Here is a 72,089-nt window from a genome sequence, read left to right on the forward strand (position 1 = left end):
GGGAGAGCAGGGATAGGGTTTTGTGGGTGAGGAAAATGGGAACGGTTAGGGCATTTGGCTTCGGTGAATTTAGCCTCTTGTAATTTGGCAAGGTCGGCATCTTAGGGAAGGGTGATGGGTTGTAAAGCTTGGAGCTCGCGGTAGATTTCAGGAATAAGACCCGAAATAAAACAGTTGAGGAGGAAGGAGGCGGGAAGGCCGATGATGCGGTTGGAAAGACGTCCAAAGTTAGCAAGATAATCGTTCACTGAACCGCGTTGATTAAGTTTGCACAGAGCACCTTGGGGGTCATCGTAAAATGAAGGTGCGAAATGCATTTCCAAAGCCTGAAGAAAAACAGCCCATGACGGAATCTGAATGTTACGATATAACCATTGGTACCAACTGAGAGCAGGGTCGTCAAGGTAAAACGTAGCAATCTAAAGACGATCAATGTCTGGAGTACCATGGTAATCAAAAAGTTGGGAAATCTTGAAAATCCAAGACACAGCATTTGTCCCATCAAAACGGGGAACATCCAATTTCATGCATGGACCGGGTTGTGGAGACGAGGGTGGGGCGGTGGAAGAATGGCATTCAAGGGTGGAGATTCGATGAATGAGATCGTCAAGTTTGGAGTGGAGGGAGCTCTAATCGTTGGTGATAGTAATTTGAGCCTGGGTAAGTTGGGCAACGGCTTCCTCAAGGCGCGAAAGGGCTTGGGCCTGTTGGTGAGCACGAGTTTCAGCCATGGGAGAAAAATCAATGAAAGCACCAAATTGATAGGAACAAAAAAAAGAATCCTGAATTGGAGGTCAGGATCAATCCTCCTTAAGAGAGAGAAAATATATTCTAAAAATTATCTTATCTTATTTATATGAGCATTACAATTCTTATATAAGGTGAACCATAACAGAATTGTAACAGAGAGAAAATAATAACTTTCACTCAATGAATAACAGTTGTCTACTAATAGATTTGGTGAATATTTAGTGTTCGCAGTCCTACCAATTAGATGGTCGTTTGGTGATGCATTTAGGCCTAACTCCTTCATCATTCTTAGGCCCATTCTTCGTGAGATTGGGTTCTTCCTCAACATTAATAACAACTTCAGTACTTATTGGGCTGTGGTTCCTATCAGGTATCATCGCTGCACCTACGCCGTTCACAGACCTCGTCGAGATCATTGCGGCTCGCATCTGCGCTGCGTATATCTTCGTAGCCGCCACCATCTCTACAGCAACCATTGCGCGACCACAACACCTACACATGCACCACCATTGCAGCAACAACAATTTCATTCTTCACCGCTGCAGATCGAGCCATCTTCCATCATATTTGCACCGTGAGTTCGCGCCATCACTGCAGCGCCTGCAACAGCCTTCACGCACCAGCAGTTCGAACCTTCGAACTCCATCATCGTGCCAGAGAAGTCCACAGATTTGCACCATCTCATTAACACCGGAGCAACCACCACGTAGACCTCATCGTCGGCCACCATCAGAATTGCAATAGGCCAACATTCATCACGTCTGAAGCGGCAGCCACAAGTATTTCCATGACAGCCGAATTGCACCTTGTCGTAGCCAAAGGAGGAAGAATCTATAGTTTGGAGAGAGAAAGCACTTTGCCACGTGATGAAGGATTATCTTGTTCCTTTTTAAGATTATTGAATATGGTGTGAGTTGATTAAGAAAACCAAGGAAATCCCCACTGGACATTAAGATAGCAAGCTATCTAGATGTGAAGGTTCCTTTCCAAGGTTCTAGAGAGGAGGAGAATGGATTGATGGGGAGTAAGAAATCAAAAGGAAAAACATATAATAGAAACAATATAAACCAAGAAGAGTAAAGAAACATAAAATGAAAAGCAAGGGAAATGGGAGGAATGGAGGATTCACGCCACTACAAGGCTAGGCTAGAAGAAGCCATGGCAACCTTGAAGATGAGTGGTGTATGCCGCCACTTGCCAAGGCAAGATAAGGCTTGAAAGAACTCCACTCCCTAAGGAGGATATGCTCTCACAAAAGGTTGAAACACAAAGTGTATAATTTCTCCAAAATGTTCAACCCTTGTACAACTGTTAGAGGTCCCCTTAAATAAACAAGTCTAGGGGCCCCTTAGCAAAACAACTAAGTTAAAGGATTACAAAAGAAACCTAGCATGTTCTAGAAAGTAGGTCATCCTAGGGTGCACATGGGTGAATTTTCGTCCAAGCCATCTAGGTGGCAAGTCTTCATGGCCAAGGCTCCCAAAGGAAGGTTCTAGAACATTCTAGAAGACTTGGTGTCCAAGGCATGTGGGCCTCCCCTTTCTAGATGCTTCTAAAAAGTCTTATTCCTTCTCTCTCTTCCTTAGGACGCCAAGTGTCTCCTATGTGGTCCTCCTCCTTTCTTATTCCTACAAAAGCAAATTAAGGAATTTATTAGCATGTTGGTTTAAGGTTAAGATAATCTTTTGAGTCAACAAGTCAACCCAAAGTCAAGGTCAACAAGTCAACTCAAAAATAGTCAACCAAGCCAACTTAAAGGAATTTTAAACTAAAGAAAATAAAAGCAAAGGAAGGGATCAAGGAACTCCCTTTCTTCTAAGCATGTGCCATGGGCCATCATCCTTGATAGGGATCAATCCTTTATCACCACGTGTCAACCTCTCATAGGGCAGTCAACAGGTCAACTGGTCAAAGCAGCAGTCAACTCTAGTCAAATTCTGGTTAATATTGCAAAAATTTAAGTTGCTAATTAATTAAATAAAGATTAAATTAATTAAATAAAAATTAAAGATTTTAGCAACCGAACAGATAAAGTCCAAGTCAAATTGAAGCCTATATAAAGAGGCCTAAGGGAGCAGAAGAAGGACACTTAGAACTTTTTGGTTTTGGCAGATACCGTCATCCACCACATCTCTCATTTTTCCTTTTCTTTTATTTTTCCTTCCTTCATCATATTATCATGTATTCCATCCAAGCCATGGAGGGCTAAGCTTTTAGGGTTGATTCCACTCTAATTTCTTAATTGGATTCTGAGGTTAAATGAATTAATTTTTGTTCTTTTAATTCTTGTTGAGATTTATTTTTCATCTATGTCTTTTAGCTCTTAATCTAGTTAAAGTAATGAAATTTACATTATAGCAAGTTAGCATAGTGTTAAATCTAACATAACATTTATATGAATCTAAGGGTTTTTAAATTTTAATCAAGTTATTTTGATTAATTTTTAGAAACTTTCATATGATTGCATGAGTTTTTGCTAATAATTAAGAAGTTACTTTGATTAGAGGTAGAAACTTAGATTAGAATTAACAAGAAGTTACTTTGATTTAGACATGATTAGATTAGAATTAACAAGAAGTTACTTTGATGTAGACATGATTAAGAATAGTAATGTTTAATTGAGAAGTTACTTTGGCTAAATTTACTCAGACTAATCTACAAAGTTCTTGCTTTTAATTGAGAAGTTACTTTGGTTAAAAGTGAGAACGTCAACAAATTAATTAAGAAGTTACATTGATTAATTTGAAATGTTAAACAAGAAATCAATAACAATAATCTTTAGAAAACCAATGATGAATCCTATTTTGAAAGAGCAGTGAAATTGACCTATTTACTATTACTATGTTTACAATTTTTTATTTCCGTGTCATTTATTCTTTGCATATAAAAACCCCATATTTTTATAGTTACTAGTTTTAATTGCATTTTTATAAGAGTCAATTATTTGAAATCAATTTCGTATTCAATGAGAGACGACTCAGGGTTATCTTAACCCTAACTAGTTTGTTCACTACTAACTTAGCAATACTGAAGTTGCTAAAGTTAAGTAGTGGTAATTTGATTGCGTCAACGACAACGATATCAAATTTGGCGTCGTTTCCGGGGATATGGTTAGTATTTTCTTTATTTTGATTTTTATTCATTTATTTAACTTTTCTTTATTTTATTTTATTTATTTATTTATTTTTATTTTATTTTTTTAACGCATTTACATTTAATAGAGTTTGAGTTTTTTTGCAGTCTTTACTTGTTTTTGATATTTCTAGCAAAATTTTTGTTTTTGTTTTGATTAAGAATTTCTCTTTAGAAATAGTTTGAGATTAGTTGGGAAAACTTTGGCTAGGAAAGACTTGGTATTTAAGTTGTCCATTATGACACACCTCTCTTTCTTGGGAGTGAACCTAACAACATCTTAAATTCTTTCTTTCTTGAAATCTTTCTATAAAACACTAACAAGGAAAAAAATCAAAAAAGAAAGGAATGTCTTCAGACTGCGTAGTACACGACCTGAGCCAACCTAGGTATAATCTATCAATTGGATCCGGAACTTGAACGGAACTTGCGCAAAGCACATAGAAGACTTGAATTCGAGTGTTCTACTGAGAGAACACCTTCTACATCTGAAGCTACTACACAAACAATACCTCCATCCCCTCTATTCACAAATATATCTTTTGATCCTTCATCAGATCTAGATCCAAACATAATGGAGGAGAGAACCATCAGACAATTGGCCACATCCAACAATTCTATCATCAACAACAACATCCAATATCTAGAAGGGTAGTGTGAGCTCAAAACTGACCTACTAAAGGCCTTGCCACAATTTCATGGGTTATCAGGAGAGAATCCACACAAACACTTGAGGCAATTCCATATGATATGTGAAAACTTTAGATCTCCCACGATCGTGTTAGAAACCCTCAAAATGAGAGTTTTTCCTTTACTCTTTAAGCAGCGACACAACTATGGAAAAAAAATTCTTCAGAAATATTTCCCTGCATCTCAAGTGACTGGTGTTCGTAGGGAAATTTATGGAATTAAGCAGCGAGAAGGAGAAACCCTTAGTGAATATTGGCAAAGATTCAACAAACTTTGTGCATCTTGTCCTCAACATCAAATGCAAGAGCATTCCCTCATTCAATAATTTTATGAAGAAATGAGTTCCTCAGACAGACAATGGGTAGATGCTGCAAGTGGAGGATATTTTCTAGATCAATTGGCACAAGCTGCTAGAGAGTTGAACTCATAGCCAACAATATGAAACAAGAGCAAATTCAGTAACCTCGTTAAGGGGAGTTCACGAAGTTAAGACTTATGCAACAAATGAAAAAAAAAGATGGATAAAAGAATAGCTGGGTTAGAAAAGAAGCTTGATGAAATTACAAGCTTGTTCAAAACTTCAACTCCAAAAATTGCAAAGGTGTGTGGAATTTGTACTTCAACAAGCCATTATTCTGATGAATGCCCTAGCATAACAGGAACTATTGTGGAGGAACCATCTCAAGCTTTTGCTGCCAACATGTTTAGAGGATATAGAACATCTCAGAATAATTATGACTTGTCCTCCAATAGGTATGATCCAAGTTGGAAAAATCATCCAAATATGAAATAGGGTAATCAACAACACGAGCAACCCTATGTTCCTCCTCAGATGAGACAACAACCTCAACCAGATGTTGCATCGATGGTAGAAAAATTTATGAATGTTGTGGTTGAGCAGAATGGTGAAGTAAAAAAGATGATTACTGACTTAACTCAAAGGGTGGAGAAGTTAGAATCTAAAGTTAATCAAGGATCAAGTCAACTACGTGCACAAACTATGGTCAACCCGCGTAATGTAAGTGCTATTACTTTAAGATCGAGTAAGCAAGTACGAGGACTTGAGGAAGCCCAAGAGAATGAAGATAAGGGAAACAAATTTACACCCATTGATAAAAGTGGAGGATCAGGCGAACCAATACCATGTGCATCTGAGACGCCTACACCCACTAATGACTCCAGGTTAGTATCCTTTAATTCTTCCCAATCTTATTCTCCCATTCCTCCCTATCCAAATCGTTTAAAACTGAAAACTAAGAAGTTAGAGGAGTTGGACCAAGAAATCTTGAATACTTTCAAGAAGGTAGAGATAAACATCCCTTTGTTGGATGCTATGAGGCAAATTCTGAAAAACGCCAAGCTTCTTAAAGAACTTTGCACCAATAGAAGGCGTGTTAGGGATAATGAGGTTGTGAACTTGGAAAGAAATGTATCAAGCTTGATCAAGAGACCTACCGAAATACCATAAAAATATAAGGATCCAGGTATGTTTTCTATCCCCTGTGTTATAGGAAGTATTAAGTTTGATAGTGCCATGTTAGATTTAGGAGCTTCTATAAATGTGATGCCTTTGTCGGTTTTTATTTCTCTTCATCTTGGACCTCTTAAGACTACAGGTGTGGTAATTCAAATGGCCAACCGTAGCATAGTTAACCCTGCACGTGTGTTAGAAGATGTGCTTGTCTGAGTGGACAAGTTAAATTTTCCTGCACATTTCTACATCTTGGACATGAAGGACAATGAAGGACAATGAAGGAATGAGTTCAACTACAATAATCTTGGGAAGACCGTTCATGATGATAGCACGTACCAAGATAGATGTGCATGCAAGATCATTGACAATGGAGATAGGAGACGAGAAGGTGTAGTTCAATGTGTTGGAAGCCATGAAGCACCCGATTGAAGACCATTCTTTGTTTTGTATTGATTTATTAAGTGATGTAGTGAACAATTTTGCTTTTAGTTTTTTTAACGCTTTTTCTGGTTTTTCTTCTTCTTTGGATTTTTCTTTTCTTTTTCGAATACGTCGTACACAATTTTAGACGACAAAGAATACTTTAAAACAGTTAATATCGAGGATGCGGTTTCACTAGATGATACCTATGTGGCGTCCGAGTGTGATGCTGAGGTGGCTAAAATTACCTTAGGTAATAAAATGTTGTCGTCTATAGAACAACCACCCACTTTGAAGTTGAAACCCTTACCATCTCATTTGAAATATGCTTATCTTGAGAGGGATGTGAAACTCCCTGTTACTATATTTGCCTTGCTTACTGATGAGCAGGAACAACAGTTGTTGTAGGTTATCAAAGATCACAAGAGAGCAGTAGGTTGGACGTTGGCATATATTCCTGGTATTAGTCCTTCTTTCTGCACGCATAGAATACTTTTGGAGGAGGATGCTAAGCCAGTAAGGCAGCCTCAGAGGAGATTGAATCCTCAACTGATGGAGGTTGTGAAGAAGAAAGTCACTAAGTTGCTACAAGCAGGTATTATATATCTTATTTTTAACAACATTTAGGTGAGTCCTGTACATGTGATCCCCAAGAAATCTAGGATCACCGTGGTCAAAAATGAGAAGAACGAGTTGATTCCTACTCATATTCAAAATAGCTGGAGGGTCTGCATTGATTACAGAAGACTAAACCAGGCCACCAGAAAAGATCATTTTCCCTTACCATTCATGGACTAGATGTTAGACAGATTGGCAGGTAAGTCTCATTACTATTTTCTTGATGGATTCTCTGGGTATTTTCAGATCTGTATAGCCTTAGAGGATCAACATAAGACCACCTTTACTTGTCCATTCGGTACATATGCTTATAGAAAGATGCCATTTGGCCTTTGCAATGCTCATGGAACATTTCAGCGTTGTATGATGAGTATTTTTACAGTTTTGTTGGAGCATTGTATTGAGGTTTTTATGGATGATTTTAGATCTTTTTATCATTGCTTGTCTAGTCTTACGAAAGTCTTGGAAAGATGTGAGGAAACTAACCTTGTTTTAAATTTTGAAAAATGTCATTTTAGGGTGGAACAAGGTATAGTTTTAAGACACGTTATTTCCAAGAATCGTATATCTGTAGATCCTGCTAAAATTGATATTATTTCACAGTTACCTTACCCCTCTTCTGTGAAAGAGGTTCGATCTTTTCTTGGATATGCAGGATTTTACAGGAGGTTTATCAAGGACTTCAGCAAGATAGGCAACCCTCTGTCCAACTTGCTGCAAAATGATGTACCATTTGACTTTGGAGAGAGATGCAAAGATGCTTTTGATAAATTGAAAAAGGCTCTTACCATCACTCCTATCATCCAGTAACCTGACTGGACATTACCATTCGAGTTGATGTGTGATGCATCAAACTTTACAGTAGGAGTGATGCTTGCACAAAGAGATGGGAAGCTACCATATGTGATATATTATGCATCCAGAACATTGGACGCAGCGTAGGCTAACTACACCACAACTGAGAAGAAATTATTAGCTGTTGTGTTTGCCTTGGACAAATTTAGACCGTATATACTTGGTTCCAAGGTAATTGTTTACACTGATCATGCAACATTAAAATTCCTTCTGAAGAAAGTAGATTCCAAGCCAAGGTTGATTAGATGGATGTTACTGCACCAAAAGTTTGATATTGAAATTCAAGATAGAAATAGGGCACATAACTTAGTAGTTGACCATCTTAGCAGAATTGAAAATGGAGAAGACAACATTCCTATTCAAGATGACTTTCCTTATGAAGTCCTCCTAGCATTGACTGTTGTGAAAGGTATGTTTCCTGAACCTTAGTTTGCTAACATTGTTAACTATTTGGTTGTTTCTGCTATTCCTCTCTCATTCTCCAAGTCTGAAAGAACCAAGCTGAAAAGTGAGGCAAAGTACTATATATGGGAAGATCCAATCTTATGGCGCATTGGTAGTGACCAAGTCATAAGGAGGTGTGTTCCAGATATTGAGATACCTTATGTGCTTGAGTTCTGTCATTTGTCCTGTTGTGGTGGACATTATGGCACACAAAGAACAGGTAGGAAGGTGTTGGATTGTGGATTATATTGGCCTACTATCTTTAAAGATGCATGGAGGGTGTATGAAAATTGTGAGCAGTGTCAAAGAGCAGCTAGATCCATTACAAGGAGGGACGAGATGCTTCAACAACCCTTGATTTTTTGTGGTATTCGATATTTGGGGTATTGATTTTATGGGTCCTTTTCCTCCTTCTTCTGGATTTTCTTATATTCTGCTTGTTGTAGACTATGCCTCAAAATGGGTGGAAGCCATAACTACAAGGACTAATGATGCTCGAGTTGTTATGAGTTTTGTCAGGTTTAATATTTTCTGTAGGTTTAGGATACCACGTGCCATCATCAGTGACCTGGGGACTCATTTTTGTAATAAACTTCTTGACAACATGTTGAAGAAGTATGGGGTGGCACATCGCGTTGCTACACCATATCACCCCCAAACTAATGGGCAAGTAGAGATCTCTAACAGGGAGATTAAAAAGATACTAGAGAAAGTAGTGAATCCTAGTCAAAGGGATTGGGCCATAAGATTGGATGATGCACTTTGGGCACATAGGACAGCTACAAAGCACCTATAGGTATGTCACCTTTTAGGGTGGTTTTTGGAAAGGCTTGTCACTTACCTGTGGAGATTGAGCATCGAGCCTATTAGGTCGTGAAAGCAGGCAACTTGGATTTGGAAGAAGTAGGGAAAGAGCGAAAGATTCAGTTGAAAGAACTAGAAGAGATTAGGCTTGCGGCCTATGCAAACTCAAAGTTCTACAAAGAGAAGACCAAGAAATTCCATGACAAAAGCTTGCTAGGAAGGACATTAAGGTAGGCCAAAAGGTGTTACTATATAAGTCTAGGTTAGGTCACATGAGTTGTAAGTTACGCTCCAAATGGGAAGGGTCATTTATCATTACAGAAATATTTCCTTATGGAGCAGTGGAGATCAAGGAAGAATCTTCAAATAGTTCTTTCAAAGTTAATGGACATTGTCTTCGGATATTTAATGAAAATCAAGATATGATGAATAAGATTGGATCTCCTTATGAATAAGGTATCTCAATATTTGGAACACACCTCCTTATGACTTGGTCACTACCAATGCACCATAAGATTGGATCTTCCCATATATAGTACTTTGCTTCACTTTTTAGCTTGGTACTTTCAGACTTGGAGAATGAGAGAGGAATAGCAAAAACAACCAAATAGTTAACAATGTCAGCAAACCAAGGTTCAGGAAACATACCTTTCACAATAGTCAATGCTAGGAGGACTTCATCAAGAAAGTCATCTTGAATAGGAATGTTATCTTTCCCATTTTCAATTCTGCTAACATGGTCAGCTACTAAGTTATGTGCCCCACTTCTATCTTGAATTTCAATGTCAAACTCTTGGAGCAGTAGCATCCATCTAATCAACCTTGGCTTCGAATTTGCTTTCTTAAGAAGGAATTTTAATGTTGTATGATCAATGTAAACAATTACCTTGGAACCAAGTATATACGGTCTAAATTTGTCCAAGGCAAACACAACAACTAATAATTCCTTCTCAGTTGTGGTGTAGTTAGCCTACGTTGCGTCCAATGTTCTGGAAGCATAATATATCACGTGGTAGCTTCCCATCTCTTTATGCAAGCACCGCTCCTACTGTAAAGTTTGATGCATCACACATCAACTCGAATGGTAATGTCTAGTCAAGTCGCTAGATGATAGGAGTGATGGTAAGCGCCTTTTTCAATGTATCAAAAGCATCTTTGCATCTCTCTCCAAAGTCAAATGGTACATCTTTTTGCAGCAAGTTGGAGAGAGGGTTGGCTATCTTGCTGAAGTCCTTGATAAACCTCCTTAAAATCCTACATGTCCAAGAAAAGATCGAACCTCTTTCACAGAAAAGGGGTAAGGTAATTGTGAAATAATATCAATTTTAGCAAGATCTACAGATATACCATTCTTGGAAATAACGTGTCTTAAATCTATACCTTGTTCCACCATAAAATGACATTTTTCAAAATTTAAAACAAGGTTTGTTTCCTCACATCTTTCCAAGACTTTCGCAAGACTAGACAAGCAATGATCAAAAGATGAACCATATACATTAAAATCATCCATAAAAACCTCAATACAGTGCTCCAACAAATCTGTAAAAATACTCATCATACAACGTTGAAATATCCCAGGAGCATTGCAAAGGTCAAATGGCATCTTTCCATAAGCATATGTACCGAATGGACAAGTAAAGGTGGTCTTATGTTGATCCTTTGGGGCTATACAGATTTGAAAATACCTAGAGAATCCATCAAGAAAGCAGTAATGAGACTTACCTGCCAATCTATCTAACATTTGGTCCATGAATAGAAGGAAAAATGGTCTTTCCTGGTGGCCTACTTTAGTCTTCTGTAATCAATGCAGACCCTCCAACTATTCTGAATACGAGTAGGAATCAACTCGTTCTTGTCATTTTTTATCACGGTGATCCCAGATTTCTTGGGGACCACATGTACAGAACTCACCCCAAGTGTTGTCAGAAATAGGATATATAATACCTGCTTATAGCAACTTAGTAACTTCCTTCTTCACAACCTTTATCAGTTGAGGATTCAATCTCCTTTGAGGCTGCCTTACTGGCTTAGCATCCTCCTCCAAAAGTATTTTGTGCATGCAGAAAAAAGTGGGTGGTTGTTCTATAGACGACAACATTTTATTGCCTAAGATAATTTCAGCCACCTCAGCATCACACTCGGACGCCACATAGGTATCATCTAGTGAAACTGCATCCTCAATATCACCTGTTTTAAAGTTTTCTTTGTTGTCTAAAATTGTGTACGACGTATTCGAAAAAGAAAAGAAAAATCCAAACAAAAAGAAAAACTAGAAAAAGCATCCAAAAAAACCAAAAGCAAAATTGTTCACTACATCTCTTAATAAATCAATACAAAACAAAGAATGGTCTTCAGTCGGGTTCTTCATGGCTTCCAACACATTGAACTGCACCTTCTCGTCTCCTATCCCCATAGTCAATGATCCTACATGCACATCTATCTTGGTACGTGTTGTCATCATGAACAATCTTCCCAAGATTATTGTAGTTGAACTCATTCCTTCATTATCCTTCATGTCCAAGATGTAGAAATCTGCATGAAAAATTAACTTGTCCACTCAGACAAGCACATCTTCTAACACACGTGCAGGGTTAACTATGCTACAATTGGCCAGTTGAATGACCACACTTGTAGTCTTAAGAGGTCTAATATGAAGAGAATTAAAAACTGACAAAGGCATTACATTTATAGAAGCTCTTAAATCTAACATGGCACTGTTAAACTTAGTACTTCCTATAACACAGGGACAGAAAACATACTTGGATCCTTGCATTTTTGTGGTATTTCGATAGGTCTCTTGATCATGATTGATACATTTCATCCCAAGTTCACAACCTCATTATCCATAACATGCCTTCTATTGGTGCAAAGTTCTTTAAGAAACTTGGCGTATTTCGGAATTTGCCTCACAGCATCCAACAAAGGGATGTTTATCTCTACCTTCTTGAAAGTATTCAAGATTTCTTAGTCCAACTCCTCCAACTTCTTAGTTTTCGGTTTCAAACGGTTTGGATAGGGAGGAATGGGAGAATAAGATTGGGAAGAATTAGAAGAAGAAGAAGAATTAGAGGATACTAACTTGGAGTTATTAGTGGGTGTAGGAGTCTCAGATGTACATGGTATTGGTTCGCCTGATCCTCCACTTTTATCAATGGGTGCAAATTTTTTTTCCTTATCTTCATTCTCTTGGGCTTCCTCAAGTCCTCGTACCTGCTTACCCAATCTTAAAGTAATAGCGCTTACATTACACGGGTTGACCACAGTTTGTGCAGGTAGTTGACTTGATCCTTGATTAACTTTAGATTCTAACTTCTCCACCCTTTGAGTTAAGTTAGTAATCGTCGTTTTTACTTCACCATTCTGCTCAACCACAACCTTCATAAAATTTTCTACCACCGATGCAACATCTAATTGAGGTTGTTGTTTCATTTGAGGAGGAACATAGGGTTGCTCGTGTTGTTGATTACCCCATTTCATATTTGGATGATTTTTCCAACTTGGATCATACCTATTAGAGGACAAGTCATAATTATTCTGAGATGTTCTATTTTCTCCAAACATGTTGGCAGCAAAAGCTTGAGATGGTTCCTCCACAATAGTTCTTGTTAAGCTAGGGCATTCATTAGTATAATGGCTTGTTGAAGTACAAATTCCACACACCTTTGCACTTTTTGGAGTTGAAGTTTTGAACAAGCTTGCAATCTCATCAAGCTTCTTTCCTAACCCAACTATTCTTTCATTCATCTTTTTTTCATTTGCTGGATAAGTCTCAACTTCGTGCACTCCCCTTAACGACGTTACTGAATTTGCTCTTGTTTCATATTGTTGGCTATCAGTTGCCTTTCGTTCAATCAACTCTCTAGCAGCTTGTGGCAATTCATCCAGAAAAGATCCTCCGCTTGCAGCATCTACCCATTGTCTGTCTGAGGAACTCATTCCTTCATAAAAGTATTGAATGAGGGAATGCTCTTGCATTTGATGTTAAGGACAAGATGCACAGAGTTTGTTGAATCTTTCCCAATATTCACTAAGGGTTTCTCCTTCTTGTTGCTTAATTCCATAAATTTCTCTACGAACTCCAGCCACTCGAGATGCAGGGAAATATTTCTGAAGAAAAATTCTTTCCATAGTTGCCTAATTAGTGATTCTCAACGAAAGGTAGTACCATCAATCATGTGTCGCTCCTTGAAGAGTAAAAGCAAAAGCTCTCATTTTGAAGGTTTCTAACGCGATCGTGGGAGATCTAAAGTTTTCCTAGATCATATGGAATTGCCTTAAGTGTTTGTGTGGATTCTCTCCTGATCCATGAAATTGTGGCAAGGCCTTTAGTAGGTCAGTCTTGAGCTCACACTACCCTTCTAGATATTGGATGTTGTTGTTGATGATGGGATTGTTGGATGTGGCCAACTGTCTAATGGTTCTCTCCTTCATTATGTTTGGATCTGGATCTGATGAAGGATCAAAAGATATGTATGTGAATGGAGGGGATGAAGGTATTGTTTTTGTAGTAGCTTCAGATGTAGAAGGTGTTCTCTCAGTAGAACACTCGAATTCAAGTCTTCTACGTGCTTTGCGCAAGTTCCGTTCAAGTTCCGGATCCAATTGATAGATTATACTCGGGTTGGCTCGAGTCATGCACTACGCAGTCTGAAGACATTCCTTTCTTTTTTATTTTTTTCCTTGTTAGTGTTTTCTAAAAAGATTTCAAGAAAGAAAGAATTTAAGATGTTGTTGGTTTCACTCCCAAGAAAGAGAGGTGTGTCACAGTGGACAACTTAAATACCAAGTCTTTCCTAGCCAGAGTTTTCCCAACTAATCTCAAACTATTTCTAAAGAGAAATTCTTAATCAAAACAAAAACAAAAATTTTGCTAGAAATATCGAAAACAACTAAAGACTACAAAAAAACTCAAACTCTATTAAACATAAATGCGTTAAAAAAATAAAATAAAAATAAAATAAAACAAAGAAAATTAAATAAATGAATAAGAATCAAAATAAAGAAAATACTAACCGTATTTCCCGACAACAATGCCGAATTTGATATCGTTGTCATTGACGCAATCAAATTACCACTACTTAACTTTAGCACTTCAATATTGTTAAGTTAGTAGTGAAAAACTAGTTAGGGTTAAGATAACCCTGAGTCGTCTCTCAATGAATACGAAATTGATTTCAAATATTTGACTCTTATAAAAATGCAATTAAAACTAGTAACTATAAAAATATGGGGTTTTGATATGCAAAGAGTAATTGACACGCAAATAAAAGATTGTAAACACAGTAATAGTAAATAGGTCAATTCAACTGCTCTTTCAAAATAGGATTCATCATTGGTTTTCTAAAGATTATTGTTATTGATTTCTTGTTTAAGATTTCAAATTAATCAATGTAACTTCTTAATTAGTTTGTTGACGTCCTCACTTTTAACCAAAGTAACGTCTCAATTAAAAGCAAGAACTTTGTAGATTAGTCCTAGTAAATTTAACCAAAGTAACTTCTCAATTAAACATTACTAGTCTTAATCATGTTTATTCTTTTAGACCTTATATATAGTAAAAAGTTAATTAATCAAAGTAAGTTCTTGATTAATTCTAATCTAAGTTTCTACTTCTAATCAAAGTAACTTCTCAATTATTAGCAAAAACTCATGCAATCATATGAAAGTTTCTAAAAAGTAATCAAAGTAACTTCTTAATTAAAATTTAAAAACCCTTAGATTCATATGATTGTTATGTTAGATTTAACATTATGCTAACTTGCTATAATGTAAAATTCATTACTTTAACTAGATTAAGAACTAAAAGACATAGATGAAAAATAAATCTCAACCAGAATCAAAAGAACAAATAAGTTAATTCATCTAACCTCAGAATCCAGTTAAGAAATTATAGTGGAATCAACCCTAAAAGCTTAGCCCTCCATGGCTTGGATGGAATACATGATAATATGATGAAGGAAGGAAAAATAAAAGAAAAGGAAAATGAGAGATTTGGTAGATGACGGTATTTGTCAGAACCATAGAGTTCTAAGTGTCCTTCTTCTACTCCTTTAGGCCTCTTTTGGACTTTCTTTATCTGTTTGGTTGCTAAAATCTTTTATCTTTATTTAATTAATTAGCAATTTAATTCCTGTCCAATTTTTAATTTTGTCTCTCTTGTTTGACCATTTTTGCAATATTAATCAGAATTTGACCTGAATTGACCAAAGTTGAGTGTTGCGTTGACCAGTTGACCTGTTGACTGCCCTATGAGAGGCTGACACGTGAGAGAGTGCTTTCTTTCCAAACTAGGGTTTCTTCCTCCATGGTTTCTCCCTCCTTTGGCTGCGACGAGGTGCAATGCGGCTGTCATGGAAATGCTTGTGGCTGCCGCTTCAGACGTGATGAATGTTGGCCTGTTGCAATTCCAATGGTGACCGACGAAAAGGTCAGGCGTGGTGGTTGCTCCGACGTTGATGAGATGGTGCAGATCTGTGGACTTCTCTGGCACGATGATGGAGTTCGAAGGTTCAAATTGCTGGTGCGTGAAGGTTGTTGCAGGCGTTGCTGTGATGGCGCGAACTCACGGTACAAAGATGATGGAAGATGGCTCGATCTGCAGCGGTGAAGAATGAAAGTGTTGTTACTGCAATGGTGGTGCAGGTGCAGGTGCGGTGGTCGCGCAATGGTTGCTGTAGAGATGGTGGCGGCTGCGAAGATGTACGCAGTGCAGATGCGAGCAGCAGTGATCTAGGCGAGGTCCGTGAATGGCGTAGGTGCAGAGATGATGGAGGTGCATTTGCGGCTGTTGCAGATCCAATGGTTACGCTGCTGCAGATTCGCGCGGCTTCCATGGATGGTGGAGCTCCTGTTTTTCTTCTTCGCCAATGGAGGTGCTGCTGTCGTACGTTCACGAACGGTGATGCGTGGACGACGAAGATCTGGTGCGAAGATGGTGGTTGCTGTTGTACGAGAAGATGGTGTGTTGCAGATGGTGCGAGAAGATGGAGGACGGCATGGAGATTGCGGTGGCTGCCAGCGGTGGTTCAAGCTTCCATGGCTGCTGCTGGTGTGTTGCAGGTGTGATGGCTGTCGTGCGTCGCTTATGGTGGCCAACGTGATTTCCGGTGCGTTTCTATGGTGGTGGTCGTGACTGGTGCATGTGGTGGTGGCTACTGTGGAGAGTGGCGGCTGCCGACATGGTGATGGTGGAAGAGGAGGAAGATTATAGTTAGGGTTTCATGTGTGAGATTGAGGAAGATGATGATGTGGCAGTGTATAATTGGTGCAGATGTGTTTACAAGGATAATGACACATATAAGCATATGGTTGGCCTACTTTGAAAGGTGGGGATTGCCACATGACATAATCTGGTTGAGATGGGTTTAAGTGGTTGGAGGGGTGCAACTTAGTAAAAGCTGAGAGTGCAGAACAGGCTTTTGTGGTCCACTCGCAGGAGGAGTGTGTAAAAAAAAACTGGGGGTGCATTTAGCTCCTGAATTATTCTTTTCTAGAATTTCTTGATTTTGGACTTATTAACTTTAAATATTTCAAATCCACACTTTTAATAACCCAAATTAAACTTCAGCTGCATTAACAAACGTTAGAATATCCAATAATATTTTATGCAACTAAAATCAATTTTTACACCATTTTTAACTTACGTACTCAATAAATCCAATAATCACAAATTTTGATTAAATTAATCCTTAAGCACAAAAATTCTATTAAATCCCCAAATTTAAACATTAAATGAGGGGAAAAATTTGAACTCATCAGACACTTAAATCTAAAATGAATAAGCAAATAGAGGTGTACCCAAAAGAAAATAAAAGGAAAAGAAATTGGGTTACAACAGAAGAGAAAAAATAGAAAGAAAGATGGTTGGAACAAGCATTGGACTCATGGCACTTGCACATTGTTGACTATTCTTTTTAGTAGTGAGTCTTACTTGTCATGTAAAACAAAGTTCTTCGATAGCTCAGCCATATTACAAGCCCAAAAGACCTTAGTGATCTTTGCCAATCATGTGTACATAGCAGTTAGGAATGAAAATATAAAGTCAAGTGGACAATTGCAAAGGATGCTAAGAGAGCAAACACTTTGACCACTTGGGTGGATGCAATCATGCACTTAAATAGAAAATCATTTGAGAGAACATGTGTTTGATCTTTAGCTATGATAACTGAACTGCATTTGTGTCTAACTGATTTCGTTGGTTCCAATTCAAGTACTTGATTGCATTTCTCTTAACTTTTTTATGAAGTGTGAATTATAGATTCCTAAACCAACCATGATCAAATCTTTTTGAAACCATTATGTCTAACTATTTCAAGCTTTGCTTAGGGATAAACAAAGAACTAAAGTTGGTGCATGTTAGAAAATGATTACTCAAATAATACTATTAATAATAAAAATTATTAGAGCTACTAACATGTATATGAATCAAAGAATATTAATCATAGATCAATAATTATAATAACAATAATAAACAAAAAATAAACAAGGAAAGGAGTAGAAATATCCTAAGTTGAGGCACGCATAGCGTTATCTTTAGAGAGAAAACGCCCCTACTGCACAGGGCTAAACAAATACACAATCATATGTGTTTCAAATCATATGCATTTCTCTCCCAAGATACAACAACCCGTCAGATTGATCGAGTGCAACGAAGGATCTCCGAATCTTATGAACACCACTGTCTTAAAGATAATATAGAGAAAAAAAATAACACTTTTAAGAAAAACTCTAGTGTTTGTTGTCTTTGTTGTTCTGTCTCTCTTCATGCACCTAGGTGGTATTTATAGGTAGAAAAGCGAGACAACGAAGTAAATAGTAATAAGAATATAGTCGTTAGCCATTAAAAACATTAACCCATAAATTAAAGGTCTATAAAATCATAAGTAATAATAAGTTTTTTTATTTTAATTATTTATTTTTTAAATTATACTAAAATATTTCTAACAATCCCCCACATAATTTAAAAAATAAAATTAAACAAAATATATTATCTTTTAAAACAAAATATTGTAGTTCAGTGTAAGGAACCTTCCGGGTCTGACCCTTACACCTGGTGCTTATAAACTTCCACCCGAAAAAATGTAGAGACTTGATTGTCTTGAGTTACATCCCCTGTGACCGGATTTTAGTAAATAACACATACAATATTGATATTCATTATAGGTTCTAATCAATGGGTGCACATTACGAGAGGAAAAATTGGCATATTGTTGCTTGAGTGATGAGGCTTTAGTTGGTTAAAGATTATACCATAACCAAACCTCAATTTTTAATGGAGATTATACTCCAAGATAAAGAGGTAGTCCATTCCAAAATTTTCACAAATTATTTGCTCTTCATAGCCTAAATTGTTATTGTTATAACTTACAATTACAATATCACTGATTTAACTTACAACGTATCTTAATTCATGCCTCAGTAAAATGCACACGGATATACAACTTTCGATCTAAAATCAGTGAGGATAAAGTTTACTCTATCCAATCATTCAATATTTCTGATAACAATGGTCTTTTAGAAAGTTTAATATTAATGTTAATATTGAAGCATGCGTACTATGAAAGTGTTCAATTGGAGAAGCTAAAGGATCCCACTAATGGGATTACATATGATATCATTAGAGAGGTATTACAACTTTACAAAACTGTAATTTCCAAGCTTTAATATGATAAGTAATTTTCTAACAAAGGACATTAAATATGTGTATTACATAATGTAGTTGTTGTATTATCATTATTTTTTATCACCGGATAATAATATTATTATTATTATCAGTATAGATATGTTAGGAATCCAAGTGTGAGTCTAAGTCCCACATTGACCAGAATTGAGAAAGTAGAGCACCATAAAGGCCCATAAACCCATTGCCTTAAGGTTTTGGGTTGAGAGTGGTGTCAGTGTCTTATGTGGTTGGGCTCAGGTCTCATTGGTGTTGTTCTCCCCAGTGAAACCCCCTCTGTAAAACCTGACAAGTGGTATCAAGAGCCATTTTTCTTAGTATGCTTTGTGGTTGCAGCATTGTCTGATCTTCCACATCAGAAAAGATTTGGTTTCTATTTTTTTCTTCTTGGGGATCTCAGTTTAGAGAAGTAGTGGGAGCTTTGGTCAAAGGCAGCAGAAGCTTTGGTCAAAGGCAGCAGGAGCTTTGGTCAAAGGCAGCAGGAGCTTTGGTCAAAGGCAGCAGGAGCTTTGGTCAAAAGCCGCAGCAGGAGCTTTGGTCAAAAGCCGCAGCAGGAGCTTTGGTCAAAAGCCGCAGCAGGAGCTTTGGTCAAAAGCAGCAGGAGCTTTCATCAAAGCAGCAAGAGCAATGGCATTGGAATAAGGGAAGGTGAGGATTGAGAAGTTTGATGGCAGTGACTTCAGGTTCTGGAAGATGCAGATAGAGGACTACCTGTATCAGAAGAAGTTGTATCTACCCTTAACAGGGCAGAAGCCAACTGACATGGAGCAGGCGGAATGGGATTTGTTAGATCGGCAGACACTCGGTGTGATCCGATTGACATTAGCCAAGAATGTTGCGTTCAACATCATGAACGAGAACACAACCGTAGATTTGATGAAGGCATTGTCAAATATGTATGAGAAGCCATCTGCAGCCAATAAAGTGTATTTGATTCGCAGACTAGTCAACCTAAAAATGGGTGAAGGTAACTCGATTACTAATCATATTAGTGAATTCAATACAATTATTGCGCAGTTGACATCAGTGCAGATAACATTTGATGATGAGGTGAAAGCATTAATTTTATTATCATCTCTTCCGGAAAGTTGGAGTGCAACTGTTACTGCAGTTAGTAATTCTGCAAGTAATAGTAAGTTGAAGCTTGATAACATCCGTGACTTGATCTTAAGCGAAGATGTTCGCAGGAAAAGTTCAGGGGAATCTTCCAGTTCTAGTTCCGGTTCAGCATTGAGTACTGAAACTAGAGGAAGAAGTAGCCAGAAAGGTCGTAATCAAGGCCGAGGCAGATCAAAGTCTAGAGAGAAATCAAAACCAAAATTCCGGAATGATATCACTTGTTGGAATTGTCAGAAAAGGGGTCACTTTACAAATCAATGTAGGGCTCCAAGGAAGAACAACAACAACAAGAGGCAAGATAGTGATCAATCAGCAAATGCAGCAACTGATGAAATTGAAGATGCACTATTATGTAGTCTAGATTGTTCTATTGATTCATGGATTATAGACTCAGGTGCGTCATTTCATACTACACCTTCTTTAGAACTATTATCTAACTATGTTCCAGGAAAGTTTGGGAAGGTCTACCTTGCAGATGGGAAATCTCTTGATATTATAGGAAGAGGTGATATCAATATCAGAACCTCTAATGGAAGTGTGTGGACTTTGAAGAATGTCAGACATATTCCAGCCTTAAAGAGAAACTTAATATCTATAGGGCAGTTGGATGATGAGGGGCATTACACCACCTTTGGAGATGGACACTGGAAAGTAATGAAAGGTAATCTTGTTGTTGCTCGTGGGAAGAAGCAAGGATCTCTTTACATGATTGCAGATGAGGATATGATATCAGTTGCAAAAGTTGGCAACAGTTCCTCTTTGTGGCATCAGAGACTTGGGCATATGAGTGAGAAAGGAATGAAGCTCATGGTCTCTAAAGGTAAAATACCTAACTTGAAGCATGTTGACGTTGGACCTTGCGAACATTGTATCTTTGGAAAGCAGAAAAAGGTTAGCTTCTCCAAAACAAGTAAGTCGTCTAAAGTTGAAAGACTAGCACTAGTGCATACAGATGTTTGGGAGCCAGCTCCAGTGAAATCTCTTGGAGGTTCACAGTATTACGTAACCTTCATTGATGACTCTACAAGAAAGGTATGGGTTTATTTTCTTAAAAATAAATCTGATGTGTTTTCTGTGTTTAAAAGGTGGAAACAGGAGGTTGAGACTCAAACAGGTTTAAAGATTAAATGTTTGAAGTCTGATAATGGTGGAGAATATGACAGTAATCAATTCAAGGAGTTTTGTTCAGAGAATGGGATCAGAATGATCAAGACGATTCCAGGAACACCAGAACAAAACGGTGTGGCAGAAAGAATGAACAGAACCTTGAATGAGAGAGCAAGATGTATGAGAATCCAGTCAGGATTACCCAAGGTATTTTGGGCAGATGCAATAAGCACAGCAGCCTATCTCATAAACAGAGGACCATCAGTTCCTTTAGGCTATCAGTTACCTGAAGAAGTATGGTCTGGAAATGAGGTAAACCTTTCACATCTGAAAGTTTTTGGTTGTGCTTCATATATTTTGTTGAACTCTAATAGTAGAGATAAATTGGACCCTAAGGCAAAGCGATGCTATTTCATTGGCTATGGATCTGACATGTATGGCTACAGGTTTTGGGATGACCAAAACAAGAAAATTATCAGAAGTAGAAATGTTACTTTTAATGAAAACATGTTCTATAAGGACAGGACTGCAGAATTTGCAAATGCAAATAAAAAGCCAGAGCAGGTATCATTAGAAGAAGTTTCAGAAAGTGATGTAGCCAACAGAAGGCATAATACAGATGTAGAGCCTGAGTCAGAGCCCGAGTCAGAGTTTGGGTCAGAACCTGAACAGATAGTAGAGTCAGTAACTCCTGAATTACCGACTAGAAGGTCTAGCAGAACCATTGTAGCACCACAAAGGTACTCCCCTTCATTGCATTACTTGTTGTTGACTGATGCTGGTGAGCCAGAGCATTTTGCTGAGGCTATGCAGGGAGGTGAATCTATTAAGTGGGAGCTAGCAATGGAAGATGAGATAAAGTCTCTTCAGAAGAATAAGACATGGTCTTTAACCAAGCTTCCAGAAGGAAAGAAGGTTTTGCAAAACAGGTGGGTCTATCGGTTAAAAGAAGAACCAGATGGCAGCAAACGATATAAGGCCAGACTCGTAGTGAAAGGGTTCCAACAGAGACAAGGAATTGACTTCACAGAAATTTTCTCTCCTGTTGTCAAGATGACTACCATCAGAGTTGTCTTGAGTATAGTAGCTGCAGAAAATCTTCATCTGGAGCAGTTAGATGTGAAAACTGCATTCCTACATGGAGATCTTGAGGAAGAAATCTTTATGGCACAACCAAAAGGTTTTGAAGTACAAGGCAAAGAGAATCTTGTATGCAAGCTTCATAAAAGTTTGTATGGGTTGAAACAAGCACCGCGACAATGGTATAAGAAGTTTAATGAGTTTATGAGAAACTCAGGATTTCACATATGTGAAGAAGATCATTGTTGTTATGTGAAGAAATATATTGATAGTTATATCATTCTTGCCTTGTATGTTGATGACATGTTGATTGCTGGTGCTAATATGGCAGAAATTGACAGGTTGAAGAAACAATTGTCAGAAAATTTTGAAATGAAGGATCTTGGTCCAGCCAAGCAAATTCTTGGTATGAGAATTTCCAGGGATAGATCTAAAGGTATTCTAAATTTATCTCAGGAAAAATATATTGAAAAATTGCTTAGCAGGTTCAATGTTGGAAATGCTAAAACCAGGAATACACCTTTGGGAACTCACTTAAAGTTCTCAAAAAGGCAATCTTCTCAGACAGAGGAAGAAGAAAATCACATGTCTAAAGTGCCATATGCATCTGCAGTAGGGAGCTTGATGTATGCTATGGTTTGCACCAGACCTGATATAGCACATGCAGTGGGAGTTGTGAGCAGGTTTCTATCCAATCCCGGAAAGGAGCATTGGGAAGGAGTGAAGTGGATATTGAGATATTTGAAGGGCACTTCAAAGATGCATTTGTCCTTTAAAAGAAGTAATCTCACTTTACAGGGGTTTTCTGATGCAGATTTGGGAGGTGATTTGGATGGTAGAAAGAGCACAACAGGTTATATTTTTACGTTGGGTGGCACAGCTATCAGTTGGAAGTCCAAACTTCAAGGAAGAGTCTCCCTTTCAACCACTGAAGCTGAATATATAGCTATCTCAGAAACAGCAAAAGAGATGATATGGTTGAAGAATCTTCTAAAAGAATTAGGAAAAGGGCAAGATGAACCTTCATTGTTCAGTGACAGTCAAAGTGCCATATGTCTTGCTAAAAATCCAATTCTTCACTCCAGATGCAAACACATTGAATTGAAGTATCATTTTATCAGAAACTTGATAAATGATGGAGATTTGATTTTGTTGAAGATTCCAGGTGCAGAGAATCCAGCTGATATGTTAACCAAGACTGTCACAACAACTAAGTTGAGGCTTTGCATTGCCTCAACTGGCCTTCGAGAAGATTGATGATGAAGGCACTACACTAGGTGGTAATGTAAATCAAACCCCAAGTGGGAGAATTGTTAGAATTATGGTGCTTGATTTAGTCCCACATCGCTTAGAATAGTGAGTTGTGGTTCTCTATTTTACTATATAAGAGACTCTATGTAAAGCTTTAAGATACACCAAAAATACAAATACTTCCTAGTGTAGTCGTGGACGTAGGCATACACATTGTAGCCGAACCACGTTAAATTCTCTGTGTCTATTTTTTCTCTCCTTTATTCTTTCCTTTATTGCCTTGTTCCTGACAAGTGGTATCAGAGCCGATGGTTAATACCGGCTCAGACGACTGCAGTACCAGTATGGTCCTAGTATCGAAAGTCTTCCTGGCAAGAGTCCCAGGTAAGGGTTCCAGGTAAGCGTGTCCCGTTAAGAAAAAAAAACGGCGGTACAGAAAAGGGCAGAATAGGAGTACTCGTGGTTGGGAATGCTTCCGCTGGAGGGGGAGTGTACCAATGTGGTTGAAGGGACTCACCCTTGAGGGGGAGAATGTTAGGAATCCAAGTGTGAGTCTAAGTCCCACATTGACCAGAATTGAGAAAGTAGAGCACCATATAAGGATAAAGGCCCATAAACCCATTGCCTTAAGGTTTTGGGTTGAGAGTGGTGTCAGTGTCTTATGTGGTTGGGCTCAGGTCTCATTGGTGTTGTTCTCCCCGGTGAAACCCCCTCTGTAAAACCTGACATAGATAGACACACGTTTTATTTTTATTTGTTTTGGGATCACAGCATTTTTTTTATTTGTTTAGTAAATGATTTATTTTAAATATTTCACCTCAAAAGAGCACTTACAATTAATAAATTAATAAAACTGAAAAATTATTATTTCTATTATGATAATTATAATGAATTTGTAATCGTTATTATTATTATATTTCTATAAACATAATATTATTATTATTATTATTATTATATTACTATATAATTATTATTATTATTATTATTATTATTATTAGTTTTATCAATACGAAATATTATTTTTATAGTGGTATTATTATGATAATTAGACACTTATTTTAGTTTTATTTACTACCAATTTTATTTTAATTATTTGCAATTTTTTATTTATTAGTTGTTTATTTATCAATATATTTGAGCATTATTTGAATTAAATAAGTAGTCACAAAAATAGTAAAATAATAAAATTTAAAATAATTTTTTTATAATAAAAAATCATTTAAATTTAAAAAATAATAATTAATAGGATAAAATTTTAAAAATAAAATAGGACACTAAAATAAAAATATATATATATATATATATATATATATATTTGTCGTATTCTTATTCTTATTATTATTATTATTATTATTATTATTATTATTATTAGTAGTAGTAGTAGTACTATAGTGAAACACACATCTTACTTTTACTTAATACGAGATAATATATCAATTACTTGCATTTTTTATTTGTTTTATTGTTGATTTTCTTTAAATCTTTGAACTTAAAAAGTAGTTACTAAAATTAATAAATTAATACAACTAAAAAATATTTTTTTTATTATGATAATTATATTACATTTAATAATTATTAGTATTATATTACGGTAGTATTATTCTTATTATTATTGTTGTTGTTGTTGTTGTGGTTGTTGTTGTGGTTGTTGTTGTTGTTGTTGTTGTTGTTGTTGTTGTTGTTGTTGTTGTCGTTGTTGTTGTCGATGTTGTTGCCGTTGTCGTTGTCGTTGTCGTTTTTGTTGTCGTTGTTGTTGTCGTTGTTGTGGTTTTGTTGTTGTTGTGGTTGTTGTTGTTGTCGTTGTTGTTGTGGTTATTGTTGTCGTTGTTGTTGTCGTTGTTGTTGTCGTCGTTGTTGTTGTTGTTGTTGTTGTTGTGATAGTTGTGATAGTTGTTGTGGTTGTTGTTGTCGTTGTTGTTGTCGTTGTTGTTGTCGTTATTGTTGTCGTTATTACGGGATATTATTATATTGATATTATTATTAGTACTATTGTTATTAGTATTTTTATCACTACCCGATATTATTATAGTGATATTATTATTATTATTATTTATTTTTATTATTATTATAGTTAGACACACATTTTATTTTTGTTTACTACGGGAGGATATCTCAATTACTTGCAATTTTATTTATTATGTTGTTTATTTATCTATACATATGAGTATTATTTGAATTCAAATAAGTAGTTACAAAAGTAGTAAAATAATAAAATTGAAAATAATTTTTTTATTATGAAAAATTATTTAAATTTAAAAAATAATAATTAAGAGGATAAAATTTTAAAAACAAAAGAGGACACTAAAGATGTGTATTAATCTACATATACTAAGTTGTTGTATTATTATTTATTTATTTTTATCACAAATATTATTATAACAGTAATATTATTAGTAGTAGTATAGTGAGTCAACCCATTTAACCCACCAACCCGTGGTGGACCGAGTCGGGTTGGAATGTTTTTGGCTCACTAATAAGTGAGTCAGGTTAGGTTGGCTCACTAAGTAATTAACCCGTGGTGAGTCGAGCCAGGTCGGGTCGGGTTACCCGTTTTGATAACTCTAATAGTGAGACACACATTCTACTTTTATTTAATATGATATCATATCTCAAAACTTGCAATTCTTTATTTGTTTTGTTGTTGACTTATCTTTAAGTCTTTCAATTAAAAAAGTAGTTACTAAAATTGGTGAATTAATAGAATTGGAAATTAATTTGTTTATTATAATAATTATATTGCATTTATATTAATAAATTATTATTATATTACTATAGTGGTATGATTATTATTATTATTGCAATTATTTTTGTTGTTATCACAATGAGATATTATTATAGTGATAATATTATTATTACTATTGGTATTAGTATTTTTATCACTACAAGAGATTATTAGAGTGTTGTTGTTGTTGTTGTTGTCGTTGTCATTGTTGTTGTCATTGTTGTTGTTGTTGTTGTTGTTGTTGTTGTTGTTGTTGTCTTGTTGTTGTCTTTGTTGTTGTTGTTGTTGTTGTCGCTGATGTTGTTGTCGTTGCTGTTGTCGTTGTTGCTGTCGTTGTTAATAATAATATTATTAGTGTTTTTAATTATTAAATATATAATTTTTAAATTTATTTAAATAAATATAACAATTATTATATTATTATTTTATGAAAAACAAAAAGAATTCTATATCAAGTAGGGGTGACAAAACAGGTTAGCCCGGCCCGTTTTAGCCCGGTTCGCCACCAATAAACGGGCTAGACATTGTGACCCGTCCCCTCTTAAGGCAAGCTGGCCTATCTATTTTTTTTTCTTTTTTTAACATTTTTTAATTTTTATAAATTTTTGTTTATAAATCTATTATATATATATATATAAATTTATTTATATAATATAAAAAAAGTATTATATTTTAATTATTTTTAATTTTAAACATAAAAAAATGGGTTGACGGGCCAGGGTGGGCTGGCCCGGTTTGACCCATTAAACTGGCGGGTTAGGCAGGCCGGGTTACAATGGGTTGGGAGGCTGAAAATTTCAACCCAGTCCACCCTTTTTTTGGCGGGCTGGCGGACCTGGCCCACTTTTGACATCCCTAATATATCAAGTGCATAATCCAGATAGTTGAGTCGAGAGTCCATTAATTGTTGAGATGAAGATAAGCATGCAAATTATTCTTTGGTTGTATATTGCTTGTGTTTCATAACTTGTTTATTTAAATGTTAAAAATTATTTTCACTAGCTTACCCTTCTATATGTGTAATGTGTTTTGTTTGTCTTTTCTTTATGCGATGATTACCATTATTGGTGGGAGCAAATGATGAGGCGTCTGTTGATGTGGACCAGATGTAGGGAGATGTTGTTTAGCTTAGTAGTTATAGCTAATTTCCTTTTTTGAACACCCTTTTATAGGAATTTCTTATGTTTTGTTTTAGTACTCTATTTTGAGTAATCTTTTGAAATTCCTGATGTAAATTTCGGATGACTATAATAGTGAATCTTTTATACTCTCTTATGTTGATCAAAATATCAAATCATGTAATGTTTTATTTCAATAACTTTTGTCTATTAAGTAGAATGTTACAATTTCTACAATTAAATATTAATTTATTTCATTGTTAAATATCATGATAGCTACATAGGTTTTTTTTCTTTTTTACATCAAACTTAAAGAGATATTTTGTATATCAAAATTTTGAACTTTTCGGAAATGCTTATAAAACATTAAAGTTTATTGGACTGAAATTGATATTTTGTAGTCAAATTTAAATTTGGATTTTGTGGACCAACAATTGTGTAATAAACATAAATAAAGAAATTAATTTGAATTAAATATTTTTAATATATATATATATAACATGAATGTAGTTATTATAGCTTATTATAATTTCTACATGTCACAACCTAAATCGCGACGGGATAACGAACTAAAAATAAAATTAAAAAAAAAAAGGGTTTGGAGTCGCCACCATAGTTATTATAGGAAACTATGAAAAACTATAAAAAGGAGCAAGGTCTACGAAATAGAGTTTGGGGGTACGGGACTTAATTACGCATAGGGAAGGTGTTACCACCCTACAACGCCCATCCTAAGACAGTACCTTTAATTAAAATACAAATTGATGTGATTTCCTTTAAATGTTTATTTTCCAAAAAATAAATAAATAAAATAAATAATAAATAAATAAATAAAGATGACAAAGAAAAACAAGGGAAACAAACAAAAATTTTGTTTTTTGGGCTCGACAAGGATTACTCCTTACTCCTACGTATCTCCATTCATAATGGAAAACCAGGGTCATGTAGTTCTATATGAAACAACTTTTTAAAAAAAAAATTTGTTCGAAGATGTTGATATCACTCTTTAATATTTGAAAATTTTGTATTTTTTTAGTAATCTTATAGAAGAGAGGGAAGGTATTAAATACTAAGAGGACACAAGTGGTCACACGAGCACTTATACAATTTAAAAGTTAGAAGGGTATTTAAATTATTTATTTGTTATTACTTCCTTTAAAGAAAACAAAACTTCCGAAATAAGACATGATACCCAAAAATGTGACTATTATATATCCATAATTTATGAAAATATTAGAAAAATAAATAAATAAAAGATTAGGAAATAACGTTTAGGATTAAACATATTATTTTATTATAAAAAAGTTTTAAAACACTTAATATGAAAGATATGGTACAACATATTCATACAACATTAAAACATGATATCTCTCACTTATTCATGCAACAACGTTCACAACACAATACAATCAACAAACATTAATTATAAAACTAATGAACCCAAATATGCATGACAGTAATGTTTTTTCCATATCAAAAAGATATAGTGAAAACATCAAATTCAACCAAGATCATAACCAAATCTCAAGAAAGACTGCATAACACAACAAAAATTATTTTTTGTGAACCTGAAATTGTGTGCTTAAAAGAAATTGTGTGCTTAGGGTGAGAGAGGTCTCCAGAATTCCGATAGAAAAATTTCTTTATTTTTTACTTGACGGGTTTATATACACAACATTATAAATATAATGTAATCTCGTAATAAAGTCAGTCTTGATTACAAATAAATTTAAAAGGCAAGAACTGGTCTTAATATTATCACATTATGATAATCAAATCACAGCAAAATCAGAGCACAAAATCAAATGTGATCAACAAAATTGATTTTAATTAGTAAAAGAGATATTGCTTTGAATCATTACTACTTTCTTCATCTGGAAAAAGAGGTGTCATAAAATCAAACGTGATCAGGACAGATTAATTGTAATTACAAAAAAGATATTATTGAGAAACATATTACTATTTTCCTCATCTAAATAAGGAGGTGTCATAAAATCAGAGCACAAAAATAGAGTAAATGATTCTAAATATTAGAACATATTTTGTTTCTAATTATTAGACTAACTTCTTAATCTGGAGAAGAAATGACAAAGCATAGAATGAGGGTGAGAAAATTAAATTTTGGACTACCATTAGTTGTAAGAAAAAATGGTGTGGATGTACAAAATATTTTGGGCTAAAATAGAAACAAAGACTCAAAAGAAAATACATAAAAGATTAAAACAATCTCTCTCTCTTTTTTTTATTATTTATTATTATTATTATCCTATTATTATTATTTAGACAAAACCAAAGAAAAAACTTATTTACTTTTTTATTATTTATTTATTTATTTATTTTCTTAAAAAAACAAATTATTATTATTTATTCTATTATTTATTTAGCCAGACGAAATTGGGGGTTGACACTACATAAAAACAATAATTTAAATAAATAAGTAATTTGATTGGAACGAAATATTTACTCTTTTTTTAACTTTTAAATGCTAATCAAACTTTTTAAACTTTTAAAATAGTAATTATTACTCATTATTATTTACGAAATAGTTATCTATTATTTTTTCCCAAACCTTTTAAATTTTATTGGAACAAAATACTTATTTATTATTATTTACAAAATTTATTAATCTATTATAATTTATAAATATTGTTAATATACTTTTCTTTTAATTTCATACTGTACAAATTAATATTGAAAACTTTTAAGGCATATATTTATAAATATTTAATATAATATTATCTATTTTGAATTCTAGAGTACACCAAAATGATAACACCAATACACTAACCTATAATACGGGTTTAGATCAATCAAAGATCACCGAAAGTTAGAGTAACGTGAAGAATTTGTATGGCATTATAAGTGTCTCATATTTTCAGTTTCTGTATTTAGTCAATTTTTCTTTTAGGATAGTGATCTTTATTATTGAGATAAGTGTCTTCTTTGGAAAAATATAATTTCCTAAACATGCAAAATAGTAAAGAGATAATTTATCTTAGTGATCTCCTATAATAAAGTTATCCGAAAAATATAAATTTTGTAGTATGTTGCATTCAAACAACTTCTATTAATAACTTTAGAAAAGAGCTTCATGTTCAATTAGATGACTTGGACAGCATTGTCATGCATTTTGGCTGCAGACTATAGTTTCATTTATTTATGCTCATAATTTTATTCATTAATTTATACTCAATTATATTTATTTATTTTATTTATAATGGAACATTAAGTTACAATTTTTCTTATATAATTATAATTTATATTCAATCTTAAAAATAATTTCGTAATCTAATCTTACACAAAACAAGCAATAAAGTTAAAAATCCTTTGGGACTCTCATCTATTGGCTGCTTCTTTCCTTGTGATCCTAAAAAACAATTTGGTCAGCTTCCTCCGGAATTTCTTCCATCCGCTATCGATTTTCACTACCCTTATGGAAGAATTTCTTGTGAACAATTTGCATCTCACTTCATCTTTAGGATCATAAAGATGGACATTTTTTAGTTTTCCATTCTGCAAAAAGTTCCATAAACCATTTTAATTTGAGATTCAAATGTTACACACAAAAAACATCACAAATGCTAATCATGAAATACACCTGATCGAATGCCTTAAACAAGTGTCAAACAGAAATGCAAGAATCATTCATATTCATATATTAGACAAAAAAAATACACATAATTTTATTTTGAGATTCATATTCATATTCTGATGTGATGCAAAAACAACATCACAGAGAGAAAAGATTAGAAATAGTATTCATGATTTATACACCAGTTTTAACGGCTAGAGCAAGAATTAGATAGAAAACAAAACCTTTAAACTAACGTGAAAAAGAATTGAAAGAATGAGTCATATCTGGTACACGAAAAACAAATTTGAAGATAAATGAAAGAAACTTGAAAACATAAATTTGAACTAGTTGAAGATAAAAATAAAAATTTGGAAATAATGAAGATTAAAGAAAAAAAAATCTAAAAACAAAAGATAAACGTGAAATGGATTGAAATAAACATTACAATTTTAGGCAAAAATAAGAATCCAAAAACACATATTTCAAACTCCAATGATGAAAAAGGATTAAATTTGAACCACTTAAAAACAATATGAAAAACCAAAAAGAAATGTGGAAAACACAAAAAAAACTGGGTAAACGAAAAACAAATCTAAAAATAAATGAAAAAACATGAAAAGAGAAATTTGAACCGGTTAAAGAAAAGATTTTGAAAACATCAGTGCTTAAAGAAGAAATCTGAAAGAAATATGAAAATGAAACATATACAAACCTGGTCTTTGAGATAAATGGTCTTGAACTGTCTCATAATATTTCGTAAGTTGTCCATTGATTTTGTGTTTAAGAGGAGAATATGAACTCCAATATTGGTAGAAACTGAACAAATCTTAACTTTAAACGCCTAAAGAAATTAAAGAAATGAAATAAAATGAGAAATTAAATGTACCCCAATGAAAAGAGTAAAAATTAAAAAAATAAATAAATAAATAGAAGGAAAAAAATTACAATAAATTAGATCTTAGATTTGTTTGAAGAAAAACATGGTGATTGAAGAAAGAAAACCTTCAGTTCCTTAGAAAACCTGAGAAACAAAAATATCACAATAGAAAAAAAAAATCAAACCTTGAACGCTTGAACGCGTGAAACAAAAATATGATTGAAGAAATGTATTGCCTTTCTTCAAGGCTGAAAAAACAGTAGAAAGATTAGAAAAGGAAGCAAAACAAGTAAGATCTTAATAAAGAAGAAAATAAAAATTGAAAAATATAAAGAAATCAGAGCAAAGAATTATACAATCCAAATCGAAGAAAAATATACCCCATACATACAAAAAATAAAAAAACAGATCAAAAATCATAGATCAGAACAAACATCAACTATGAGTTCGGCCGTAAACAAAAACTATAAAAAATTAAGAGAAAATAACAAATAAAAAAGCAGATAAAAAATCATAGATAACAAACATCAACTATAAGTTCAGTCATGAACAAAAAATATGAAAAAAAAAATAACGAAATCACCATGGAAATAACGAGAAAGCAACAACAAAAAAACCAAATGGAAACCCCAAAGATTAAAATCACGAAAAAATAAATCAGTCAAAGCTATGAATCGTAAGATAAAAAAAAATGCATAAATATATTATCAATCCATAAAACAAATGATAAAACAAAAATCAGTTGAAATATAAACAAAAGAAATTGAGAGGAAAAGGGAAAGAAAAGAACGAAACAACCATAGAAGATGGTAAGCAAGAGAAACATAGTGAGAGTGAAGAAAGTTTGAAGAGAGACCAAGAAATAGGTTAAGATGAGAGCGAAAGAAAAGGATAATAGGGTGAGTCTAAGAAACCAGGTGAGAGGGCGAAAGTGAGAAGAGAAAGCGGGAGATATGTTAAGGTGAGAGCAAGAGAAGAGGGTGAAAGAATAAGTCTGAAGAGAAAAAGAATACAGTTTAGGATTTAATAAAATTTGGGAGGGAAATGAAATGAAGGTTTGAAAAACTCGATACATATCAAACAATTGCTCCGCCATGTGTTGCAATTATATGCATAAGGGGCTTTTTTTTTTTTTTGTGGGTTTTAAAGTGTGTTGTTCATAGGCATGCTTTTGCTTTGTCCATTCTATTTTAATTTTTGTAGAAGTAGTTTCAGGTAATCATTTTACACTATCAATACACTTCTTTTAGCTCTTCTTTTAGCTGTGGCTGTTTTTGTTTTGACAGGCACAAAGTGCACTAAGATTCACCCTTGGCCATCTTGAATATTGCATCATTCAAAAATGGTTAATAAGCACTCAGTTCTCTTGATGCTATAGGATGACAAAATCTCATTGTAAATGTTTTTTCCTTGTATATATGTAAAGCTATTCATTTTACATGCTTAGTTGCTTACAAACTGCAGCATCAGAAACCCAAACTTGTTTACATCCATCACCACAACTACTGTTCCTGCAATCAAAATCTGCCAGTATTTTAGAAAACTCCCAAGACCTTACTGTACAAGACACACTGCTGGACCAAGTATGCTCTTTGAGACATATTCTTCAGAGGACCAAAGTGGCAAAATTTTTATCTACCCACAATTTCCTCTTTAACATGCTCCAATTCATCAGATTTAACAAACTCTTTACTTGACCTTTCAGGGGAAGATGCCTTTTCAGGGTCATCTTTTACGTTAGCTACATTCATTGGGGCTTCATTGTCCTCATGAGTGTTAGAAGGAACTGTTTGAACCACATGTACCTTAGAATTGGGGGAACCATTGCTGCCTGGGGCCATAGCCTCAGAACCAACTGAAATTCTTTCAACTTTGGGAGATTCATCATCTGAAGAATCAGATTCGTTTACCCTTTCTGGAAGTGCTTGAGACTCATCTTTAGATTTCCTTGATTTACAAGAAATAACTTGTTTGAAGCCTCGAGCCGATTTTCCTGCTGCTTGTTTCAAAAAATTCTTTGCAACATCCTTCGCATTTCCCTTTGCAGGGATTTCAGAACCACTCTCTTCAATCGAACCCCCTTCTTCCTGAACCTTAGGAGTTGGAAAGTCAGAAATGTTCTCATCCATCACAAACTTCACACCAATCATCCCCTTAGAATTCATTGCCCTAATGTTATCACGTGGAGATAGAGTGTCCTCTTGAACCGGCTCCTCCCCCCTTTATTTCGGTGGAATACTGAACCAATCTTGTGCAGACCCCTCCTGAACGATCTCAGCCGGTGCTTTTCTTCGGGATTGTTATCAGAACTGCTGCTGTCATTGTTCAAGGATCCAGATTCGGTTGATCTACCGCTGCCAACTAAATCATTAGATTCTCCACGAATTTCAGTATCAAGGCGCCGACTCTTCCCTTTCCTAGGCTTCCACTTTTGGGAAACTTCACTTCCTGGGTGATGAACCCAAACTCCTGTCTCCTTTTGTCCTTCAATGTCTATAGGTTCATAGTTATCTGCCAACTTCTGAGAATTTTCAGGTGGAACATGTGAAGGGGAACTATTATCAGCAGTGTTATGTGCTCCAAATGAGTTTTTTCGTACTTCAAACTCCATGTTTTCCTGTTCACCCGTAGTATCAACTCCGTGTACAGATCAAATTCAAATTGAAATCAAACAGCCAAACACCAACTAAAACAGGAGCAACTTACTACTGCCCCACATGCTATTTTTTTCATTTTCTTTTCTATTCTGTTCTTATCAGAATATTTCACATAATTAAATATTGATAAGTACAAATATATTTGAGAGGGACTGGGACATTACCTTTCCATTAGCTTCAAGAATAGTTATTGCCAAACGCAGTCTCCCCATTTTCATGTTCTCAAGTTGCAGCCATATATCGTGTCTTTGTCCATCCCTAAAGTCGTTGATGTTCACAGAACAGTCCCTGAAAACAGCACAACATTAAATTATTTGGATGAATGCACCAGTGACAGAATAAGTGGCAGGAAATCATGGGAAACATACAATGAATGAAGGTTGGCAAGACATTTGATCAAACAAGCAGTAGAAACTAGATCAAACAAGATATTTAGAGAAATGTTGTCAGACTCATACGAAATTGAAACTTCTGTGATTCAGAATTACAACTCAGTAATCAATTCTTTCCCTTTCAATAAATATTTTCTCCATTTGCTTAACCGGCATCTTAAAGGCAATTAATTGTGCAGGCACACACACAGATATTTTACAAAATACAAAGTGTATGAAATGGAACAAACCCAAGGATATCATCATAGAAATGGTCCTTGTCACGAACTGCAATAACTAGCACATTATCAGACTCCCATGTTATGATGGGAATTTTAAATTCCTCGTGCCATTTTGGAGTAAGTGTTTTCCTTTGTATTTTTGTCCTAAATCTGTATCCACCCATATGACCTTTCACATAAGGATCCGCTAAACCTGAAACATACTATAATTTAGTATGCACATAAAAATATAGAAAAAAAAAAAAAAAAAAAAAGCTCACAAGAATCATAGGTAAGGGATAACCATTTAGATCTGATGGCTTCATGTCAGTTGCTTCAATAACTTCTACTTTTGCATATGCAACAGGCTCCATCTCATCCACAGAGAACCAACATTCTATATCATTAAGATTAAGGGATGATGAGTATATAATAATATGAAAACAAATATATAAAGGATTGAATATGCCATCCAGAGTTAAACTAAACGATTTGTACGGTAGGGATTCTAGAGAGGGCAACGGAAATGTCCTTTCTCCACTGAAGATATGTGATGAGAGAAAACCAATGACTTTGTTTTATGAAACCATAAGTTTCTCCAAAATTTCCATAATTGAAACCTTGTATTAATGAAACCATGAGTACTTGTTCACCATGCCTACTTAAAGAACTAAACTCATATGTCTTGAATAGGTAGTAAAATTACAAGATCTAGTAAAATTGACATTTTCCACTTTATTTGAGCAATGATTGATCGCCACAATCTGGTATCCTAAATGTTCATAATATGGTTGATGAGCACAATAATGTTCTCAATCACCAAGGCTGCCAATAAACTAGTTATTACAAAAGTCTATAAAAAAAATTACATATTTTTACCTTGCTGTGGCGAAACAAATTTCTCAACATCAACAACCAGCATATTGGGCTGCAAAAATTCCAAATATGTAAATATAGAGAAATAATTAAAAAGATACAATAAATTTCTAAAAGCAGAAACAACCAAGAGACACAAAGATTTCTAACACATTTGATATTTATATCACATCATTTCAATACCCCAAGAAGCCAACTGATAAGAATACACAAAAATACAAAAGTAACAAGGTGGGAACAAGTGAACAACACAGAGACAAACTTCACCTCCACAAGGGTCTGTTCAAAAGCAATAGACAGCAACTTATCCTGATAATGAAAGCATTGAAATTAGACATCATTTAAAGCAAAAGAAAGTAAGAACGTAAGAAGATTTTGCAAAAAACTTTACTTACTAGCCACCCAGCAATGCCTGGAAGTTCAGTCACATCAAGCCCATGAGTAAAAATAGGTTTGACAGTCATTTGAAAATATGGAGGTTCAACAAAGCATACACGCAAACGGCCAAGAAAAGGCCATGTTGGGAGAAACTTTACCCCAACTAATATCTACACAGAACAGAACAATAAAATAATATTATCAAATATTAATAATAACAACAATAGCAATAATGATATAAATTCTATTTTATTCCCTAATCTCTCCTAACTACCAGAGAAGACATTACAAATCCGCAATTAGTTATATGAAATTAGCTTTCAACTATACAAATCTCATAAAGAATCTTTCACCAAGCATTTCATCAATACTAATAGCTAAGGTATAATAAAGGTTAAAGTATAATTATAAACTTTATGGTCAGACTTAAGAAGGATGGCGAAATACTTTAATATAACAGAAACTTGAGGCATGCTTAGTTTGAAAACATTTTCAGATTTCATTTTTTCTTTCTGTATTCACACAAAAAAAAATGTTTCCAATTTGTTACCTATTTACAAATGTTTGAACAGAATAAATCTTTGAACACAACAAGGTAAAAACAAAGATCTCCTTTTTATAATTACGTTTAAAAAGTAGAAAATAAAAACAAAATCATTTTCTCAATTAAAAATATTATGTATCCCTTCTCTTTAAAAAGAATAATTTTAAAGTTAACTAACAAATTGCAAAACGACTTCATCTCACTCAATACTCCATTATCAACTCTTCTTCAATACAAAAGATCATTTCTAACAATCAAACTACATTTCACTAGGAATTTTCCAGATATCTTGGCACATGCATATCCCTGAATCCATGCTTTGTATCCATGAACTTGTATTGAGTAAATAACAGGAAAAAAATATATATTATTCAACAAATATGTCACTGTAAAATCAAAATTTCAATGCCATACCTTCCCTTCGATATGCATGCCTGTAATGTGCAATTTTGCCCACATTCCAAACCCCAATCTTTTCCTTAGTTTGACTGCGAGTATTGCACTCATATCATCAGCAGAAAGAAAATTCATTCCTAACTCCAGAACCTGCATGAATCACATGGTACCTAAGTCAAACCAAAAAAATAAAAAATCATTCATAGATGCAGAACAAGACATTCTCTTGATATGCTGCTTTAATTATCACATATCACATACCAAGTGGTCATCCTCAGTCTGGCGAAGAACCCTGATTTCAGTAAACATAGGTGGATTTCTTCCCAGGTATAGGTGCTGAACAACAGCTTCCTTCTGCAAATGTAGTTCACATATATCAATATCTGATCACACCAAAAGTCAAAGTAATTTTATATTCACAAAAGCATAAAAATAACCCAAGTCACAGAGAATATGAAATTCATATAATATCACTTTTAAGAAAATGGTTTGAAATCCATATTGCTTGATCCAGCTCAATCAAAGACAAATAACTAAACAGTTTGAACCATACAGCAGTCCAAGGTTTGTACTTCTCTAAGAACCATGGTATGATAGGGAATAATATCTTCTGAGAGGCAATATGTTCCATACATATAGGCCATATGTTTTCAACTGCATGGTTCAACCACCGGACTGTTTCAGAATCTGAAAGTACCTGAAGAAGCATAAAGACATTAAGCAAGTTATATCAGTAAATCATTATAGCAGAACACTTGCAGTTAAAACTTGATGTCTCAAATTTAAACCTGCAATTATGAAATAAAAGAACAATTTCCAAAAGAAAAATTAAAATATATATTTGTGTATTTTATTACAGGGGTGAGTTGTATCTTTTTCCATAGTTTTAGTTGTTCGTTCATATAGTTTCATCTTCTGCATCGATTGAAAAAAACCATTCAACTAATTTTCAAGTAGAATTAGTTTCCAGCTCAGTAAACTGACTATATATATGGTAGGACCAAAACATGAAAGCATTGTTTTCAAACACACGCACACAAAAGCAGAAAGAATCTTGGAATATCATCCAAGAGAAACTTATTGATAAGCAATGCCGTACAAATCCATTCACAACGCTGACGGGAGTTGGATAACATGGATGTGAATTGGACTTCGTTTCGTCTCTCAGGATCAGCTTCTGCCTCAATTTAAGGAAATGGTTTAACTTAAAAGGACAATTTATTCAGATTCCAGTTTATTTTTCTTCATTGACCACTGTTCATTTCATTTAGTTTTCAAGCAAACTCAGTTACTACTTTCCCCTCAAACTCCAATATCCACAAAATCAAAATAACCACAATAAAAACAGCAGAATTACCCTTCTTTGATTAGCTTGCTTCCTCTCCTCAAACTGCAACTTCTTCCGCAGCCTCGTAACAAAACGCTCATGGACCTTTACAAAAAAATCAAAGTCAGAAACAAAGTAATATTCTACATCTTTTTCTCTACCCTTTAGACAAACACAACAAAACCCAAATAACGATTCCTTTTCTAAGCCCCCTATCTTTGATTTTTTTTTTTCTCATCCACATCATCAACTAACTAAACAAAAAGGCAAACCCAAAGATAAAAGAGAAAGGCAAAAATAGCTAATCAAACATAACCAAAAGTTATCAAATCTCCAATCATGGTCCTCACCAGGAAAAGATAAATCAAAGCTACAAAATAAACAACGGAGTGGCACGAATTGAGTGCAGAGAGAATCCAAATCGCAATCAGCACAATCCCCACATGGTGCAAGATTGAAATTTCCGTCATATCCATCCCCTTCAACCCAAAAAGAAAAAAAGAAAACTGCAAAACCACCCCTTAACTGAAACCACCACTCCTAGAAACAAAGTTTCAAACTTTATAGACACCCATTGATCCAAATCCAACCCTGAACCTCATAAAATGCCAAATGCATGCCCATGAAGGAACCCAAAATCCGGTATATTAAAAAACCGAATCCGTGCCTAGCCCCACCCCCAAAAGGGTATAAATAATTGAATATTCAAATCCAGAAGGAGATACGCTACTGTTGTGACAACTACATGCAAATACAGGAATTTGTCTCAAAGCAAATAAGATTTCCAAGAATAAAAAAATGGTTAGAGAAAGTGAAAGGTAAAGTTTGCTAGAGTATGTCCCAATCAAGAGGCCCAGGAGCATTGAACCATTTCAATTTCAATTTTTTGTTGTATTGATTAAGAACCAGTGAAACGGTGCCGTAAAAGCGAAGTAACGCGGCCAAATGAAAAACAGAGTAGCAGGATTTTGTAACATCTGAGAAACATAAGTTAACACCTAAAAGGAACCGCTTTTTCGGAAGCGGCAGATTACGAATGGCATAGGCGTTATCTAATACCAAAAGGATAATAATTTTAAATTCTCCAACATTTCTTTTTATTTATCTTATTTATCATTTTTTCATGTTTTTTTTCTTTTCACATAGTGTTTAGGAAGTGCCTAGGATTAAATTGGTCCCAAGATTGCAAAAAAATCCACAAAATAATTAGTTTTCAAAAGTAATTTGCGTAAATAACTTGCTCCAATTGTATAAAATTCATATTTCTAATATGTGTACTAAAATAGTGATTTTACTAATAAAAAATATAAGATGAATCTCCAAGGTCTAAGATGCTCAAATACAACCTAAGCAATCCATTAAAGTTTTTTTTTTGTTACATTAAAATGTGCCTAATCTAAATATTAATTCACATAGGTTTTGTTGAGTTTTTATCAATAAAAATTGAATTAACCAATACTTTCTAAAATTTTCTCAGAATATATTAATTTCACTATCTTTTTAAATTATTTACTAACATCTTCTTTATTTTAAAATATTATATTACTATATTTCTAAATTATATATAAGTTCACTTAATGTTAAAACTTTACCAATTATCCAATCTCAGGTCCATTGAACTTCAAAGACACTTAAAAAAATTACACGAAAAATATATATTTAAATTGTCTTAATATTTTGAGTTATATAAAATTATTAATTGAAGAAACTTTAATTTTGATATAAAGTAAATTAGAGTTCGTTTTGAAACTACTTTTTCATTCTTTCAATTGAAAAAAAAAAAAGTTTATTTCTGGAATCAATTTTCCATTCTCTTAAAAAATGATGGTTATTTTTTAGATCTCGTTTCTATCTCCACGTAACACCAATATTCTCCATATCCGATAAGACAACAACACTATAATGAATCGCTGATGAAAGTATTATCACTTTAAAACTCAAAAAATTAAAATTTTCATATCTTATTTTTAAAAGACATATAAGAGAACATTTTGTCCAAATTTGACAATAACAGTTTCACATATATAAAATGATAAAAGGAAAAAATATAAGTGTAATTTAGAAAATCCTAAAAGCTTTAGTGTTATCTAACAAGATTTTTAATACAGATTAAAAGTTATAATAATGTTAATATAATAATATAAACCTGTTATTTATTACTATATTTTCAGAAATACATGCATTTATTTTATATTTAAAGTTTTTAAAGCGTTAGAAATGTTCATGTTAAGAATATAAAGAGATATTGAATTTCTCAGATATAAAGTTCGAAGACAGGTAGGTTGGCACGTGTCAGCAAAAATGAGCTCAACGTGTCGGCAACGGGGATTCCATATTTTTTATATCTTTTTCAAATATATGTCGGCACTGAATTTTTTGTCTTTTGACTAAATGGTTTTCAAACTTAAGGATTAGCATATATATATATATATATATATATATATATATATATATATATATATATATATATATATATATATATATCTATAACTATATATAAAGGGGATTCCCTCTTTTGTGTCCACATTTCATAATTCCAATTTTACCCTTTACAATTTAATTATTTATTAAATTTTTAAAAATTAACGGTTAATTTTACAAGTTTTTATAAAACTATTTATTTATCTCCTTTTTCTTTTTTCTCATACTATTCATCAACAATTATTTTTTTCATATTTTTTCCATACATTTCACTTTAATTTTTATAAATATACTTTTATTTTGTTCATTAACTTAATAACATTACAATATCATCAATTATAAATATAATTCGAAAAATACGTACACGCAGGCGCGATAACGCCACGCCTGTGTTTACACTAGTATATATATATTTGTTTTCTTTCCCTGGAAGAATAACTATAAACATTTCGATAACATTACTAAATAGAGTAAAATATCTTGAAAATCTCTACATTTTAAAATTCAATCTCAACTTATATACTCTATATTCCATCTTAAATTATTGTCTTTTAAGAATTTTTTCAGAGAACAGTTAAAAATTGCTTGTTCAAACTCTCTCTTTAAGTATGTTTCCATTATTAAAAAAATAATATAATGAGTCTCGAATTTCAATAGAAAATATCATTCACAAAAAATATTTAAAAATAAAATTATTAAACAGTAAAAAAAGTATTGAAATGTGGATATCTGCTGACATTTGGCTTACTTTTGTTACATTAAATGCATTTGTTTCTTGTGTTTAGAAGTTATTTTATATTTTCAATATTGTTTATTAATTTATATTTATACTTTAAAGATATATTTTCTAAATAAATTAAATGTTATTATTATTATTATATTATTATTCTATTTTAATTTAAATCAGCGTATAATACATTCAAATAAAATAGTACAGGAAAATATTAATTTGTTACTCACCTAACTTTTCTGAAAGTTTTATTACATTACATAGTAAATAAACACTCAAAATTATGAATATTTAAAGTATAATTTAGACTTATTTTGACGAACTTTTTAATAAATAGTTTTAGAAAAATACAGACGAAAATTGAAATTATAAAAAAAAAATCTTAAGTTAAAGAAACTTATCAATAAGTTAATTTATGTAAATTATTTTATATTGCGTTTTACCAAGTAGCTGATGTTGATAACACAGTAGCTTCATTGGATAGGATAAAACTTCCACAGTACCGCTATAGTCAAAATTATTCACTTTAATTGATGGTTTATATGTTCACTTCATTTGACTAATTAATTTGTCACGAATAATGTTATAATTAAAAATTAAATAATTAACATAAAAGTAATAAATGGTATTAATGTTCGTACACATAATAATTTATCTATCATAATATATTATATAATATTATATAGATAGATTAGTTCGATTTCAAAATACCAATTTTTATAATGATTTAATTTTTAAAAATTGACCGTTATTTTTATAAATTTTTTATAATATTTCTATCTCTGCTTCTTTTTTTTTCCTATTTTTCAACAATTATTTTTTTATCTTTTCATATATATTTCACTTTATTTTTTATACATTTAATTTTATTTATATATTAACTTAATAAAATTATATTATCATCACCTGCTAATATAATATCAAGTAAACTAAAAATACACATAAACACAGTGCTATCACACCTGTATTTACGATAGTGGTATTTAAAATCTTTGACACTAGGAGAAAAGCTTCACACGTGTCAATTATAAATCAAACATCTAAAAAACATTTTTAATTTTAATATATATATATATAGAAAATGGAGAACTAGAAAATCCATAAATATCATCTCAAACAGGTTATTTTGAAAAAAGAAAATATTTTTATCTATTATTTTTTTCTAAAAAAAATTAATTAAATATATACAATTTTTCTTCCAAAACATTTCCAATTACTACTAATATATAAGTCTATATTGTAAGGTCCATTAAAAATGTTCCATTCCTTCTGGCCCAAAAATGTAAGGGGCTGCCCTTGCGAGTGGGCCTAAGAGCTGGCTCAGTAGATAAAACCACCATTCGTTGCCCTAAGTCTCACTTTTCACTCTTTTTTAGAAAACCTAAGACTGCAGCCGTCAACCCCTCTGCTAGGATTTCTGCCTCCGTTGTTACGTTGAGCCAGGAAGTTCCGTTACTCCATGTAAGTGACCTTTGAGTTCATGCTAGTTCCCGTTTTATCACCTTTTCGTAATTTGCAGTAAGAGCCTTGGTTAACCCCATTTTTCTGGTTCTGTTCCACTCTCATCTCAACCCTGTAGTTCATCCTTAGAGCTGTCGTGCTCGTGGTCGTGTAGTCGGGGTCTTCGCTAAGCTTTTTCCAGGTACGGGGAAGTTAGAGTCTGAGTCCTAATTGTTTATGGCTGGGTTAGAGTTTGTTAGACGTTGTATGCACTATATGATTGTGTTGAATGCGTGAACTGCCATGTACTGTCTTTTGGGTGCGAACAGGTGACTGTTACAAGAGAACAGTGGCGAGACCTGTTAATCTCGCCCAAACAAGCCAGTCTCGCCTAGGTGAGACGAACAGGGAGCTCGCCTAGGACTTTTACGCGAAAGGTTGCCCAGGCGACCAACTCGACTTTTTGAGCGAGCGAGCATCTCGCCCAGGCAAGAGGGGTCTCGCCTATGCGAGATCCCGTGTGTGCTTCTGCTTCCTTTTTCGAGCCCTCGCCTAGGCGAAGGGGGCTCGCCTGGGCGAGAACGTCTCGCCTGAGCGAGACCCTTCAGCCTGAGCGAGCTGTTGGGCGAGGCAGTGCGAGGTGTGATTGTTTTCTTGGCTTTGTATGGATAATGCTTGCTTGGTTTTAAGTATTGTGTTGAAAGTTTGAGATGAATGAGTATGAATGAGTGGTGCAAGTCATAAATTGTGAATATTGGGTTGTTATGAGTTTAGCATGCGATTTTAATGACATGGTTGGTATTAAAGAGACATGATAACTAGATGAGTTGGAAATCCTTATGCATGGATGGTTTATGATGGGTGGAAATGAGTTGGACCTGGAACATGAGAGGCGTTGGCTTTAAAGGTTGGGATGATGAACGTATACATGCATGGTGAATATTATTTGGCTGTGTGATTATGTTTGTTCTGTGTCAGTGTGTAATTCCTTGGAGTCTCTAGGTGAGACTTTCAGGGTCGCGCTTCAGTAGTCGGGACGTAATTCCATGGCCCCTGTTAGTGGGTGTCCATGGTGGTGCCCCATCTGTATAACTAGGTAAGGATTCAAGGTAAGGTTGCATCCTGACGCTCTAAGGGGTCAGTTAGTCTCACCTAGAGCGGACTGACTCCTGTGGTGAGAGTAGCAGGAGGCCTGAAATTCATTAAGGGCTAACCTTGTGGTGAGAAAAATTGATTCATTGTAACACTTGTAACACATAGCTCAGGGTGAGCAGCTCGGGGGTGAGCAGAGGTATCCACCACAAGTGCGGGCATCCGCTGAATCCGACCAAGTTATACGTATCTGGATGAGTCGAGTCGAGTCGTAGTGTATCGATTGAAAGTCATAACATGCTTGGTTGTTGTATGGATATTGAATGGTGAAAATATATTTGACTGTATGATAAAAATGTTGTTGGCTCTATCTTACCCTGTTTGTTGTATGGTTGTCTTGTATGTGGCTATTCTTTCTTGCGATGATCATCAATTTAATTGATGGGAGCAGATGGGCGAGGTTCCCGCGGTCAACAACGAAATGGAGATTTCGCTGCTTAGCCATCTAGGTTGGACTTTATGTTTTTTTTCTTCATGGGTCTTCTTCAAGGCTACGGCCCATGTATTGCTCTATGCCTTACGATTCTACTCTCTTTTTGTTAGACTTTTATCTGGTTTCCGTTGGCATCGTGGTGTGCCCAATTTGTAGGGGTTGTGTTAGGACCCCAGGGCTACTCTACATTACTATTTTGTGTGACGTTTCTTTTAATTTCGCTTAATAATTAAATGGGACGTTACATATATCATGATATTTTATTTTATTTTTATAATATATATATATATATATATATATATATATATATATATATTATATAACCTGTTGACTCTTGAAATTACATATATGATTCAAGATTATCACAAACTAAACATACTAATTGTTTAGAGTTTTTCAAAAGACAGAGTGGTGGCCGGTACATTCATCCTAAAAGTCTAAAAACATTTCTAATAGAACTAATATTGTTTACTCCTTTAATATTCTTAAAATCAACACACGTTAGAACTCTAAATTTCTAACTATAATCATGGCTATCACTTGAACTCCTTTAATTAATTAGAATTCTTCTATATGAAGCTATTGACATTGTTCCAACTTCAGGCACTACTGGGTCAAAAGAATTTTACCTCCCTTTTTGTTGAGGATGTATACATACATACACCTCTTGGAAACACATCTACTACATAAAACTCTAACTTTTGTACTTCTCCTCTAAGTTCCCTATGAGATTAAGATTGTTTATTAGATTAGATTTATCATTCTTAAAAGAAAAAAAAAAAACTGGAGACACTACTTCTTTCCTGATCATAGCTTATTGTCCCCAAGCATTATCTAACTTAAATGTACAGGTAAGCAAATCAAATTAACTTTGTATTTGTGTTCCTCTACCCCTACTTCCATTGATGTTGAAACTAAAAACTTAAACTACAACCTCCTCACAAGCATCTCAAATTTTCCATAAACACTTAACACTAACAATATATCTTCCAAATATAAACATTACTATCATTCACACAACGACCATAAAACATATTTAAGAAAAAGTTATCTAATTAAGTTTATTTCTACTCCAAACAAAGCCAACATCCTTCTAATTAGTTGAGGTCCTTCACTTTTTGCCCGCCTACATTATCTCTATATCAAATTGTCTCCTCTTGATTGGGTAATTTTGGGCTAGATGTCCTTCTCTTCCACATACAAAACACTTTTTATTGATAAGCTAATGACAATCTTTTATCATATCAAGTCCATCACAACAACGACACCTCCTTTCCACCACTTGGGGTTTGCCACCCTTTTTTCCCTTTTGTTGTACTACTCCTGTAGTAGTTGGTCATTTTCTATTTATACAAAATCTTGCATATTATCCTTTCTTAAGACACACAAAACACTTCTTTTTTTGCCAAATGTTGAGATCATTTTCCTTAAAGTTGTGATCTTTTACACCGAAAACATTTCCCACTCATGGATTGTGACCGCAAAGGTTGAGAAAAGGATGCCACAATCCTCTGACACGAAAATCTAACATATGGCTTATGCTGACGTCTCTTGACCATCTCTCTTGACGATTCTCCCTTCTGTTGACAAACCACCCTATTAGGCATAACTTTTGACCTCTTCGCCCTTTGTACTCTCTCCTCCAACACAGAAAACCCTATAACATAGGCAATAAATGCAATAGTTGCTCTACCAGTTTCCCACTATTGTAAGGAAAGACTCTCAATCGTTGATATACTTTGATGTTGAATAGAAGTGGCCATTGTCTTGCCCTTGCTACCACACATCTCAAAAGGTTGGGGGTGAGGTAGGAGGTTTAGAAGTCATTATGGTATCACATAACAAGAAAGGCTTAGAACTATTATGACCTTTAAACAAACACCTATCACAAGCCTATAAACAATGTAGAACAGAAAACCCAACAACTATACTCCCTATAAAAAAATTAAGAACATAACCTGTTTTGGTCCCTAACACTTTGTCTTCCCAACTTTTAGAATAAGATAGAAAATCATCTGACACCATGAGTGTGCACCCTCATTACTATGTCAATATTAATTTCTCTCATAAAAATTTTACTTCCATGGGCTAATTTAAACTTAAACACTTATATAGAATAAAGAGATACAATAAACCTACAACCTTTAGGTCATCCTAAGGATGAACTACTCTAATTCAAAAATGTAACACCCCCTCTTTAGTAGGATCACCTTACCAATTTAAGGCATTAAATAATTGATAAAAAGCATAAAGAACCATATAGGTATATAAAATGTATTTACAAATTCTTGATGAGAAAATAAAAAACTAAACTTTTGAAAGTTAATTAATACTCCAATAGCTAGAAGGATCTACACAATACAAAAATTATATACCTAGGCAACAAGTACTCTCTCTAAGAAGACTATCAATAGTCTTATAACTTCACAACTCTCTTATTTACACTATCTTCTACTCATGTATAACATATGATCATAGTAGGTGGACAAACCATAAGACAACACGCAACAGGGTAAGCTCATAATATTTTCAAACAACCAAATCTATAAATTGGTAGACTACTTAATCTAATAACAACTTAAATTATTCTTGAACACACATTCCCATTCAAGCGCACTTTTATAGACTCTAGACATAATCTACTCTAGACTTAATTATGAATACTTATTGAGTTGAATACTCATGAAGCCTGCACTTGTCATGTAACCTTATAGTAGATTATAACAACTGCCCTGGCTCCACATGGCCTAACATTCCTCATGACCAGTTATGGTTTCGCTTGGTCTAAAATCCCTCATGACAGGGTTAGTTCACTATAGCCTAGCAAAAATTGTGCTATTTCACCAAATCTCGTCATAGGAACCTCCTTCAACTCTTACCACCTAAACTACATTCTCCATATTAGTTTGTGAGTTTCGTAGAGTTATGATGACTTCACTCTCTTTACTCCTAGCTAATGCGTACCCTACACTTGACAATGTGGCAATTCTCCTTAGAATTAACCATACTCATACAATACAAGAATTAATTGTATTTTCCAATGACAACCTCAACGAACTTAGGAAAATCATCACCATGTCATACATATGTATTTTATCTCAATCCAAACTCACCATATATCGTCAATTACATATAAATTATTTCAATTGGAATGTTAGTAATTCATAATTTATGTTATATTGCATTAGCATAATGTTCAATTACAATATTTCAATCAATATGTCAAAACAACGAGATGTATTTCTCTAACCACAAACCTTTAATTGACAATCCCAACGTTCAAGGTGAAAAACCATATTTCAAGAACTATATGTCAAAATTTCACTTTGATCCAACGGCTAAGGAAACAGGAATTGTAATTTTACCGAGATAGTCTATAAACAAAAATCAAGGTGGCACCCAACGCCCTATACTTGGTGCCCAACGCTAGAGCCCCAAGTGCTCACAATCAAGTAAGTGCCCAACACGACCAATGTATCGCCTAGAATCCAACAGTCTTAAGGTACCACCTAACACTAAAGTTGTCATTAATTCCAACAGCTCGACCCACCACAGGTTGATCACTTAATGAGCCAACCCAACCCAGCTCACTTATTAGCGAGCCAAAAAAATTTGAACATGACCTGACTCACCATAGGTTGGTGGGTTAAACGGATTGGCTCACGGGTTTACTTAATTAAAAAAAATAAAATTTTTTAATTTTTCTTTTCAGTCAAAACTAAATTATAATTCTAATTAAAATCTAAATAAACTTTAATACAATCCAAACACAAACCAAAATCATAAAAATACAAATTATCTATGTGTTGGCTAAAAAAAAAAACCTAACATGACCCAAATGCAAAGCCCAACTTAACAAAAAACACTTGTGTGACCCTTTATTTACGGGTTGGTGAGCTAACCCGGCTCACCACGGGTTCAACACGGGTGAGCCGGGTTCTAGGTGAGCTAGGTCAAAAATCAACTCGTATTAAAATTTGTAGAAAAATTTCATCCCAACCCGACCCGAACCCGTGGTGAGCTGGGTTGGCTCGCGGGTTCTAACCCATTTTAACAGCTCTACCTAACACCTTGGACACCTGGAACTCATTTACTGGAGTTCTCCACTTGGTGCCCAACGGTTCTATGGTACTGCCCAACATCGTATTAGAAAAACAACACCTTATTTAACTAAGTTAGGTTATCCAATTTACCTATCTAGAAAATTCTAACTATTACTTAGTTTAAAATACCTTGTGTTAGTTCAAAACAACCCTCAAATATAGCAAATTGGATAATCCTACTAAAATCACACCAATTCCATAAACAAACTTTTAAATTCAACCAAATCAACAGCTAAAACAAATCACATATTACCAATCACATCAAAATATTAGAGTTTAATAATGCATAACTGATGTGTAGGCAAGAGTAAACTTTGACACCAAATGATGTGTTCCCCACTTACAGAAGGACAAACATAGGATCTTAGTGAAACAACCAATTTGATGACATTATAACTCAAGTCCCAACATTTACAATTCAAAATATCTATATATTCTCTAACACATCAATTTTAAAATTAAACACTTTAAAAGGCCTAAATACCATATCAGGCATTACAACTAATCTCTTTACAACCAAATGAGAATCACATATCTATCATATCAATCAAACCATACTTCGTCACAACCAATCAAGTTCAATTAGCTCTATTATAATTTATTAGTTTTCCTTATCTACGTAGACACTCATAAACTCAAAAGACACCTTTGTACCTCACATAGGTTGCTCTACCTGCACATCGAGAACTTTGATCAATGATCAGAACACACCCTTTAATCCTAACCTAATAGTGAATCATCTTGAGGCCTTTAACATCACATGCAAACCCCTACACTGTCACATGCAACATATTTATTAACAAGACTCAAACTAAGAGCAAAAAATGAACTTATTATGTTCAAGATTCTAATCGGGTAGGATTGTAGACCTCGATGCCAAGGGTTATAAGGTGTACTCTAATTTTCAAACAAATAAATGAATGAAGTCAGAGATTGAAAAAGAAGGTAGAGAAAAAAATTAGAAAAATTTTTAGATAGATAATAAAATATTGGGTTAAATATGTTTTTGGTCCCTTAACTTTCAGTGAATTTTGGAATTAGTCCATTTCAAAATATTAGACTAATTTAGTTATTCATCTTTCAAAATACGTGATCCTTTTAATCAAATTTTGTTAGGTTTATTTGATGTTTCGTATGCATTTCAGGATTGTATTTGAGTTGTTTAGATTGTTTGACACATTTTTTGTTTTAATGTTCAGTCAAATACTATTATGAAAAGCGCTTGGAATGTCAAATAAACTTAACAAAATTTGATTAAAATGACTAAATCCACGTATTTCAAAAGATGAATGACGAAATTAGTCCAAAAAAATATTTAACCCTAAAATATTCTATATATTTATATTTATATTGTGGTTTTTTAAATAATATAATAATTGAGTGTTATCTTTTAAAAACTACTACTACTCATTATTTCTTTTTTGTGTGCTCATACATGATAAGAAACTAAGAATGAAATGCACATTACTAATCAACATTTAGTTATCTATAACAATATATAAAAAGGATTATGTATTTTGTGTTCACATTTTATTTTTCCAGTTTTATATTTTAAAAATTAATTATTTCATAAATAATTTTCCTTTAATCGTTATTTCAAAAATCTCTTTTGTTTTTAACAGTTATTTTAAAAATCTCTATTGTGTACATATTTTATTTTTCCAATTTTACTTATTATTTTAAAAATTAATTATTTTATAAATAATTTATCTTTAATCGTTATTCTAATATTTTTTTTGTTTTTAATAATTATTTTATTTAATAACCATTTTAAAAATTAATTATATATTCTGAAAGTAAATATTATTTATCTTAACTCAAATTTTTATAAAAAAAATTAACAGGCATGCAACAATACATATGCTTTTACTAATAATAATACTACATTTAAAAGCTTAAAATTTATACATATTATATATATATATATATATATATATATATATATATATATATATATATATATATATATATATATATTCTGCACAGACACGATTAATTTTTTAATTTACATTTAATGAATTGATGTTGTCCATGCACGTTCCTGTAACATGCATGACACTTAATAAACAACCTTCTCGATGGGATAAATGTTGCAGCAGGCCATCATTAATGGATTATTAATATATTTATTCAGCAATTCAACGCTAAAAGTTATTAGATAAATTACATTGTGTACACATGGGGCTTAAGGTTTTGCCACATATTAATTTAGTTTGATAAAGAAGTAATGTGTCATATTAATCTGGATTGATAAAAGAATTAGTAAGACTTCATTACAGTAGCGGATTTTAATGGGGCGGGAGGGGTAACATGGGCTCTCAAAATTTTGAATTTTTTTAATTTATAATATATACATATTTAAAATTAATTAAATTGTATGTAATATATTTTAAGAATTGATAAAAATTAAATTATATATTTTTTATTTATTTTATAAAGCATAAAATTTAGTGGTAATAGATAATAAAATATAAAATTAAATATAATTAAGAATAAAAATATTTAGGTTTAATTTTTCTTTTAGTCCATCTTTTAATAATTGGGATCAAATTGAAACTAAAAAACTTGAAGTACCAATTTAATATTTTTAAACCAAAACATAAATCAAAAGAGTAATTAAACAAAATATTTATTAAGATAATTTTTATTTTCTTTCTCATTATCTTTTTAATTCTTCACAAATTGTAATAATTTCTCACTCTCATATTGTAATCATTACTCACTCTCATATGTTTTCTTTTTAGTTTTGAAGAATAAAAAAGTTAGAAACAAACTCATTATGTTTGTTCTCATTTCTCATTTATTTATTCTTTTCTGGTCTCTTGTCTCAATAATGAAAAATATTATTTTTTATCTCATGAGCCTTTTGTATATTTATTTTTTTATGAATATAGAAAAAGAATAAATAATGTATATGTGTTTTTTCATAACCGATTTTTAATTGTGACTTATTATAATATATTTTTCTTTTAATAATTATGTGTCTCAATTATTAAAAAAAAATAGTATGATAAATTATTTTTTAATGTTATTTACAAAAAAAGTATATTGATAAAGAATAAAAGAATAAATTCATTTTTTAAAAGTGATAAAAAAAACTATTGATGAAAAAAAGATAAACTTTACTTTTTTCCATATTTTGAAGCATTATACTAATTATCAATTTAGTTAAAAGTAATTTCTTAAAGCATTAGATTAATGATCAAATCTAATAATCTCAAAATTATATTACTTTGTCTCCTCCGACATTTTTTTGTCAAGATCCGTCACTGCTTAGCCACACTTAGAGTAACACCTAAAAAACTTAAATGAGTAAAGTCAAATGAAATAATTATCACATCCTAACTTATAATTGAAAAAAAATAAATGATTTAATATATAAAATATATTTACCTAACGGTAAGTTGAATAATAATTATATTATTATTTAATAAATTTAATTAAGTTGAATTAAAGTTCAAATTCAATTAAAAAAAAGTTGAATTAGATTATATTTTAGTCAATTACAAAAAATCAAACCAAGTCTATATTGGATTATCGAGTCTTCTAACCTAACAAACAACGTAGGTATAATTTTCATTTTAGTCAAACGTTGGAGGATTGGAAACAAAAACCAATCACATAATTTTGAGACACCCATTTCGTCATAAATATTTTAAAGGCCAATAAATCAATGATTTTTTTTTTTTAAAAAAAAAAAAGACATTTAAAGTTGGATGTCAACTATCAGAAATTAATGTTTTTGGCTTACTTGTTCAATCTTCTTTCTAAGACTTTAAAACTATGTCATGCTCTTGTAGCTGAGTTGAAAATTTATTACATTAATAATTCTAAAGCTTTAATATAAACATAACGCTTGTCTATTTTATATCAAACAAATCATATACAACATATTTATAGAAACATAAGGTATGTTAATTTTTTTTTTGCGAGAAGAGTTTTCATATAAAGTAGTCCCTATATAAGTAGAAAATTGATATAATTAGTTTTGCACTGTATGGCTTTTATTTTTGTTTTACTTTCAAAGAAGTGAATAACCACAATAATAAAAATAATTTTTTTAATGATATAGTCTCTTTAAATGATATCTTATTAAATGCGTGGATCCTAATTCAATATGAGATTTAAAAAAAATTAAAAATAAACTCCATAATAATATGTATGATGTTAGATTTTACAGAGGGGGTTTCACTGGGGAGATACAACACCAAATGAGACCTGAGCCCAACCATATAAGACATTGACACCATTCTTAACCCAAAACCTCAAGGCAATGGGTTTATGGGTCTTTATCCTTATTAAGTGCTCTACTTTCTCATTTCTAGCCAATGTGGGACTTAGACTCACACTTGGATTCCTAACAATCTCCCCCTCTATGGTGAGTCCCTTCAACCACATTGGTACACTCCCCCTCCAGCGGAAGCATTCCCAACCACGAGTACTCATTTTCTGCCCTTTTCTGTACCGCCATTTTTCTTAACGGGACACGCTTTACCTGAGACCCTTTTTAGGAAGACTTTCGATACTAGAACCATACTGCACTCGTCTGAGCCGGTTTTAACCATCGGCTCTGATACCACTTGTTATGGTATCGTAGTGTAGCATGCGGAAGCACATGATCGTGACAATTGGAAATTAAAGAGAAGCAAAATAAAAGAGCAAGAGAAATAACACACAAGGATTTACGTGGAAAACCTCTTTTGAATGTAAGAGGAAAAACCACGGGACGATAATGAACAAAGTTCCACTATGAAAAGAAGAGTACAAAGCTCTTGAATGGGAACAAGAATCCTCACCAAAATACACTCAGGTGTATATTACAAAGTGTGTCTCTATAAATGTTTTTCTATATCTTTCTTCAAGTCATGGAGATGTTATTTATAGGCTTCAAAAACTGAACCAGTCAATAAGCCATATGAAGAGTCTTCAGAAACTGCACTAGTAAATAGGCCATATGAAGAGTCTTCAAAACTGAAGTAGTAAATAGGTCATATGAAGAGTCTTCTAAACTGAAGCAGTAAATAAGCCATCTGAAGAGTCTCTAAAACTTAAGTAGTAAATAGGCCATCTGAAGAGTCTCTAAAACTTAAGCAGAGTAATGATTAATAATTAGTGCTTAAGTAACGTGTGGTATTAGGAATTGAATGAGAACCACATATTCTAACATTCTCTACCTTGGTTCGAATTCTACAAGTGTTCATCGCCCGATAAAGCCCCAAAGGGCATTCAAATGTTGTATAGACCAACCAAGTCCAAACAATGTTCAAACTTGGTAATTGGAAGCGGCTTGGTAAGCATGTCTGTTGGATTCTCAGAAGTGTGAATCTTTTCAACCATAATTTCTCCAACAACAACAACACCTATAATAAAGTGATGTTTTATATTGATGTGTTTGGTCTTGTCGTGATAACGATTATTCTTGGTTAAATGAATAGCACTTTGGCTATCACAAAACACAGTAAGAACTTTCTGTGTTAGACCAAGTTCATTTAACAAACCTCGGAGCCAAATAGCCTCCTTCACTCCCTTTGTGGCTAAAATATACCCTGCTTCAGTTGTAGATAATGCAACAATAGATTGAAGTGTTGCTTTCCAACTGATAGCACTATTATAGAGGGTAAAGATGTAACTTGAGAGAGAACTTCTTCAATCAAGATCACCAGCATAATCTGAGTCAACATATCCTACAACATTATCAGTTGTAGCCATTTTTTTGTCAAATACCAAACCAATATGAGAAGTACCTTTTAGATACTGAAAAATCCATTTTACAGCACTTCAGTGTTTCTTGCCGGGATTATGCATATACCGGCTTACCATGCTAACAACATATGCAAGGTCTGGCCTGATGCATATCATGGCATACATAAGACTGGCAATAACATTAGCATAAGGAACATGTGACATGTACTCCATATCTTCCTTTGTATATGGGCAAAGATCTGAGGATAACTTGAAATGTGCAGCAAGTGGAGTAGAACCAGGTTTATAATCATTCATATTAAACCTATCAAGAACTTTCTCAATATACCTTTGTTGAGATAAAAATAATTTACCAGCCTGACGGTCCCTGCGAATCTCCATACCAAGAATTTTCTTTGCTGCACCTAATTCTTTCATTTCAAACTCATTGCTTAGTTGAGTTTTTAATTTCCTCTTGTACCATTGCTTGGGTGCTTGCTTGAGACCATATAAAGATTTCTTCAAACGACAAACAAAATGCTCCTTTCCAGGAACAATAAATCCCTCTGGTTGTTCCATGTAAATTTCTTCTTCCAGCTCTCCATGCAAAAAAGTTGTCTTTACATCTAGTTGCTCTAACTCTAAATCAAACAAAGCAACAAAAGCAAGCAAAACACGAATGTAAGTATGACAAACAACAGGTGAGAATATCTCATTAAAGTCAATACCTTCCTTTTGATTAAAGCCTTTAACGACTAGTCGTGCTTTGCATCTTGCATTTTCAACCCCGAGAATGCCATCTTTCTTTTTATAGATCCATTTGCACTTTAATGATCGTTTGTCTTTAGGCAGTTCTGTTAGAGTCCAAGTATTGTTTTTATAAAGACTCTGAATTTCTTCATTCATAGCCCATAGCCACTGAGAAGACTCAACACAAGAAACAACTTCAGTGTAGCTGACAGGCTCAACATCATCATTTACCTCTTGTGCAATTGATAATGCATAGGCAGTTAAATAATCATTAGTGTATCTGGCTGGCTTTCTGATTTGTCTTCTAGCTCTGTCCCGAGCAATACAATAATCATCTCCTTATTGTTGAATAGGAGAAATGGTTCTATCATCACATTCACCATCATCATGATGATCATCAACATTGGATTCATTTGTAGAGGAAGATGGGACATCAATACCAAGAACTGCAGATTTGAATTCAAACTCCACCTTCTCATTAGTACCCTGTATATTACCTGTATTGGTAGAAGAAGACACAAAAGACTATTTTCCAGAAGATAATAATGCATCCTCATTAAAAATTACATCTCTGCTAAGAATTAGCTTTTGCGACTTTGATTCAGAGCACCACAAACGATACCCCTTAGATTTAGATGCATAACCTAGAAATATGCACTCAATAGCTCTTGGAGCTAATTTGCCATTATTAATATGTGCATATGCAGGACATCTGAAAATTCTTAAATTAGAATAATCAACAGGATTACCTGACCAAATCTCTTCTAGAACTTTGAAGTCAAGTGCTGAATGTGGAGAATGGTTGACCAAATAGCATGCAGTAGATACTGCCTCGGTCCAAAGATCATGTTGATGCCATAGCCCAGCATTTGAGAGCATACAACGAGCTCTCTCAAGTAGAGTCTTGTTCATTCGTTCTACAACACCATTTTGTTGGGGATTCCTTGGAATGGTTTTGTGTCTAGCAATACCTTGATTTGTGCAGAACTCATTAAAGTCACCACTACAAAACTCTAATCCATTATCTGTTCTGAGCTTCTTTACTTTCTTCCATGTCTGGGTTTCAACAAGAGTTTCCACTTCTTGAATGTGGGGAAAGTCTCATTTTTATGTCGTAAAAAATAGACCCAGACCTTACGGGAAAAGTCATCAATGATAGTCATCATATAACGACGTCCTCCATAGGAAGGAACTTTAGAAGGCCCCCAAAGATTAGAGTGAATATAATCAAGAATACCTTTTGTATTGTGAGTTGCTGTAGAGAAACTAACCTTCTTTTGTTTCCCAAAAGCACAATGTTTGCAAAACTCCAACTTACCAATGACATGCTTACCAAGATATCCTTGCTTGCTTAGAAGATGCATGCCTTTTTCACTCATATGGCCTAGGCGCATGTGCCATAATTTAGTGGCATCATTTTCAACCATAGAAGATGATACAACTACTGAACCAGTCACAACAGTCCCTTGCAGGACATATAAGCTTCCAATTCGGTTAGCTTTCAAGAGAACAAGAGAACCTTTTGATACATTTAGAACTCCAGTTTCAGTTGAGTACTTGCACCCGAGAGATTCAAGAGTGTCAAGTGAAATTAAGCTTCGCTTTAATTTGGGTATATAGCGAACATCAGACAAAGTCCTGACGACACCATCATTAGTCTTGATCTGAATTATACCTATTCCTGCAATCTTGCATTGGGCATCATTACCCATCAAGACAACACCACAATCAATAGATTCAAAAGTAGTGAATAAGTCCTTATATGGACACATATGAAAAGTACATCCAGAATCAAGGATCCATTCTGTTTTACTCCTCTTATTAGAAGAGACAACAGACAAAGTAATGTCACCATCAGAGTCAGCTTCAATATTTGCAGCTTCAGGGAATTGTGTGGCTTTTCCTTTTTCTTGTTTTTCTTGTTTTTTCTTCAAGATAAAACAATCAGAAATCTCATGTCCAGGTTTCTTACAATAGTGATAAAATTTGTTGGATTTGCGTCCCTTAGACTTGGATATGAACTTTTTGTCACTTGTACTCCTTCTTTCTTGAGTTATACCTCTAACACTTAAACCCTCACCCTTGTCCATAGAATGAACTTCAAGATCAAATTTTTCTTTGGACAATAAATTAGATTTAACATCTTCAAAGGATAAGGTATCATTATTTTAATACAATATAATTTCTTTGAAGTGTTTGTAGGTAGAAGGTAGAGAGACAACCAACAAAACAACTTTATCTTCATCATCAATTTTAATATCAATATTTTCCAGATCCAAGAGGATAGAATTAAACTCATTAAGATGAGATTGAATAGGAGTACCTTCAACCATTCGAATGGTATATAAGCGTTCTTTGAGACGAAGCTTGTTTGCAAGGCTCTTAGTCATGTATAAAGACTCTAACTTTAATCATAATTTAGCAGTGGTTGTTTCATTTGCTACTTCACGGAGAACCTCCTTTGATAAGGAGAGTTGGATTGATGATAACGCCTTTTCATCTAACTCCTCCCATTGCTCATCAGTCATGGAAGCTGGCTTATTTTCTATTCCATCTAAAGCCTTCTTTAATCCACTATGGGTTAAAACGACCCTCATTTGAACTCGCCAAATAGAAAAACTAATCTTGCCATCAAACTTCTCAATGTCAAATTTTACAGACATTTTGGAATTTCCAACTAAGAGCTCTGATACCACTTGTCAGGTTTTACAAAGGGGGTTTCATTGGGGAGACACAACACCAAATGAGACCTGAGCTCAACCATATAAGACACTGATACCATTCTCAACCCAAAACCTTAAGGCAATGGGTTTATGGGTCTTTATCCTTATATAGTGTCTACTTTCTCATTTCTAACCAATGTGCGACTTAGACTCACATTTGAATTCCTAACATATGAGTCGTTAAAGTAACTAGTTATAATGCAAGTTAACATGAATATATTTACATATAAATTTAATTTTATTGTCAACGAGAAAAACATACATTTCTGAATGTAAAAAATTCTACATATAAGAGAATACAATTTTAAACAGTAAAATATATATAATTTTTGTAAAGATAAGTATTGAAAAGTTCTACAATTATTTTTTTTAATAGAGACTGCGAGGTTAAGTTTTGATTAAAAAGATTGTATGGTTATATATTTTATAAAATAGTGGAATTATTTTATAATTTAATAAATAAAAAATTATTAAAATTACAGTAAGAACCGCTATAAGAAAATTATATTACCTTGTATAATGATATATATATAATATATTTTAAATTTTTTTATAATTTTTACTTTTATTAAGTACCTTAGAAGATATAAAGTTTTAAAGATATTTATAAATATTATTGTGTTTAAAACTTCATCCATGTCAATTTTTTATGCAATGTCATTATTAACAAAATCTAAAAAATTATGTTTAAATTCAAAATGAAAGAAAGTATTACAAAATAATATTGGATGGCATATTTAATATATATGAATTCTTACACGATAAATTGTATTTTAGTTTTTTAAATTTTTGATAGACCGATTTGTCTACTTGTCACAAACAAAATATAGTATTTTTTATCTTATATACCCAAAATAAATCAGACTCAGCGTATTTTAAATGGATTGATAACAAGATGAGCCTAATCAAGTTGGCTACCATTACTTATGATTTCTATAACTTAATAGTTAATTATTTTCTATGCTTTAAGATCCTAGAGCAACTAGAAGTTTCAAATTTATCCAGGTCCAGGTTATAAAAGAAGGATTAATTAAGTTTAAGTGTATAGTAAACTAAAGTATCTTTAGTAGAAGTTCTATAAAATGTATTATTTTATAAAGTGCTTAAAGTATTTTTTTTATTGTTATGTGAGTACTTTGCTGCTTGAGTTTTGTTGTTAATAAAATGGTCCGATAGTTATTTTTGTCTTATCATCTCTAGTTAAATAATTTCTTTTCTCTTTAATTATTTCTAATTTATTGGTTAATTTGCTTATTCTCCCACACCTTAATTTTAGATAGGTTATTTGAGTAAAAAATCAAATCAAATCATTGAATATAATTGAAACCTGCAACTAAATAAATCTCAACCATTAATTTTGAACAGTTGAATGCAATAAATATGTATCACAGTAGAACATTATTTTTAGAATTATCTGTTATTAGTTTATATTACAAGTTATACGAGTGATGGTTGATTTTGTTTCTTATCCATTTCTTTTGAGTGAGCATTATTGGGCTTTTAGGTCATCATAATCCAATTTTACATGTAGACTTATCAAACAGGTTATGTGAGTGTACCCCCACAATTTCTTCATGTACCCCTTGTAAACATCCAAAATGTCCATTTTACCTTCCATAAAAGTGACTTTCAAAATTACACTTTGCAAACAAGTTTTGGAACAACTTTTCCGCAAATTTCTAAAACAACATTTTCATAATGAATTTTCCCAAGAACCATCTTCATTCTCATTTTCTTGTCGCCATTTAAATTATTAAAATATTCATAATTATCAAGTAATCTAAAATTTTTTATATTATATATATATATATATATATATATATATATATATATATATATATATATATATATCAAACTTTTTAAATTGGGCATGGAATGATAATGTGTATGTATATATCCATTTCTTTGCTTACACACTTTTTGCCCCTAAGTCAATTGTTTGAATTGTTCTATATCTACAAAGTTCAGTCAAATTTTTAAGGTATTTTTCCTCTTACCACAACTTTTGATTGCACAATTTTTCCTTTATGTGCAATTATATATGCTCAAATGGTGTATTCCAATTTTCACTAAATCAGATAATTTCTAAGTTATTTATAATGTCGCCGTTGACTCTATCAAATTAACATTACTTAACTAAAACAATTTCAGTATTGTCAAGCTAGTACCCAACAAATCATAAAAGGCAAAGCCAACCCTAAGTTTTCTCCCGACGAACACATAATTGCTTTCTAACACATTAGTTGTTATGAAGTCTATTCAAGAAGGTTAATGAAATAAAATAAAGTAATAGTAGAAGATTAAGACAAACAAAATAAATAAAATATTAGATAAAAAAATAATAAATGAAAGAAAGAAATAAAATTGGAAAAAGTTATAAAGAGATAAAGATAATAACAAAGAAAATAGGTTGATTCCATTACTTTTCAGAATAGGATTTCAAATTAATCAGTAATTTCTCAATTAATTTGTTGGCGTCCTCACTTATAACCAAATTAATATCTCACTCAAAAGTAAGAACTTTTTAGATTAATCATAGTAGATTTAATCAAAGTAACTTCTCAGTTAAATATTATTATGCCTAATCATGTATATTATTTTACCTCTTATACTAAGTAAAAAGCTAATTAACTAAAGTAACTTTGATTACTTCTAATTAAAGTTTTCACCTTTAATCATAGTAACTTATTGACAAAAACTCATTCAATCATATGAAAGGTTTTAACTTTTATTAAAGCAACTTCTCAATTAATATTATCTTTTGGACTCAAGATTGTTATGTGATGTAGATTTAACATCGTATTAATTTGTTACAATGTAAATATCATTATTTTTACTTGATTAAGAGACAAAAGACATAGATAAAAATAAATCATCTCAAGAATAAAAAGAACAAATAAATTTACAACATCTAACCTCATAATCTAGTTAACAAATGCAACAAAATCAACCCCATGGCTTAACACTACATGAAAGGTAAAAATAACATAAAAGTAGAAGAAAATAAAGGGGAGGACATGAAATAAAAGGGGGAGGTCGAAATTAAGTTCTAAATTACTTTGATGTGTTTCCTTAAGTTTCTTTATATAGAAATTGGGTTGGACTTTTTTCTGCCTTTTTTGTTGATGTGATCTTCTTTTTTATAATGTAATATCCTCAATCATCTTCTAAATAAATCTAATATCTTAAGATATATTTCATTGTTATGGAGATTTAAAAATATTTAAGAAGATCTTGCTAAATTTTGAAAAGATTTATGTAAAACCCCCCTTTTCTTTTAAAACTCTAAACTAGCCACTATAAAATCACAAACAGAGAGCTTCCTTTCCAAAACCCATTCTTCTATAAAAACCTTTATCTTCTTCATCCAAATTTTCATGCATATTTTATCCATTTCATGATCAAAGGTCGGGGTTGTGATCATTGTAGAACCCTCTTCAAATCCAACCGAACAAAATCTCTTTTAGGATTGAGGATAGAGGTTTCGCAAGTTTGAAGGTGACTTGAGGATTCTTATACTTTTGGGTTGTCTTTGAAGGTGAAGGAAGCTAAACCTTACTTTTTGCATGATGATTTTATTTGAATGTCTGGTTGTGTGTTGACGTTGTGTTTGATAGTCAAATTGATCTATTGATGTTGTTCTTTGTGGGTGTGAGATGAAAAATCCCTAAATTCATGTTTGGGTATATGGGTTAGAAAATTTTTGGGGTTTCTTTGAATACATGTGATTTAAGATAAATTTGATGGAAATTAAAACTATAACATGGACTTGGAAATGTTCTTGACTTACATGGGGCTTAAATGGGTTTTAGGTTTATTTGATGCGGTCAAATTGTAGAATTCACATTTCTGCGTTATGTAGACTCGTTGGGCGAACCCAATATCTAGCTAGGTGAACCCTATATCTCGTTGAGCGAGTTGAGCTTTCCAGCCCTGACTCACCTCACAAAATTTTGAATTCCCGCTTCGTTAACCGTTAGATCGAGCTGAAATGATTACAACAGGTCCTAGACGTATGATGTTTTGTTTTTGTAAGATCTGGGAAAAAATTAGAGTAAAGAGAAGCACATGAAAATAGAATTGATGGCTTGATTAACATAGTTGAGTTATTTAAATTAATTATTTTATAGAAGTATTACATATTGAATAATTATTTAATGGATTTAAGTTATTGTTTATTTATTTTTAATTATTAATATTATATTTAATGTGGATATATGGGTTTATAAACCTGGGGTGCATGTTATATATATTCCAATGTGTGCAAAGGCTTGCTTTTGAATCTTGGCAGCGACATGCATCAGTTTATTAATGTTTTGTTTCTCTTTCTTCTTAATGGTGGGGCCCACGTAATTTTCCTAAGTCTTCCCTCTCCTCCTTTAATCTTTCAAAAAAAAGGTATAATTAGTCGCAACGTACCGAATTTCGTCCCAATGTGTCTAAATGGTACCCGCTTTTAACTTTGCATCTACTTAGTACCCAAATTAGTTAATTGGAACGTTTTCTGCGATAGAAGAGGGGTTTTATGGAGTTAGGGTTTACTAAATTTGGGCCATTTTGTGCGTTGTGGACAAAATTTAAGGTGTAATTGACATCAAATTGGCAACTATTTGGGATTGCAGTTGCGCAAACCAGTTTTTTTGTCGTTGATTGCATTATTTGTTGTTGGGATCGTGGGGTTTAGGGTTAGTGGTTGAATGTTGTGTGTGGTTCAATTTAATGGTGTTATGCGGTGTTGTTGTAATTTTTTTATGATTTCGTTGATGGTGGTGGTCCATAAAGTGTGTTTTTGGGCACAAAAAGTGGTCCCCCATTAGTTATGCTTTTGTCTATTTTGATGCTTTTGTCGGTGTGATAGTGGTATGTTATGGAATAGGTGTTTCTTTATTTGGGTAAAATGGTATTTCGCAGGGTAATATAGATATATTATTGTTGGTATGGACGACCATTTTGAAGTCGTGTTTCATCATGGTGGGATGTTTGAGAGTAATGGGTCACTGCAATATGTTGGACAATTTAGTATTTTGACATGTGACCTGATGTAGGATTATCTTGTTCCTTTTAGAATATTATTGAATATGGTGATGGTTGATTAAGAAAACCAAGGAAATCCCCACTAGACATTAAGATAGCAAGCTATCTAGATGTGAAGGTTCCTTTCCAAGGTTCAAGAGAAGAGAAGAATGGATTGATTCAAAAGAAATAAGAGTGGACAACACATAAAAAGAGTAAAACCCAAGTTGTAAGACATGTGGAATTTAATTAATTAATTAATAACTGCGGGTGTCGCAACCAGAATCGCGACGGGAAGGCGAACCGAAAAAGAGAACGGGTTTAAAAAGATATTGGGAGTCGCCACCACAGTTATTTTTGAAAAACTATGGAAAACCATAAAATAAAGAAAGTCTGCGAAAAACCAAATTTTTGATCCGGGAGTCGGTTACGCATAGGGAAGGTGTTAGCACCCTACGCGCCCGCCTAAGGGCGGTACCTTTAATTAAAAAATGTAAAGTCAATGTGGTTTTCAAAATGTTAATTTTCCCCCAAAAGAAATAATAAGACAAAAAATGCTAAAAAGAAACAAAAATATTTTTTTTAATTTTTTGGGCCCGACAAGGATTTACCTTGGTCCTACGTATTCTCATTCAGGATGAGAAATCAGGGTTACGTAGTTCTTTAAAAGATATTTGAAAAACAATTGAGAAAAAGATTTGATTTTTTTTTAGAGGTGAACCTGACAAGGACTGGCCTTGCTCCTACATATCTCACGGTGGAGAATCAAGGATCACGTAGTTCTTAAGAAAGACTCTTTTTTAAAATGTTGATATTTTTATATTTTGAAAATTTTGTATTTTTTTGTGTTTTTTTTGAATTACTTGAAAATATGTGTCATACGACGCAAGCGGTCGGAAAGACACTAAAAGAGAAAGAAAACTATTTTTGGTATTTTTGAAAATGAGTGTCACACGATGCGGACGACCAGACACACACAATAAAGCAAAAAAGAATATTTTTCGTTTTTTAATTTTTTCTATTTTTTGTAATTTTTTATAATTTAAAATATTTTCATTTTCTCTTTTTTAGGAAAAGAAAAGAAAAAAAAACTAATAACAAAAAAGATAAAAGTAAAAAAAAAAACAATAGTAGGGTGCATGAGTAATGTGGGAGGTGCAACGAGTAATGGATAAACACAAGACCAAAAATGAGAAACAAAGACATAGGGGATACGAGTTATAAGATATGGGAGGTGCACACAATAAGCAGGCAAGGTGCGTGAAGTAAATGTGAGAGTGCATGAAGTAAACATGAAACAAGTGTGGCAGGGGTGCGAGGTTAGTATATATCAGCGGGTACTCGTAGCATAAAATTAAAACAAGGGTGCGAGATAAAGAAAAAAAAAAGGGTGTGTAGAGTAAAATGTGAAACAAGTGTGGCAGGGGTGCGAGGTTAGCAATTATGGAGGTGTATGAAGTGAAAACAGGGGTGGAGAGGTTAAGATAGGGGGTGCACGAAGAAAAAAGGTTCAAATCTTTTAAAAACCCTAATTAAAATAAAACTTCCCCTTTTCTGGCAGCTTCTTCCTCCTCATCTCCGCACACCACAACTCCAGCGCGGTGCTGTCACTGCACATCCCGTGACCGGCGAGACACATCGCCGTCGACGCCAGCCACCACCGAAGGCGTCGCCGGCGAGAACCCAACTTCCCAAATCTTCCCCCTTCTCGTTTCTTCTTCCTGCGTGCGAGACAGTGGCCACCTCTTCTTCCTTGTCGCCGCAGACGACACCAAATCCTCTCACGACCACAAGGCCATGCTTGCCGGAGACTACCGCCACTGGTTTCAGCCACTGTCGGTCCTCCATTCTTTTCCAATCCTTGATTCTCTTCCTCTGCGAGAGAGAAAGGCGCCATAGGCTTTGCGACTCGCAACCACCGTGCCGGACACCTCGACTGGGTCCGCGAGCACCACAAAAGCCAACCCTTTGGCCGTCGGGATAAAAAATGCCTCTGTTTGAAACTCAAACTCATTCCTCTCACTATTTTTCGTTTGTCTCACTGTTTTCCGTTTGTGTTTGCGTGGATGGGGATGAGTGATTGACGGAGGTAATGGAAAGCTCAATGGGATGGGATAACATGGTTATGTGAATAAAGTGTGTTTGGGGAAGGTGAATGGAGGCTCTCTATTTTTGGTTATTTGGTGTAGGTAGAAGATGAAGTGTATGCGTGGGAGAGAATCTATGTTGCGTAGGAATATTGGGGTGGAGTGAAAATGAAAGGATGATGGATTATGGTGGTCGTCGGAAGAAGGTTGGGGAAGATGAAGGTGTTGTTTTATTTTTTTATTTTTTAGAGAACAGAATGAAGGAAAGCCCCCTGAGTGAAGAAGGTGATTCCTTGAATGAAGGAACTCTGATGATGTTTGTTGTGTCTCTGCTCTGTTCCTTTCCCACCTCGAGACGTGGGATAAGGCTGAAAACAGATGTTGCTTCCTGCTCCTTCCTTCTTCCACCATCATGACCATGGCCAGCTAGCTACCATCCATAACTATTAGAGACCTTACGTTAACCTCTTGGTCTTCTCTCTTTTTTTTTCATTTCATTTTTTTTCTTAAATAATAAAAAGTAAAAAGGAAAATAAAGAAAATTGTAAATAAAATAAGATTAAAATGAAAAAAAAATAAAACAAAAATAAAACAAAAATTAAATAAATAAAAAATAAAAATAGAATAATAATAAAAATAACAAAATAACAAAATAAAATAAAAGTAAAATAAGATGAAAATAAAAAACAAAATAAACGTAAAATAAGATTATGAGAAAAAAGGTAAAATACATTATAACCCGGACAAAATTGGGTGTTGACAGCGGGTAGTGGAAGCCTTTATGACATTAAATTCTTATTAGTATGACGTGGAAAAGTACTAGCTGAAATGGTTGAGAGTACTTCGTTGTGTGAGAGGACTTGGGTTAAAGTCCTATGTATGTCATTTATGTGTTATCTAATTACTATTGTTTTAATAATACGATTGATGATGTCTGTTATGAGATAGTGCTTGAGTTGTATTAGTTTGTGTACCACACCTAGCCGGCCTAGCCAAATAATAACCATAAAACTCGTCTATGTAACTACCAAGGACGTAAATAATAACAATCACCATAATAAAAGTAACTGGGAAACTAAGCAAGAATTTGACAAATCCAGAACATTAATGGTAAGACCCATAGGGCCCACGATGATCGAACTAAAGGACCTGGGCTAAGGCCCAAGCGCACTTACGGCCCAAACAGGGGCCCAGCCCATGACGTGGCCAGACATAATTAATAATCTATAAATATGTATAGACCCCACGAATTAAAGGTACGCATTCATTACTCTCCTAATCACGAGATTTGACTTTCTAAGAGATTTTGCTGACTTGAGCTTCAGAGTCTCCTCTGCAGGTAACCTCCCCCGGGTTCAAACCGATTCACACCGAGATATCCATAGGCGACATGTATCGGCCGGAAGGAAGCCTACTAAGAAGATTGCGGACTGGAGTAAGGTAACGCTTGTGTCTGACATATCTTATTTGTTCTCTGCAGGAACAATTAACGCCCACCGTGGGGCACGATATAATACCTTGCGAACCAACCCACATTTTTCCGAAGATGGTTTCTACCAGCAGCAGAGCAGGAGTCAACAAACAGGCTGAAGCAGGTCCCTCAGGACCTGCTAACATCACCTCGGACTTGGCTGCCATCCTAGATGGTCAAGCCAAGATGCAACAAGAATTGGCTGATTTGAAGAAGCGCAGTGCTGATGAGATGGAGGCACTACGACAGGAGAACTCTCGCCTAAGGCGAAAGATTGAGGCCAATCCCACTCAAAAGGGAAAGGCCAAGGAAACTTCCGATGCCGCAGGGTCCCTAGCTTTCTAGCCCACTGAAGAAGAAAGCAAGTACAATCCTACCCCGCACACCTTCACCACCACTCAACAAACTCCCATCCTCTCAACCCATCATACACACTTCCATTCCACCCTCCTAGGAAATACTACGGCTCCTACCCCCGCCGCCACCTTGCCCACCACCCACATCCCGCCTTACAACATGCCCACCACTCTACACAGTACTCATATACCACCCTATAACAACCCTCACACCCTCTTTACCACTCATATCCCCCCTCACAACTTCACTTCCACTTTTCCCACCCTCATTCACCATCCCATCCCTCCTCACCCGCTACCATCTGCTCAACCTAGGCGCTGTCATCCTTTTACCGATTTCATCGCCAACACTCCCTTCCCTACCCAGTGGGAACCTTTCACACTGGAACGCTACACTGGTGAGACCGACCTAGACGAACACCTCAAGGTCTAGATCACCCACGTCGCCCTCTACACTTCTCATGATGTTGTTTTTTGCAAGGCCTTTCCTACCACCCTTAAAGGCCCTGCCCTCGAATGGTTTACCACCCTTCCGCCATACTCCATTGACTGCTTCGACACCCTTTCCCACATGTTCACCACTCACTTCGTCGACAATAGCCGCATCAAACTACAACAATCTTACTTATCAGTGTCAGACAGGAACAAGACGAGACGCTCCGGGCTTTCATCGACCGGTTCAGTAAGGCTGCCCTTCGCACACCACACCTAAACCAAGAGATGATACTCCAGTACATGGCCCTCACTCTTAAACTCGACCCCTTCGCCAACAACGTCCACCTTCACCCACCTGCCTCCATGCATGAGTTGAAACTACGCGCCGCCGACTACGTCCGCATGGAGGAAATGCAAACTCTCCATACAAAATTCTGCAATGACTACACACCCTCTACAACAACCCCCCCTTCACAACCTTCCCGACCTGATCTGAGACCCCGAGAACCCCGAGAACCCCACTTCACCAGATACGCCCCCCTAAATGTCCCTAGATCTCGTCTCCTTGACTAGGCCTTACAGGCCGACCTCATTCCACCACCACGAAAGACGACCACTCCTCCCAACGCGGACATGACTAAATATTGTCGCTAGCACCGAAACCATGGCCACACCACAAAGGAATATAAAGCACTACAGAATAAAATTGAAGAATTGGTTCGTGCTAGCCATTTCCGCCGCTTTGTGCGCAGAGACAACCACCCTCCCCGATCCAATCACCCTCCTCGTTATGACCACCGACGCCTTCTCTATGACTCTCGCCATGACAAACGCCCAAGCCAACCCGCAAACCACGACCCCCAATCGGCTCGCACCGACGTCACCCCTACCGACCCTCCCTTACGCGGCACTATTAACACCATCTCTAGTGGTTTTGCTAGTGGCGGATCCACCTCATCCGCCAGGAAGAGACACCTCCGCCATATCCAATCCATCAAGCACATCACCCATTCTCATCACAGACGTCGAATGCCCCCCATAACCTTCACGGACGACGATTTTCATGGCCTTGATCACCACCAAGATGACCCTATGGTCATCACCGTCGAGATAGAAAACTACACCGTCAAGAAAGTCCTCATTGACCAAGACAGTTCCGTCGACATCCTTTATTGGGCAACATACCAGAAACTCCAACTCCCCAACACCGTCATGGTCGCATACGATGAGTCGATATATGGATTATCCAGGGAAAAGGTTTTCACCCACGGCTACATTGACCTCTATACCGTTTTTCGCAATGGCACCCAAACCAAGACAATTCCTACCCGATTACTTGTCGTCGACGCGCCCACATCTTATAATGTCCTCCTCGGTCGACCTTCACTCAACACTCTTGGCGCTGTCATCTCCACACCTCATCTGGCCATGAAATTCCCATCACCATCTGGCGACATCCTCACCATTCATGACGACGAACGCCGCGCACGCGAATGCTACATGGCCAGCCTACCCCTCACAGCTTCCCGTCCTTCCAATCAATCATATTGAGCGACCATCCGACTCTGAAATAGCCTTATCTGGTGATGATCTAGACCCCAAAGTGGGTCGAGATGCCCGCCACGAACCGATCGAGGAAACCATCCCCCTGGAGCTCCCTAATGGTCGCGCCATTAAACTCGGCATTGGATTACAACCTGAACAGCGCGACATCCTCATACACTCCCTTATCAACAACACGGACCTCTTTGCTTGGTCAGCTGCTGACTTACCCGGAGTTGACCCTCATGTTGCATACCACAAGTTGTCCATTTACAAGGAGGCCCGGTATGTCTCCCAGAAAGAATGCAAGCTTGGTAAAGAACGACGATTAGCGGCCAAGGCTGAGGTTGACAAGTTGCTCAACGCAGGGTTTATCGAAGAAGCCCACTACACCACTTGGCTCTCCAACGTGGTTCTGGTCAAGAAAGCCAATGGCAAGTGGCAGATGTGCGTTGATTACACGGATCTTAACAAAGCCTATCCTAGGGATGCCTACCCCTTACCCAACATTGACCGACTTGTCGACAGTGCAGCCGGTAACAAGGTTCTCAGTTTTCTTGATGGATACTTCGGTTATAACCAAATTCCCATGGCCACATTCGACATGAACAAAACCGCCTTCATTACAGACGACACCAACTACTTCTACAAGGTCATGCCATTCGGTCTCAAGAACGCAAGGGCATTGGTTAAGGGAAATTAATTTGCATTTGTACCACACCTAGTCGGCCTAGCCAAACACGCCACCAACACTTATCATCCTTTACCGACATAGCTATACCGGCAAAGACTGGGGACTAGTGTACCACACCTAGCTGGCCTAGTCAAATAATAACCATAAAACCAATCTATGTAACTACCAAGGACAAAAATAATAACAATCACCATACATACGCTGAATGAATAAAAGTAACCGGCCTAAGCCGCTAAAAGAGCAATAGCGGTTATCGCAACCGAAATCGCAACGGGACAACGAACAAAAAATTAAAATTTGCAAAAAATAGAGTTTGGAGTCGCCACCATAGTTATTATAGGAAACTATGGAAAACCATAAAAAAGAGCAAGGTCTGCGAAAAACCAAATTTTGGGTCCGGGAGTTGATTACGCGTGGGGAAGGTATTAGCACCCCACAACGTCCGTCCTAAGACGGTACCTTTAATTAAATGTGCAAAAGTTATGTGGTTTTCTCAAAATATTTAATTTTCCCAAAAAATATTAATAAAAGAATGTACAAAAAACAACAAAACTATTTTTTGATTTTTTGGGCCCGACGAGGATTAATCCTCACTCCTACGTATCTCCATGTAAATGGAGAATCAGGGTTACATAGTTCTTTTCGAAAAAATCTATTTGGAAAATTATTTGAAAATGATTTAATTTGTTTTATAATTTTGAAAATCTTTTTATTTAAATTTTAGTATTATTTTAAAATTGGTGTCACGCGACGCGAGCGGCTGGATTTACACTTCAAATAAATTCTTTTTTTTCTAATCTTTTATTTTTTATTTTTTAATCATTTATAAATTTTTAATATTTTTTTAAAGTTATTTTAGAGTAGGCGTGGATGTCTTTGCGACGTGAGCAACCAAATAGATATAAAAGAGTAAACAAAGAAAGTTATATTTTATTTTTAGATCATCTGTATATATTTTTAGAAAACACAAAAGTCTAAATTGGATATCATGCGACGCGAGCGGTCGGGCAGACAATAAAGAAAGCAGAAAAATATTTTTAATGATTAAAAAAAGAATGAAAATTGAAAAAACTAAATCAAAAGCTGAAAGAATTGAGAGTGACGTACCTTACAAAATTTTCAATAGAGATAAAGGTGAGATGTGTCTATGTGGGTGGCAATGAGAGGAAGAGAGAGTGTAGAGAATGTTTTCTTTTTTTTTCTACCTCCTTCAATATGTTTTTTTAAGAGAGATCAAAAAGGAGGTGTGTATGTGGGAGTGGTGATGGGAAAAAATTAAAAAAGTGTAGAGAATTATTTTTCTTTTTCGGTCATGACAGAGTGTGTATTTATACTCACACCTTGCAATATCAATGCAATCTCGGCCTTAATTGTAACGAACAATATAAGGAAGGAATTGGTCATGATAGTAGCAAATTATGAGTTTCAAATCGCAGCAAATCAGAGCACAAAATCAATCATCATCAATAACAAATCAGAGCACAAAATTAATCCCAATTAATAATATTGATTCTTACCATTTGAAGAGATATTGCTTCTAATTATTATTATATAATTAATTTCTCTACCAGGAACAAAGGTAGAAAATATTTGAGTTATTAGGCTCATGAAAATTAATAACAAATTAATAACAAATTGGGCTCTTCCTCTTTTTTTTTCTTTTTTTTTCTTTTTTTTTTCTAAAATTAAAGTTTGAAAATATTTAAAGAAAATTTTGTTTCACCTTATTTTCTACTTTTATTTTTATTTTTTGAAAATAAATTTATTCACCCAGACAAAATTTGGTGTTAACAGCGGCCAAAGCCACTAAAGGAGCAACCGGCCTGAGCCGCTAAAGAGTAACCGGTCTAGGCCGATAACTCTAGGAAACTAAGCAAGAACTTGACAAATCTCGAACATTAATGGTAAGACCCATAGGGCCCATGATGATCGAACTAAAGGACCTGGGCTAAGGCCCAAGCCCACTTACGACCCAAACAGGGGTCCGGCCCATGACGTGGCCAGACATAATTAATAATCTATAAATATGTATGGACCCCACGAATTAAAGGTACGCATTCATTACTCTCATAATCACGAGATTTGGCTTTCTAAGAGATTTTGCTGACTTGAGCTTCAGAGTCTCCTCTGCAGGTAACCCCCTTCGGGTTTAAACCGATTCACACCGAGATATCCATAGGCGACACGTATCAGCCGGTAGGGAATAACCTTCATGTCTTATCAACAAAAAGTAATCATTTCTAGAACCATTACTGTTAATGTCTTAAACTATGTTTTCTACAAGCTTCCATAATTTATTTTTTAATTTATACAGAGACTACTCCCAGCACTACAAGAATGAATACCTAATGTTGAACAAAGGTTCTGTGTAAGGCACATATATGCAAATTTCCACAAGAAATTTCCTAGGAAAAACCTTAAAAGACTCTTATGGAAGGTAGCAACAGCCACTCACCCTCAAGCATGGGAGGCCATAATCAGAGACATGAAAGAGTTGAACGAAGATGCCTTTAAACATCTGATTGTCATTCCTCCAAGGCAAGTTATTCATACTTTACTAAAATTCAAATTTG

General features: G+C 34.3%; 2 protein-coding genes and 1 long non-coding RNA gene across 4 annotated transcripts; all 3 read right to left on the reverse strand.

Moving 5' to 3' along the window:
• Positions 1-12,151: 12,151 nt before the first annotated feature.
• LOC114184600 lies at positions 12,152-13,123 on the reverse strand. The gene has a single exon (XM_028071917.1). It carries the CDS (start codon positions 13,121-13,123, stop codon positions 12,152-12,154), a length of 972 nt encoding a protein of 323 aa, XP_027927718.1.
• A 17,410-nt stretch (positions 13,124-30,533) lies between these two features.
• LOC114183100 lies at positions 30,534-32,346 on the reverse strand. 2 transcript variants are annotated; one of them, XR_003604295.1, is made up of 3 exons: positions 31,900-32,346; positions 31,550-31,678; positions 30,534-30,776 (listed from the first exon to the last, which is right to left on the reverse strand). It is a non-coding gene; the product is annotated as an uncharacterized LOC114183100 (long non-coding RNA). The 2 variants fall into 2 exon arrangements; XR_003604294.1 differs by lacking the exon at positions 31,900-32,346 and adding an exon at positions 31,783-31,886.
• A 758-nt stretch (positions 32,347-33,104) lies between these two features.
• LOC114184952 (C2 domain-containing protein At1g53590-like) lies at positions 33,105-39,337 on the reverse strand. Its single transcript, XM_028072376.1, is given in 13 exon segments — positions 33,105-33,938; positions 33,941-34,331; positions 34,536-34,659; positions 34,994-35,177; positions 35,268-35,360; positions 35,843-35,891; positions 36,107-36,148; positions 36,235-36,387; positions 37,176-37,307; positions 37,419-37,511; positions 37,711-37,854; positions 38,515-38,589; positions 38,835-39,337. Coding segments are annotated over 13 exon segments (2,199 nt in total). The 5' UTR covers positions 38,961-39,337; the 3' UTR covers positions 33,105-33,345.
• Between the last annotated feature and the right edge of the window lie 32,752 nt (positions 39,338-72,089).

This window comes from Vigna unguiculata, chromosome 5, assembly GCF_004118075.2.
Source record: "Vigna unguiculata cultivar IT97K-499-35 chromosome 5, ASM411807v1, whole genome shotgun sequence".
Taxonomy (NCBI): domain Eukaryota; kingdom Viridiplantae; phylum Streptophyta; class Magnoliopsida; order Fabales; family Fabaceae; genus Vigna; species Vigna unguiculata.

What these genes read in the sequence shown, in the direction of transcription:
- LOC114184600 (XM_028071917.1), bottom strand. Translation starts at nt 13,123, where the DNA reads ATGAGTTCCTCAGACAGACAATGGGTAGATGCTGCAAGCGGAGGATCT.